A 72,089-nucleotide genomic window follows, 5' to 3' on the forward strand; every position below is an offset into this window, starting at 1 on the left:
GCCTAGCATAATACCTTCTAGCTCCAACCACGTCATTGCAAATGGTAAGATTTCATGCTTTTTGATGGCTGAGTAATATTCCATTGTATATATGGACCACAACTTCTTAATCCAGTCATCTGTTGAATGGCATCTCGGCTCCTTCCACAATTTAGCTATTGTGGACAATGCTGCTATAAACATTGGGGTACATATGGCCCTTCTCTTCACTACATCTGTATCTTTGGGGTAAATACCCAGTACTGCAATGGCTGGATCAAAGGGTAGCTCAATTTTTAACTTTTTAAGGGACCTCCACACTGTTTTCCAGAGTGGCTGTACCAGCTTGCATTCCCACCAACAATGTAGGAGGGATCCCCTTTCTCCACATCCTCTCCAACAGTTGTTGTTTCCTGCCTGGTCAATTTTTGCAATTCTAACTGGCGTAAGGTGGTATCTCAAGGTGGTTTTGATTTGAATTTCCCTGATGGCTAATGATTTTGAACATTTTTTCATGTGTCTGTTAGCCACTTGTATGTCTTCATTACAAAAGTGTCTGTTCATACCTTCTGCACATTTTATGATTTGTTTATTTGTTTCTTGTGTATTGAGTTTGAGAAGTTCTCTGTAGATCTTGGATACCAGTCTTTTATCTGATCGGAATTGCAAATATCTTCTCCCATTCTGTGGGCTGCCTCTTAGTTTTTTGACTGTTTCCTTGGCTGTGCAGAAGCCTTTGATCGTGATGAAGTCCCACAAGTTCATTTTGGCTTTTGTTTATCTTGCCTTTGGAGATGTGTCATGAAAATGATGCTGTGGCCGATGTCATAGAGGTTGCTGCCTATGTTCTCCTCTAGGATTTTGATGGATTCCTGTCTCACATTGAGGTCTTTCATCCATTGGGAGTTTATTTTTGTGTATGGTGTGAGAGAGTGGTCAAGTTTCATTCTTTTGCATGTAGCTGTCCGATTTTCTCAGCATCGTTTATTGAAGAGACTGTCTTTTATCCACTGGATGTTTTTTCCTGCTTTGTCAAAGATTAGTTGCCCAAAGAGCCGAGGGTCCATTTCTGGGTTCTCTATTCTGTTCCATTGGTCTGTGTGTCTGTTTTTGTGCCAGTACCATGCTGTCTTGGTGATCACAGCTTTGTAGTACAACTTGAAATCCGGCAACGTGATGCCCCCAGCTTTGTTTTTCCTTTTCATCAATTTCTTGGCAGTTCAGGCCTTTTCTGGTTCCACACAAATTTAAGGGCTGTTTGTTCCAGTTCTTTGAAAAATGTCATTGGTATTTTGATTGGGATGGCACCGAAAGTGTAGATTGCTCTGGGTAGCATAGACATTTTAACTATGTTTATTCTTCCGAACCATGAGCATGGAATATTTTTCCATCTTTTTGTGTCTTCTTCAATGTCTTTCAGGAGTGATCTGTAGTTTCTAGAATATAGATCCTTTATGTCTCTGGTTAAGTTAATTCTGAGATAACGTATGGTTTTTGGTGCTATTATAAATGGAATGGATTCCCTAATTTCTCTTTCTTCAGTCTCATTGTTCATGTATAGAAATGCAACTGATTTCTGAGCATTGATTTGGTATCCTGCCACATTACTGAATTGCTCTATAACTTCTAGTAATTTGGGGGAGGATTCTTTGGGTTTTCCATATAGAGTATCATGTCATCTGCGAAGAGAGACAGTTTGACTTCTTCTTTGCTGATTTGGATACATTTTATCCCTTTTTGTTGTCTTATTGCTGTTGCAAGGACTTCTAGTACTCTGTTGAATAATAATGGCAAGAGTAGGCATCCTTGTCATGTTCCTGATCTTAAGGGACAGGCTTCCTGCTATTCCCCTTGAGAATGATATTTGCAGTAGGCTTTTCATAGATGGTTTTTATGAAATGGAGGAATATGAGGAATTTGATGGGATCTTTGTCTGGTTTGGGGATCGAGGTAATACTGGCCTCATAGAATAAGTTTGGTAGTTTTCCTTCTGTTTCTACTTTTTGAAACAGCTTCAGGAGAATAGGTATTAGTTCTTCTTTGAATGTTTGGTAGAATTCCCCGGGAAATCTGTCAGGCCCTGGAGTCTTGTTTTTTTGGGAGTTTCTTGATCACTGCTTCAATCTCTTCATAATTAATTGGTCTGTTTAAAAAATCAATTTCTTTCTGTTTCAGTCTTGGTAGTTTATTGGTTTCCAGGAAGGCATCCATTTCTTCCAGGTTGTTTAATTTATTGGCATAAAGCTGTGGATAAAAGTTTCTAATGATCCTTCCTACTTCATTGGTGTTGGTTGTGACCTCTCCCTTTTCATTCATAATTTTGTTAATTTGGGTCCTTTCTCTATTCTTTTGAAAAAGTCTGGCCACTGGCTTATCGATATTTATTCTTTCAAAGAACCAGCTTCTAGTTCTGTTGATCTGCTCAACTGTGCTCCTGGATTCTAATTCATTGATCTCTGCTCTAATCTTGATTAACTGCTTTCTCGTGCGTGGATTAAACCTGTTCCTCTGTTCCTTTTCCAGCTTCTTAAGAAGAGAATATAAAAACTGCATTTTAGATTTTTCTATTCTTTTGAGTGAGGCTTGGATGGCTATGTATTTTCCCCTTAGGAGTGACTTTGCAATGTCCCATAGGTTTTGGACTGTTATGTTTTCATTCTTGTTGGTCTTCATAAATTGTTTAAATTAATTTTTGATTTCCTGGTTTATCGAATCATTCTTGAGCAGGATGGTTCTTAGTTTCCAAGTGTTTGAGTTTCTTCCATTTTTTCCTTGTGATTGAGTTCCAATTTCAAAGCATTGTGGTCTGAGTATATGCAGGGCATAATTTCAATCTCTTGGTATCGGTTGAGAACTGCTTTGTGACCCAGCATATGGTCTATTCTGGAGAATGTTCTATGTGTAATTGGAAAGAATGAGTGTTCGGTTGTTCTGGGGAGTAGTGTTCTGTATATATCTATGAGGTCCATCTGGTCTAGTATTGCATTTAAAGCTCTTGTTTCTTTGTTGATTTTCTGCTTAGGTGATCTGTTTATTGCTGATAGTGGGGTGTTGAGATCCCTTACTATTAACTTATTTTTATCTATATGTCTCTTTATTCTGGTTAAGAGTTGGCTTGTGTATCTTGCTGCTCCCCTGTTGCAGGCATAGATACTTAAAATTGTCATATCCACTTGTTGGATACATCCTTTAAGAATAATATAGTGTCCTTCTGTATTGCTAACTACAGTCTTTAGTTTAAAATCCAATCTGTCTGATATAAGAATTGCTACCCCAGCTTTCTACTGAGGTCCATTGGCATGAAAAATGGTTTTCCATCCATTCACTTTTAGTCTGGACATATCTTTAGGTTCAAAATGAGTCTCTTGTAGACAGCAAATGGATAGGTCATGTCTTTTTATCCAATCTGCAACCCTGTGGCGTGTTATGGGAGGATTTAGGCCATTCACATTGAGAATGATTATTGAGAGATATGATTTTAATGATGTCATGTTTCCTGTAAAGTCTTTGTTTCTATCGATTGTAACTTTCTGTTCTGTATCACTCTTGGGGCCTTTTTAGTTTTACCTTAATATCCCCTTAATATCTCCTGTAGGGCTTTTTTTCGTGGTGATGAAATTGGCCAGTGACTGGCGATTCTGGAAGGTTCTTATCTCTCCATCAATTCTGAATGACAGCCTTGTTGGATAAAGGAAACTTGACTGCATGTTTTTCTCTGAAAGAGCTTTTAAAATGCCCCCCAACGCTTTCTCTCATTCCAGGTATGTGTAGACATGTCTGACGTAATCCTAATATTTTTGCCTTTGTACATGAGAAATTTCTTTGCCCTGGCCACTTTCAAAACTGTATCCTTGGATCTAATATTTGCAAATTGCACTATGACGTGACATGGCATAAATTTGTCATGGTTGAGCTTGGGAGGGGTCCTCTCTGCCTCTTGGACACGAATGTTTATTTCTTTTGCTAGATTAGTGAAGTTTTCAGCTACAATTTGTTCAAATATCTCTTCTAGACCTCTCTATTTCTCCATCCCCTCAGGGATGCCAGTGATTTTGACATTGGAATGTTTCATTGAGTCAGTAATCTCCCATAACTTACATTCCTGAGATTGGATTTTTTTGAGCCAAGTTTCTGTTTTAGCTTTCTCTTCTACCATCCCATCCTCCCATTCACTAATTTGTTCTTCTGCCTCATTTACCCTGGCTGTCAGCGCATCTAGTTTTGACTGCATTTGATTCATAGCCTTTTTAATTTCTGCCAGATTCACTCTCATTTCTGCCCTAGAGATTTTATATTCTCATTAATATTTTCATTAATATTTTTTCAAGTCTCACATCATCTTGACCATTGTTACTCTGAACTCCATTTCTGATAATTTGGTTTTATCCATATCCATCAGTTCTGTTTCAGAGGGCACAGGCTCATTATCTTTTCTTCTTCTGGGTGGGATTTCTCCTTCTTGTCATTCTGATGAGGAGATGTTGCGGGGTTCACCAGAGCCCAAATTATTGACCAGGACCCAGGCAGCATGCTCTTGTTTTATAGGGACCTTAGGGATGTGGGCTTCTTGGTTTTTCAGCCTACCTTCTGGGGGAGGGGCCTGCTGCGCTGATCCTGAGGCAACCCTGTTTGGGTAGAGTCTCCCTGTTCCCTGAGATGGGGCTGGGGATTGGCACAATGTGAGCTGGTATTTCCGGGCTTTTGTTCTCTAGCGGCTTTCCCTGGTGGTTTTCTTTGGCTCTTCTGAGAGTCAGAGAAGCAGTGGCCAAATCCTAGCCTCTGTCTCAGAACAGAAAGATCACAGTACACTCTCCACTGAGCTCTCCTGGCCTCTTTAACTCTGTTTCTGTTGGTGCTGCTAAAAACCCTGCAACATATTGGGTTGTGCACCCCACAGCCGGCATCCTAGCCCTCACTTCCAGGGCCAGCACATCTCTGTCCTTTGTGTTTGTAACTCCGCCAGCCGCCAGCTGCCCCCGCGCAAGCTCCCAAGCTCCCTGTTTCAGTATGGTTTGGGGGCGCCCCGGAGTGCCGGTTTTCAGTCTGGTTGCACGCGCATTCCCCGGCTCACAGTCTCAGTCTGCTCTCTTGCAGGTGCCGGTCTGAGAGTCCGGCCAGCTCCCTGTGCAGGTGGCTACCACTTCCTGGCACCCGAGTGCGGAGGCTCCCTCCCCCTTCCGTCTATCTTCTGATATCTGTGCATGGATTCACGGCTCCCCGCTTCGTACCTCTGTACTCAGCGCTGGAGATGTTCATTTGTAGAGATCCAGATGTATCTTCCTATGTCTGAAGCTGATTTCATTGGTTTTCAGGATGGTCTGGTACCTATCCAGCTTGACTCAGGGGACCAGCTGACAAAGGGGACCCCTACTCTTCCACCATCTTAACTCCTCTACAGTGGTCCAGTGTCATTCTTCTGCATCTCACTGTCCAACTTTCCCAGCACCATTTGTTGACTGTCTTTTTTCCACTTGCTATGCTTTCCTGCTTTGTTGAATATTAGTTGACCACAGAGTTGAGGGTCCATTTCTGTGTTGTCTATTCTGTTCTATTGATCTATGTGTCTCTTTTTGTATCAGTACCATGCTGTCTTGGTGATTACAGCTTTGTAATATAGCTTGAAGTCCGGAATTTTCAGCATTCCTTTGGTTACTTTGGGTCTCTCCTGGCTCCATGCAAATTTTAGGATCATTTGTTCCACCTCTATGAAAAATGCTGATGGCATTTTGATACGGATTGTATTGAACATGTACATTGCTTTTGGTAGCATATATATTTTAACAGTATTTCTTCTTCCAATCCATAAGCATCGGATGTGTTTCCATTTCTTCGTTTCTTCCTCAATTTCATTCATAAGTGTTCTTCAGTTTTCAGAGTACAGATCCTTTACCTCTTTGGTTAGGTTTATTTCTAGGTATCTTATGGCTTTTGGTGCAGTTGTAAAAAGTATCAATTCCTTGATTTATCTTTCTTCTGTCTCATTATTAGTGTATAGAAATGCAACTGACTTCTGTGCATTGATTTTATACCCTGCCACTTTGCTGAATCCTGTATGAGTTCTAGTAATTTTGGGGTGAATCCTTTTGTGTTTTCTACAGAGTATCATGCCATCTGCAAAAAGTGAAAGTTTGACTTCTTTGCTTATTTGGATGCTTGTTATTTTGTTTTGTTGTCTTATTGCTGAAGCTAACTTCTGGTTATATGTTGAACAGCAGTGGTGAGAGTGGACTTCCCTGTCATTTTCTTGACCATAGGGGAAAAGCTCTCAGTTTTTCTCCTTTGAGGATGATAATGAATGTGGGTTTTTCATATGTGGCTTTTATGATATTGAAGTATGTTCCCTCTACCCTTACAGGTGGAGAGTTTTTTCAAGAAACAATGCTGCATTTTGTCAAATGATTTTTCTGCATCTATTGTGAGGTTCATATTTCTTGTCCTTTTTTTCTTTTTAATATATCACATTAATTTGTGGATGTTGAATCACCCTTGCAGCCAAGGAATAAATCCCACTAGTTTGTGGTGAATATCCTTTTAATGTACTATTGGATCCTAGTAGCTACTATCTTAGTGAGAATTTTGGCATCCATGTTCATAAGGGATATTGGTTTGTAATTCTTTTTGATGGGTCTTCAGTTTGGGGATCAAGGTAATACTGATCTCATAGAATGAGTTTGGAAGTTTTCCTTCCATTTCTGTTTTTTGAAACAGTTTCAGAAGAATGGGTGTTAATTCCTCTTTAATATTTGGTAGAATTCCCATGGAAAGGTATGTGGCCATGGCTTCTTGTTTGTTGGGAGATTTTTGATTACTAATTCAGTTTCTTTGCTGATAATAGGTCTGTTCAGGTTTTCTATTTCTTCCTGTTTCAGCTTTGGTAATTTATATGTTTCTAGGAAGCATCCATTTCTTCCAGATTGCCTAATTGGTGGCATATAATTGCTCATAATATCCTCTTAGAATTGTTTGTATTTCTTTGGTTTGGTTGTGGTGTCTCCATTTTCTCTCATGATTTTATTTATTTGAGTCTTTCTCTTTCTTTCTTTCTCTCTCTCTCTCTCTGGTGTCTGGCTAGGGGTTTATCAATCTTATTAATTCTCTTGAAGAAGAAGCTTCTAGTTTCCTTGATCTGTTCTATTGTTTATCTGATTTCTATATCATTGATTTATGCTCTAATCATTATTATTTCTCTTCTCCTGCTGGATTTACTCTCTATTTGTTCTTCTGTTTCCAGCTCCTTCAGGTGTAATGTTAGGTTGTGTATTTGAGAATTTTCTTGTTTCTAGAGAAAGAACTGTATTGCTATATACTTCCCCCTTAGGACCACCTTTCCTGCATTCCAAAGGTTCTGAACTGTAGTGTTTTCATATTCATTTGCTTCCCTGTATTCTTAAAATTCTTATTTAATTTCCTTGTTGTCTCACTCATTCTTTAGTAGGATGCTCTTTAACCTTCATGTATTTGTCTTCCTTCCAATTTTTTGCTCGTCCTTGACTTCGTGTTTCAAAGCATTGTGGTTTCAAAATATGCATGGAATAATCTCAGTCTTTTTGTATCTGTTGAGAACTGATATGTGACCCAGTATGTGATCTATTCTGGAGAATGTTCCATGTGCACTTGAGAAAAATGTGCATTCTGCTACTTTAAGATTTAAATGCTTTGACTATCTGTCTTGTCCAGGGTGTTATTCAAAGCCTTTTCGTCCTTGTTGATCTGCTTAGATGATCTGTCGATTGATGTGAGTGGCGTTCTAAAGTCCCCTACTATTAATGTATTATTGTCAATGTGTTTCTTTAATTTTGTTATTAATTCGGTTATATAATTGGCTGCTCCAAAGTTAGGGGCATAAATATTTACAATTTTTAAATCATCTTGTTGGATAGACCCTTTTATTATGATACAGTGTCCTTCTTCACTTCTTATTACAGTCTTTTGGTTCAAAATCTAGTTTGTCTGATATAAGGATTGCTACTCCAGCTTTCTTTTGATGTCCGTAAGCATGATAAATGGTTCATCACCCCCTCACTTTCAGTCTGCAGGTATCTATGAGTCTAAAATGAGTCTTTGTAGACAGCTTATCAATAGTTCATGTTTTTTTTTAATCTACTCTGAAACCCTATGTCTTTTGATTGGAACATTTAGTCCATTTACATAATAATTATATAAAGATATTAATTTAGTGTCATTGTATTACCTGTAAAGTCCCTTTCTCTGTAGGTTGTTTCTGTTCCTTTCTTGTCTGTGTTACTTTTGGGCCCTCTCTTTGCTTACAGGATCCCCTTTAATATTTCTTGCAGGACTGGTTTAGTGTTCAGGAACTCCTTTATTTTCTGTTTGTCTTGGAAACTCTTTTATCTCTCCTATTCTGAATGACAGCCTTGCTGGAAAAAGTATTTTTGGCAGAATATTTTTCCCATTTAACACATTGAGTATATCACGCCAGTCCTTCCTGGCCTGCCAGGTCTCTGTGGATAGATCTGCTGCTAGCCTTATGTGTCTATTCTTGTAGGGTAAGGATCTTTTGTCCTGAGCTGCTTTCAGAATTTTCTCTTTATCTCTGAAATTTGCAAACTTCACTATTATATGTCACGGTGTTGATCCAATTTTATTGATTTTGATGCAGGTTCTTTGTGCCTCCTGGACTTGAATGCCTGTTTCCTTCTCCAAACTGAGAAAGTTCTCAACTATAATTTGTTAAAATAAACCTTTGCCCCCCTGTTTTCATCTTTTGGGATCCCTATTATCTGCATATTATTTTGCTTTATGACATTGCTGATTTATCAAAGTCTCCCTTCATGATCCAGTAGTTGTTTTTCTGTCTTTTGCTCAGCTTCCTTAATTTCTATCATTTTTTTCTTGTATATCACTAAGTCTCTCTTCTGCCTCATTTATTCTCACTGTGAGAGCTTCCATTTGGGACTGAATCTCAGTAATAGTATTTTTAATTTCAACCTGATTAGATTTTAGTTCTTTTATTGCTCCAGTAAGGGAATCTCTAGTGTTTTCTATGCTTTTTTCAAGCCCAGCTAGTATCTTTATAATTGTGTTTTGAATTTTAGATTTGAAACCTTACTTATATCCATATTGATTAGAACCTGGGAGTTGAGTACTACCTCCTGCTCTTTCTTTTGGTGTGTGTTTTTCTGTCTCATCATTATGTCCAGAAAAGAATAGAAGAAAGAGAAAAAAGGCAAGTATAACAACCACAACACCAAAAAAACAAACAAAACAAAAAAGAAACCAGAAGAAAACAAAAACAAAACAAAATAAGAAAAAAATCAAAGAAAATATTAAACAGAACAAAACATTAAACTAGATCCTGTGTGTATTTTGGTCTGTTTGTTAAAACAAACTGGATTCCCAAAATAGGGAAGAAAGAAAAATTCATATATATATATGAATTCATATATATATATAGAAAAGAAACATATATATATGAATTCATATATATATATATAGAAAAGAAACATATATATATGATGTATATATAAAAATAAAAATTAAAAAAGGAATTGAAAAATAAGAAAATAGCTGAAAAATAAAACTGAAATACTAAAAAATAATTAAAAAACCCACAAATGCTATATACTCTTTTACCCAAGAGCTGAAGTTTTGCAGTTCTCTATGATCAGTAAACTTGGTGGTAGCTAGTTTTTACTGTTAGTTTTCTGGGGGAGGGGCCTGTTGTGCTGATTCTGAGGTGTCCTTGCACTTGTGGAATTGTGCTCCCTTGTCACAGGGCCTGGCTCCATGTTCTGGATTCCACTGTATGTCACTGTTTTGCTCCCTGAAGGCTTTCAGCACCAAGAGACGAGATGAAAATGGCAAAGCCCCACTCTCTAGCCCTGGAACTAAAAGTTTGCACCCCCCACTCTTCAGTGAGCCATCACAGAAAAGCAGTCAATCACTCTTGTCTCCCTGGTTTCTGACCAATCTCTGTGTTCACCCAGCCTGTGACCCTGCATTTTTATCTCAGGCACGTGACCAGTTTTGATTTTCCAAAGTTTATGGACTCCTGTGACGTGGACCCACACTGTTCCTTGCAGGGAAGGGAGGGGGGGGTCTCGCTCCACTTTTACCTTTTGCTGGGCCCCTGCCTGGAGAGGGATCTCATGACCATGCAGTTGATCTTAGTTTATAGCAATACCAAGCAGAAAGCTGTCTCTTAGTCTCACTTTTTTCAGTCAGTTTCGCTGCTGTGGTCCCTGGGAACCCTGCTGGACTCAGGCACTCCCATTCTTCTTGTGACCCCAGGGATCCTGTGACACCAAACTGTCCTACCGGATTCCACCCTGCTTTGCCACCTGAGTACCTTTATGCCAGGATCATCCCCCACTGTAGCAGACTTTTGAAAGTCCTGATTTTGTGCTCTATTGCTTATAATACTTTGCAGTATCCTTCTTAAGCAAGCTCCCTCCCCTCCACCTTATCTTCCAATATATCACCCCAGATTCACATCTCGCATCTCCTACCTTCCAAAAAGTGGTCACTTTTCTATTTGTAGAATTGCAGCAATTCTTTTCTCAGATGTGTGATTGATGTTGCAGGTGTTCAGAATGATTTGTTAAGTATCTATCTGAATTCCAGTGACAAGACGAAATTAGGGTCCCTTACTCCTCCGCCATCTCAACTCCTGTCCCCTATTTTCTGAACCTAAATTTGTTTAAAGTTTTAAAAAAATGTCAAGACAAGAGAAACTGTCAATATTTAATGTGAAATCATTAGAAAATATATTCCACAGTTCATTTATAAATAAGTGAATTTCAGGAAAATTGCAGGTGACTTTTTCCAAAGAAACCCATGATTCTCTCTTAGATGTGAAACATGTTGAAGAGTGAAATGCTGCTCTGGAGTTGATACCCTATGCATATGCTATCAGGATATTAGGGTTACTTACTGCTCAACTTGGCATTACCAATTTGTGGGGAAATATATTCCCACTGGCATCTAAATTGGCCATACTAGTAAATATGTTGTTAGTTCAAGCTTCTTATTGCCATAGCTATCATGATGAAAGGGTCAGCCTTGTTTATCCACATATGACCCTGAGTGATTCCATTCTGATTCTACAGTTCTAATGATTTATAGATGCAATAATACTACATTTGTGAGCAGCCAAGAAAAGGCTCACAATCTGCCTCTGGAGTCTAAAAGGACATTAAGAAGACTGTTCTCAGTAGCTTTCATTTTGCTACACTAAACTTCTTAAGGACAAGGTGAGACTTGTTCTAAGTTCCCTGTGTTAAGCCTCACATATAGTAGATGCTCCAAAAATAGCTGCTAAATAGCTTATAAGATCCTCCAGGAAGAAAGCACTTTCCTAACCTTTCAAGTTTTTCTTTTTGTCTTCATTACTGAATAGCAGTTATTTCTTTGATTTGTTATCTTATAGGAAAGCAAGATAGGAGGCAATGTTTTGAGGCAGCAGATAAAATCATTCGCACAGTGATGCAAATGTGGATATATATCTTGAAGGAGCTGCTACTCACCTACCTTTCTGTGTGCCCAGGATGAAGGAGATAGGTAGGTGGTCATTATCTCTCTTTCCAAGTGCCACCTATGAAACTATGGTCCTTAAAAAAAGCAGCAGTATCTTGAAACTTGGCTGTTTAGGCTACTTCTTTGTAGAGGAGTAAGAAGAAACACAATTGGTGACTATTAACCATATGCCTCCCTCAGAGTAAAATCTTGCTAGAATACAGAAGGGAGTGAAGAGGGTTAAGAAATGGTATCAGTCTACTAGTTTTCCAAAAATCTAAACTTTACACTGGACTGACTGGACAGGAGAGAGAGAGAGGGAGAGAGAGAGAGAGAGGCAAATTAAAATAAACATGAACCTGAAATAGCAAAGAACAAATGCATACATAAAAGGAATCTAAGAATTTTCTAAATTTCATGAGCCAGTTAAAGGTATACCTATCACAACACATGACCAAGATGAGGAAGAAAGAAGTCACTATAACAAAAAGAAGCCAAACCAGTAAACTTGTTTTCTATTTCTACCATTGGAAAGAATCATCATCTCTCTTCGTACAGCTGTTAAATCAGAAACCATTTGCTCCCCTAATGGGGATAAAAACCTTCATTTGCTCTAGTATGTATGTACTAGAGCAAAAGAATGTAGTATGTATAGTACATACTAGTGTGTATAGTATTAGTGCGTTTAGTACATACTATATATACATAATAGTGTATATATATATATATATACACATATCTATACTATTTAGTATACATAGTATATATATGTGTGTGTACGTGTGTGTATTACTATATATAATATACTAAGGACAATATCACTGCAATACACAGTTCATATGTAGTAAATCATTAATATAGGTTAGTCAATAAGAACCAAACCAATCCAAATTGAGCTTATTAAGTAGTATAATGATGAGTACTAGCCCATAGATTGACTTACTTTGATATATTTTCTTTGGGGGAATTAGGTTTGTATGGTTTTGTTTTATATTACACAAATATTGCTTTAAGAAGGCCATCAAACCAAACAGAGAGAATAAATCTGTACAATTTAGGAGCCCAACTTGAATGTGTAAATATTAATCATGTTTTCTCATGATATAAAACACGTTCCAATCAAAAGTCTTTATTTGAGTTTGACAAAGTGAAAGTGACAGATAGATTGGATATTTTCATGTCCCAAATCTTTCATTGGTGTCCGGAAGCCAAGCAATATAATTCAGACTGAGCATAAATATTGTTGACGTGCTGAAAAGTGAACAGTCATGATGATATTCTTACCACCTCTTAGTCAACATAAATCAACTTTCCAAGAATGTCAACATTTATCAATTATTACTTAAAATTTAAAGAGGCTCTCAAGCTATAGTCTCTAATATGAGAAAACAGAAGAAAAATTTTCAGAAAAGATGTTTTCATAAATTTAATCAGAAGAAGAAATTAATATACTAAGTGAAATTGGTCAGAAAGAATAATACCATATAATTTTGTTTATATGTGGATTCTAAAAACTAAACCAACCAACCGACAAAACAGAAATGGAATCATAAACACAGCAAATCAACTGTTGGTTGCCAGAGGGGATGGGATTGAGGGGAATGAGTAATATAGGTAAAGGGGACTACAAGATACAAGCTTCCAGTTATAAAATAAAGAAATCACAGAGCTGAAAAGTACTGCATAGGGAATATAGTCAATAATATTGTAATAACATTGGATGGTGATAGATGGTAAATAGCTTAATGTATAGAATTAAGCATAGCTAAATGTATAGAATTGTGGTGAGCATAGCTTAATGTATTGAATTGTCAAATTAGTATGTTGTACACCAGAAACTAATATAATATTGTCTGCCAACTATACTTCAATTTAAAAAATGCCATACCTCAAAAAAGTCAAACAAATTACAGTTTGCCAAACAATTCCATATATTTACCTCATTTGAGTTTTCAAACCAACATATGAAATTAACAAGGTAAATATTATTTCTCCCATTACCCAAATGAGAAAACTGAGGCTGTGAAATATTATGTGACTTATCAGACTGGCGAAGCTAGAACTGGAATATAGGTCCTCTGACCCATATTACCTTTTTTTCCTTTTTAGACAACTGCTGAGTAGTATTCCACTATATGGATATACTATAATTTGTTTATTCATTCACTTGTTTATAAACCTTCAAGTTATTGGTGTTTTACAAATAAAACTGCTATAAATATGTGTATACACATTTTTGTATGGACATATGCTTTCTTTTCTCTTAGTTAATAACTGAGAGTGGAATGATTGGTTCATTTGGTAGTTTTATGTTTAACTTTTTAAGAAACTGTCAAGCTGTTTTTCCAATGTAGTTATATCAATTTATGTTATCACCAGCAGTGTATTTTTGAGTTCTAGTTTCTCTACATCTTTGTTAACATACTCAGTTTTTGGTGTACTCAGTATTTTTTTAATTTTAATTCTTAGTCATTCTAATATGTATGCAATAGTATCTCATAGTTTTTTTTTAATTTGTATTTATCTAATGATTAATTATTTGAACATCTTTTCTTATGCTTATTTCAAATAATTATCTCTTTTATGGTGAAGTGATTTTTCAAATATATTGCCTTTTTAAAAATTGGCTGATCTGTTTTCTTCTAAGTAAGTTCCTATTTTTATTTTTATTTATTTTATTTGTTTATTTTTTAGGGCAAGAAAAAACCATACTTTGGTTCAAAGATTTTACAAACCAGTAAACTATGAATTTAACACTACTATAATTACTAATATGGCAATATGATAATAGCAACCATGTGTTATAATCTCAATTTTATGTGTTGAAATCAAATGATAATAAAAATAAAAGTATACAAAATTATCTTAAGAAATGAAAACTCAATGTGAGCAAAACAGTATTTGATTTCTGTTTAAAAATAAAGATGTTCAAAAAAGTACTCATAGGTATTAATCATGATGAAAGACTCAGTTGGAAATAATTGTGGCTTGTTTATAAATATATCTTCCCAATCAGTATATAATCTGAAAGAGCTAAATGTTGCTGCTGTAAAGCAAATAACACAAAATTACATTCATGAATCAATTATGAAACAACTAATATACTGTTTTATAAGGTAGCATATTAAAAATGCATATTATTTTGCTTTCACTTATGATTAACTTTTCTCTATTTTACATAGTATCTTATTTATAATTTGAATATTGTTATATTTTCTTTTTTTTTAATTTAAATTTAATTAGCCAAGGCATAGTACATCATTGGTTTTTGATATAATGTTCAATGATTCATCAGTTCATTGAAGTATAATTAACATATATTATTATATTAATTTCAGGTATACAATAATAATGAATCAACAGTTTTATATTTCTCAATGCTCACCACACTAAGTCTTAATACCTTTTATTATTTAACACATCCCCTATTCACATCCTCTCTGACAACCACCAGTTTGTTCTTTGTATTTAGAAGTCTGTTTTTGTCTCTTTTTATTTTTGTTTTTTTCTTTTGTTTCTTAAATTTCACATATGAATGAAGTCATATTGTATTTGTCTTTATCTGTCTGATTTATTTCACTTAGCATTATAACCTTTAGGTCCATCCATTTTGTTGCAGATGGCAAGATCTTATTTTTTTTTAATTGAAATTCAATTAGCCATCATATAGTACATCATTAGTCTCAAATGTAGTATTCAATAATTCATCAGTTGCATATAACACCCAGTGTTCATTGCATCACGTGCCCTCCTTAATACCCATCATCCAATTACCCCATCCCCTACCCACCTCCCCTCCAGAAGCTCTCAGTTTGTTTCCTATAGTTAAGAGTCTTTTATGGTTTTTCTCCCTCTCTGATTTCTTCCCATTCAGTTTTCCCTCCCTTCCCCTATGAGATCTTATTCTTTTTTTATGGGTGAGTAATATCTCATTGCATATATATATATACCATATCTCCTTTATCCATTTACATATTGATGGACACTTAGGTTGCATTGATGCCTTGGCTATTGTAAATAATGCTGTACTAAACATAGCTGCACATATCTTTTTGAATTGGTGCTTTGTTTTTTTTTTTGTTGTTTTTGTTTAGTTTAGTTTTGTTTTCTGTGAGTAAATAACCAGTACTGGAATTATTGGGTCATATGAAACTTCCACTTTTAATTTCCTGAGGAACCTCCATTCTGTTTTCCACAATGGCTGCACCAATTTGCATTCCCACCAACAACACATGATGGTTCCTTTTTCTCCACATCCTTGCCAACACTTGAAATTTCTTGTCTTTTTGACTCCAGCCATTCTGACAGTTGTAAGGTGATAATTCATTGTGGTTTTGACTTTCATTTCCCTGATGATTAGTGATATTGAGCAACTTTCCATGTGTTTATTGGCCATCTGTATATCTTCTTTGGGAAAATGTCTATTCAGGTCCTCTGATCATTTTTTAGTAATATTTTTGTGGTGTGTGTGTGTGTGTGTGTGTGTGTGTGTTGAGTTGCATACATTCTTTATAAATTTTGCATATAAACCAATTATCAAATATATTATTTGCAAATATCTTCTTGCACTCAGTAGGTTGCCTCTTTATTTTATTGATGGCTTCCTTTTCTGTTCAAAAGCTTTTCATTTTGGTGTACTCCCAATAGTTTAATTTTTCTCTTATTTCTCTTGCCAGAGGAGACATATCTAGAAAAATATTTCTATGACCAATGACAAAGAACTTGCTGCCCATGTTTTCTTCTAGGAATTTTACAGTTTTAGGTCCCACATTTAGGGTTTTAATCAATTCTAAGTTTATTTTTGTGTATGGTGTAAGAAATTGGTCAAGTTTCATTCTTTTGCATGTAGCCGTCCAGATTTCCCAACACCATTTGTCAAAGAGACTATCTTTTCCCCATTGTATATTCTTGCCTACTTTGACACAGATTAATTGGCCATAAAAGCTTGGGTTTATTTCTGCACTCTATTCTGTTCCAGTGATCTGTGTGTCTATTTTTGTGCCAGTACCATAATACTGTATTGATTGCTACCCCTTTGTACTATATCTTGAGATCTGGGATTGTGGTATATCCAACTTTGTTTGTTTGTGTGTTTGTTTGTTTATGATTACTTGGGCTATTCAGTATCTTTTGCCATTTCATACAAATAAATGTCCTAGAGGATAACACAGGCAGTAATTTCTCTGACATTGGTCATACCAACATTTTTTCTAGTTATGTCTCCTAAGGCAAGGGAAATGAAAGCAAAAATAAACTATTAGGACTACATCAAAATAAAAAGCTTGTGCACAACAAAGGAGATTATCAACAAAATGAAAAGACAACCTACTGAGTGGAAGAAGATATTTGCAAATGATATATCCAATAAGGGGTTAATATCCAAAATATATAAAGAACTTATATACGTCAACACCAAAAAACAATCTCATTAAAAAATAGGAAGAGGATCTGAATACACATTTTCCAAAGAAGAAAAGATGCTCAACATTACTAATCAACAGGGAAATGACAATCAAAACTGCAATGAGATATCACCTTACACCAGTTAGAATAGCTTAAATAAAAATGACAAGAAATAACAAATATTGACAAGGATGTGGAGAAAAAGGAACCCTGTGCACTGTTGGTGGGAATGCAACCTGGTGCAGCCATTGTGGAAAACAGTATGGGGGTTCCTCAAAAAATTAAAAATAGCAATACCTAATGAACTAATAATTCTACTATTGGTTATTTACCCAAAGAATATGAAAACACTAATTTGAAAAGTTATCTGCACCCCTATGTTTATTGCAACATTATTTACAATGGCCAAGATCTGGAAGCAACTTAAGTGTCCATTAATAGATAAGTGGATAAGGAAAATGTATATATAAACAATGGAATATTAGGCAGTCACAAAAAAGATGAGATCATACCATTTGACACAACATGGATGGCTTGGAGAGTATTATGCTAAATGAAATAAGTCAGTGAGAAATACAAATACCATAAGATTTCACTGATAAGTGGAATCTAAAACACTCCCAAGACTAAACAAATAAAAAGAAGAATCACACCTATAAATTCAAAGAACAAACTGATGGTTTGAGGGGAAGGGTATGGGAGTTGAACAAAATGGGTGAAGGGAAGAGGGAGATACAGGTTTCCAGATATGGAATGAATAAGTCATGGGAATAAAAGGCACAGCAGAAGGAATACAGTCAATAATATTGTAATAGTGATGTAACAGGACAGATTGCATCTATACTTGTCATGACAAAGCATTATGTATAAACTTGTCAAATCACTATGTTGTATACCTGAAACTAATCATGTGTCAAATATACTCAAGAAAAATTCTACCCATTTGATATATGTAGGTTTATCTTGTCCTTCCATTTTTTGCATATAGCATATTTTACTTAACCATTCTCCCAATGATTGTTCTATAGCAATCTTTACCAGGTTTTAAAATAGGAGCTCATAAACACTTTCAAATTAACTTGTCTTTTAATATATTCAAATAAATGAATGAACCCAACCTCAAGAGAAGGCTTTTTAAAATATTATTTGTAGCTCCAAATTATTCGCTAAATTGATAACCATATAATAGGCACCTACTTAGTACTTCTAAAATAAATGGATAGATGAAATAAAAATTAAAGAAATACATATGGTGGGGCTTAGCTCAGGGCCTCTTAAAAGTATGTATACAGAAGTAGATTTGGGGCACATTTTGCATTATGTTCAAAAACAACTCTGTTTTACCAGATGGAGCCCAAATTTAATTTCCAAAGCTATCAGTTCAGGTTTACTACTTTAGTAATGTAACAAGGGCAAATTATTTAACCTTATGAGGCTCAGCTTTTTCATCTTCAAAATGAAGAAAATCAGAGAAAGTTAATGGGTTGGCCTAGCTAGAGGGTTCAATGAGATATAAATATAAGAGATTCTAAATCACTAGAAACATGGGGAGGCTGAGAAAATTACATTATCTAAACACTCTTCTCATAGAGAGTATTACATAAGAGTTTGGAAAGAATACTTTAATAACTTAAGTGATGGTAGTGGCGGGTTCTAAAGGACATACTTGAATGGCTGATAAACTGTCTTCTGAGGAGAGGAGGTATCTGCTAATTTTAGGGCCATATTTGAAGTGCTTGTAACATTAAAAGTAATTGAGTTATAGATTTCAGGGTATGTTTGCTCCATGAAGACAGGGATCTGTACTTAAAACAGAATGTGGCCCACAGTAGGTACTCAATATATATTTAAATGAATGAATGAGTGAATGCTGCCAGAAGTCCTTCTCTTCCCACATACAACTTTCACCATCACCTTTACATAAATATTGAACAGTATTAAAAAGTCAGTTTGAATGGAGGGAGTTAAGATGGCGGAGGAGTAGGGGACCCCTTTTTCAGCCGGTCCTCTGAGTTGAGCTGGATAGGTAACAGACCAGCCTAAATAACCACAGAATCAGCCTGAGACGCAGGAAGATACATCTGGATCTCTACAAATGAACATCTCCAGCGCTGAGTATTGAGGTACCAAGAGGGGAGCCGTAAAACCGCGCACAGATATCGGAAGATAAATGGAAGGGGGAGGGAGCTGCCGCGTTTGGGCGCCAAGAAGCGGCAGCCACCTGCACGGGGGAGCGGGTGGACTCACAGAGGGCACCCGGGAGAGAGCGGACTGAGACCAGTAAGCCATGAACGCACGCCACCAGGCATCTCCTGGAACACCGGAATCCCGGTGTGCTCACGGGATCCAGACTGAGACCGGGAGCTCCCGGAGCGTGCACGGGGTGGCTGGTGGCTGGCGGGCCACCTGCACGGGAGAGCGGGCGGACTCGTGGTCGGCACCCACGAAACAGCAGACTGAGACCCTGAACCGGGTGTGCACGCCACCAGGCTTCTCACGGAACTCCGGAAATGGGGTATGCTCACCGGGCATAGACTGACCTGGAGACCCGGGAGCTGTCGGGGTGGCCGGTGGCTGGCGGCATTAGAAACACAAAGGACAGAGACGTGCCGGCCCTGGAAGTGAGGGCAGGGACACCGGGAGTGGGGCACACATCCCAGGACGCTGCAGGGTTGAGCAGCACCAACAATAACAGAGTTAAAGTGGCCAGAACATCAGTGGAGAACGGGCCGCAATCCCTCTGTTCTGTGACAGAGGCTGAAATTCGGCCGCTGCTGCTCTGACTCTCAGAAGAGGCATAGCCGGCCGCCAGGGAAAGCCGCCAGAGAACAAAAGCCTGGAAATACCGGCTCAGAGAGTGCCCATCCCCATCCCCCCTCGCAGGGGACACGGAGACTCTACCCAAACAGGGTTGCCTGAGTATCGGCGCGGCAGGCCCCTCCCCCAGAACACAGAAGGCAGGCTAAAATATCAAGAAGCCCACAACCCGGGCGCCTGGGTGGCGCAGTCATTGAGCACCTGTCTCTGGCTTAGGGCGTGATCCCAGCGTTCGGAAAGGAGTCCCTCATCGGGCTCCTCCGCTGGGAGCCTGCTTGTTCCTCTCTCACTCCCCTGCTTCTGTTCCCGTTCTTGCTGACTGTCTACCTCCCTCTCTCAGATAAATAAATAAATAAAATCTTTAAAGAAGAAGCTCACATCCCTAAGATCCCTATAAAACAAGGGGCACGGCCTGGGACCCGTCAATAATCTGGGCTCTGGACAAACCCGCAACCTCTCCTCATCAGAATGACAAGAAGGAGAAGCCCCCCCCAGCAAAGAAAAGACAGTGAGTCTGTGGCCTCTGCCACAGAAGTAACGGATATGGATGTAACCAAATTATCAGAAATGGAATTCAGAGTAACAATGGTCAAGATGATGAGTAGACTTGAAAAAAGTATTAAGGAAAATGTTTACTGAGAATATAGAATCCCTAAGGGTGGAAATGAGAGCGAATTTGACAGAAATTAAAAATTCTATGAGCCAAATGCAGGCAAAACTAGAGGCTCTGATGGCCAGGGTCACGGAAGCAGAGGAAAGGGTTAGTGAATTGGAGGATGGGTTAATAGAGGAAAAAATTAAAATAGAAGATGGTCTTAAAAAAATCCACACCCACGAACATTGGCTACGGGAGATTACTGACTCAATGAAAAGATCCAATGTTAGAATCATCGGCATCCCCGAGGGGGTGGAGAAAAACAGAGGTCTAGAAGAGATATTTGAACAAATTGTAGCTGAAAACTTCCCTAATCTAGCAAGGGAAACAAACATTCGTGTCCAAGAGGCAGAGAGGACCCCTCCCAAGCTCAACCACGACAAACCTACGCCACGTCACGTCATAGTGCAAATCGCAAATATTAGATCCAAGGATACAGTATTGAAAGCGGCCAGGGCAAAGAAATTCCTCACGTACCAAGGCAAAGGCATCAGAATTACGTCAGACCTGTCTACACAGACCTGGAATGAGAGAAAGGGTTGGGGGAGCATTTTTAAAGCTCTTTCAGAGAAAAACATGCAGCCAAGGATCCTTTATCCAGCAAGGCTGTCATTCAGAATTGATGGAGAAATAAAGAAATTTCAGAATCGACAGTCACTAACCAATTTCGTAACCAAGAAACGAGCCCTACAGGAGGTATTACGGGGGGTTCTATAAAAGTAAAAAGGCCCCGAGAGTGATAAAGAACAGAAAGTCACAGCCAATACAAACAAAGACTTTACTGACAACATGGCAGCATTAAAAGCATATCTCTCAATACTCAGTCTTAATATTAATGGTTTAAATTCTTGCTTAAAACGCCACAGGGTTGCAGATTGGATAAAAAGAAATGACCCATCCATTTGCTGTCTACAAGAGACTCATTTCGAACCCAAAGATGCATTCAGACTGAGAGTAAGATGATGGAGTACCATCTTTCACGCAAATGGACCTCAAAAGAAAGCTGGGGTAGCAATTCTCATATCAGATAAACTGGATTTTAAACTACAGACTATAGTTAGAGATGCAGAAGGGCACTATATTATTCTTAAAGGAAGTATTCAACAAGTGGATATGACAATTATAAATATATATGCCCCCAACAGGGGAGCAGCAAGATACACAAGCCAACTCTTAACCAGAATAAAGAGACATATAAATAAAAATACATTAATAGTAGGGGACCTCAACACTCCACTCTCAGAAATAGACAGAACACCCTGGCAAAAACTAAGCAAAGAATCAAAGGCTTTGAATGCCATACTCGATGAGTTGGACCTCTTAGATATATATAGAACACTACACCGCAGAACCAAAGAATACTCATTCTATTCTAATGCCCATGGAACATTTTCAAGAATAGACCATGTTCTGGGACACAAAACAGGTCTCAGCCGATACCAAAAGATTGAAATTATCCCTTGCATATTCTCAGACCACAACGCTCTGAAATTGGAACTCAACCACAAGGAAAAATTTGGAAGAAACTCAAACACTTGGAGACTAAGCACCATCCTGCTCAGGAATGACTCGATAAACCAGGAAATCAAAAATCAAATTAAACAATTTATGGAGACCGATGAGAATGAAAATACAACAGTCCAAAACCTATGGGATACAGCAAAGGCAGTCCTAAGGGAGAAATACATAGCCATCCAAGCCTCACTCAAAAGAATAGAAAAATCTAAAATGCAGTTTTTATATTCTCACCTCAAGAAGCTGGAACAGCAACAGAGGGACAGGCCTAATCCACGCACGAGGAAGCAGTTGACCAAAATTAGAGCTGAAATCAATCAAGCAGAAACCAGAAGTACAGTAGAGCAGATCAACAGGACTAGAAGCTGGTTCTTGGAGAGAATCAATAAAATTAACAGACCACTGGCAAGACTTATCCAAAAGAAAAGAGAAAGGACCCAGATTATTAAAATTATGAATGAAAAAGGAGAGGTCACGACGAACACCATTGAAATTGGAAGGATTATTAGAAATTTTTATCGACAGCTATATGCCAATAAACTAAGCAATCTGGAAGAGATGGAATCCTTCCTGGAAACCTATAAACTACCAAGATTGAAACCGGAAGAAATTGATTTCTTAAACAGGCCAATTAATTATGAAGAAATTGAGTCAGTGATAAACAACCTTCCAAATATCAAAACTCCAGGCCCGGACGGTTTTCCTGGGGAATTCTACCAAACATTCAAAGAAGAAATAATACCTATTCTCCTAAAGCTATTTCAAAAAATAGAAACAGAAGGAAAGCTACCAAACTCATTCTATGAGGTCAATATTACCTTGATCCCCAAACCAGGCAAAGACCCTCTCAAAAAGGAGAATTACAGACCGATTTCCCTAATGAATATGGACGCCAAAATCCTCAACAAGATACTTGCTAATAGAATCCAACAGTTCATTAAAAGGATTATCCACCATGATCAAGTGAGATTCATACCTGGGATGCAAGCGTGGTTCAATATTCGCAAATCAATCAGCGTGATACATCATATCAACAAGAAAAGACTCAGGAACCATATGATCCTCTCAATCGATGCCGAAAAAGCATTTGACAAAATACAGCATCCTTTCCTGATTAAAACCCTTCAGAGTATAGGAATAGAAGGTACATTTCTCAATCCCATAAAATCCATCTATGAAAAGCCTACTGCAAATATTATTCTCAATGGGGAAAAGCTGGAAGCCTTTCCCTTAAGATCAGGAACACGACAAGGATGCCCACTCTCGCCACTATTATTCAACATAGTACTAGAAGTCCTTGCAACAGCAATCAGACAACAAAAAGGGATCAAAGGTATTCAAATCGGCAAAGAAGAAGTCAAAATGTCTCTCTTCGCAGATGACATGATACTCTATATGGAAAACCCAAAAGAAGCCACTCCCAAACTATTAGAAGTTATAGAGCAATTCAGTAACGTGGCGGGATACAAAATCAATGCTCAGAAATCAGTTGCATTTCTGTACACGAATAACGAGACCGAAGAAAGAGAAATTAGGGAATCCATCCCATTTACAATAGCACCAAAAACCATACGTTACCTTGGAATTAACTTAACCAGAGACGTAAAGGACCTTTATTCTAGAAACTATAAATCACTCTTGAAAGACATTGAGGAAGACACAAAAAGATGGAAAAATATTCCATGCTCATGGATCGGAAGAATTAACATAGTTAAAATGTCCATGCTACCCAGAGCAATCTACACTTCCAATGCTATGCCGATCAAAATACCGAGGACATTTTTCAAAGAACTGGAACAAATAGTCCTTAAATTTGTATGGAAACAGAAAAGGCCCCGAATCTCCAAGGAACTGTTGAAAAGGAAAAACAAAGCTGGGGGCATCACAATGCCGGATTTCGAGCTGTACTACAAAGCTGTGATCACAAAGACAGCATGGTACTGGCACAAAAACAGACACATAGACCAATGGAACAGAATACAGAACCCAGAAATGGACCCTCAGCTCTTTGGGCAACTACTCTTTGATAAAGCAGGAAAAAACATCCGGTGGGAAAAAGACAGTCTCTTCAATAAATGGTGCTGGGAAAATTGGACAGCTAAATGCAAAAGAATGAAACTTGACCACTCTCTCACACCATACACAAAAATAAACTCCAAATGGATGAAAGACCTCAATGTGAGACAGGAATCCATAAAAATTCTAGAGGAGAACATAGGCAGCAACCTCTACGACATCGGCCAAAGCAACCTTTTTCATGATACATCCCCAAAGGCAAGAGAAACAAAAGACAAAATGAATTTATGGGACTTCATCAAGATTAAAAGTTTCTGCACAGCCAAGGAAACAGTCAAAAAACTAAGAGGCAGCCCACGGAATGGGAGAAGATATTTGCAAATGACACTACAGATAAAGGACTGGTATCCAAGATCTACAAAGAACTTCTCAAACTCAATACACGAGAAACAAATAAACAAATCAAAAAACGGGCAGAAGATATGAACAGACACTTTTCCAATGAAGACATACAAATGGCTAACAGACACATGAAAAAATGTTCAAAATCATTAGCCATCAAGGAAATTCAAATCAAAACCACACTGAGATACCACCTTATGCCAGTTAGAATGGCAAAAATAGAGAAGGCAAGAAACAACAATTGTTGGAGAGGATGTGGAGAAAGGGGATCCCTCCTACATTGTTGGTGGGAATGCAAGTTGGTACAGCCACTCTGGAAAACCGTGTGGAGGTCCCTTCAAAAGTTAAAAATTGAGCTACCCTATGATCCAGCCATTGCACTACTGGGTGTTTACCCCAAAGATACAGACGTAGTGAAGAGAAGGGCCATATGCACCCCAATGTTCATAGCAGCAATGTCCACAATAGCTAAATCGTGGAAGGAGCCGAGATGCCCTGCAACAGATGACTGGATTAAGAAGTTGTGGTCCATATATACAATGGAATATTACTCAGCAATCAGAAAGAATGAGTTCTCAACATTTGCTACAACATGGACGGCACTGGAGGAGATAATGCTTAGTGAAATAAGTCAAGCAGAGAAAGACAACTATCATATGATTTCTCTCATCTATGGAACATAAGAACTAGAATGATCAGTAGGGGAAGAAAGGGATAAAGAAAGGGGGGGGTAATCAGAAGGGGGAATGAAACATGAGAGACTATGGACTATGAGAAACAAACTGAGGGCTACAGAGGGGAGGGGGTGGGGGAATGGGATAGACCGGTGATGGGTAGTAAGGAGGGCACATATTGCATGATGCACTGGGTGTTATACACAACTAATGAATCATCGAGCCTTACATCGAAAACCGGGGATGTACTGTATGGTGACTAACATAATATAATAAAAAATCATTATTAAAAAAAAAAGATACAGACGTAGTAAAGAGAAGGGCCATATGCACCCCAATGTTCATAGCAGCAAAGTCCACAATAGCTAAATTGTGGAAGGAGCCGAGATGCCCTTCAACACATTACTGGATTAAGAAGTTGTGTTCCATATATACAATGGAATATTACTCAGCTATCAGAAAGAACGAGTTCTCAACATTTGCTACAACATGGACAGCACTGGAGGAGATAATGCTTAGTGAAATAAGTCAAGCAGAGAAAGCAACTATCATATGATTTCTCTCATCTATGGAACATAAGAACTAGAATGATCAGTATGGGAAGAAAGGGATAAAGAAAGGGGGGGTAATCAGAAGGGGGAATGAAACATGAGAGACTATGGACTATGAGAAACAAACTGAGGGCTACAGAGGGGAGGAGGGTGGGGGAATGGGATAGGCCGGTGATGGGTAGTAAGGAGGGCACGTATTGCATGGTGCACTGGGTGTTATACACAACTAATGAATCATCGAGCCTTACATCGGAAACCGGGGATGTACTGTATGGTGACTAACATAATATAATAAAAAATCATTATAAAAAAAAAGTCAGTTTGAAGGTATGCATTACTATTAGATTACTGAAATTATCCTACAACTCCATCTAGACCTGGAGCTTAGAATACTTATTTCACAGGACTCTTGAGAAGATTTAAAAAATATAATATGTGAGAAAATGGCAGGCTTAGTGTCCAATACATTGTAGGTAATCAATAAATTTTAGTTGTCTTCCATCTTATCCTAGAAAAAATATCTATTCAGTTTTGCAGCAAGCATGCACATTTATCTACTCTGGTCCTTGATATCATTATATTTTCTTTATACTTTCAACTTTCAACAACTTTATACTTTATAAAGTATAAATATCTCTATACTTTCAACTTCATTCCAACCCCTAGAATAAATTGCAATAGTAATTATCTTTCATTCTGTCAAGCAGGGACAATGATTCTTTGGGTCTTTCTGGACAATTCCTTACTCCAACTCTCAGTCTCTCAGGGCTGGGGAACCCACACCATTTGGACCAATATGAAAGTAAGTTCTATCCAATTCCAAATGTTATTCCTTCTATGGTATTATAATTACTGTGTGTATAGGAATTGAACAAAGAATTCATCCGTTTTCATTCATTATGAATTATTTACTTGTCTCAAAAGCTAATAACTGAATTATTATCCAGAACCATATATACCTACTATAATTACTTGACAAAATAATTTATGAAGATAAAAACAGTTTAGAAATTTTAGAAGGTAGCCAACTAACTTTTAAAGAAAGCAACAGAAGACAATGTGTTAAGATAGGGGTAGAGAAGGCAAACCCTAGGCTTGTCTCCTCCAATGAACAGAACTAGATAACCATCAAATCACCCTAAATACCCCAGAAATAGGCCTAAAGACTGACAGAACAAACTATACAACTAAAGCTAGAGAAGAGACACATGGAAGGTAGGAGGTGCAGAGATAGATTTTAGGGGAGAAGCAGATTGTAGGTGCAATGGAGAGGAGAGAGCTGTGGTAGCAGAGAAGGGCGAGAAAGAGAGGAGAACACACAGAGACACACACAAGAATGGTTTCCCCAAAGCCATTGGCTTGGAAAAAGAGAGGTGCTGAATTTTATGAGTTCTTGCAACCAAAACAACTCAAAGCCTAGAGTTTTACAGATTAGCAGGATAGAGCCTGGAGGACACTGCACTGATCCTCAAGACAATGAAGGGAAACAACCTAGGGGCAGTTAGCACAGAACCAGTGATCTGAAAAGTTCCTGTGGCACACAAAGGGGATATGATTTGATCTCAGAGCATGATTCTGAGAAGCAGCATTCACAGAGATGCCTCACTGGGAAGAAAGGAGTGGGTTAGTGCCATTTCCCTCCCCTGCCCCTCAGCATAAACATTCCCTCCCCTGCCCCTCAGAATAAGCACAGAGCTGATTGCAGAAAGCAGCAGTGTTGATGACACTGATGGCCTAACATGATTACGATTACCGAACATTTGCAGCAACATGGACTGGACTGGAGGAGATTATGCTAAGTGAAATGAGTCAAGCAGAGAAAGACAATTATCATATGGTTTCACTCATTTATGGAACATAAGTAGGAAGATAGGTAGGAGAAGAAAGGGGAGAAGAAAGAGGGGGTAAACAGAAGGGGGAATGAACCACGAGAGACTATGGACTCTGGGAAACAAACTGAGGGCTTCAGAGGGGAGGGGAGTGGGGGATTGGGATAGAATGGTGATGGGTATTAAGGAGGGCACATATTGCATGGAGCACTGGGTGTTATACACAAATAATGAATCACAGAACACTACATCAAAAACTAAGGATGTACTGTATGGTGACTAACATAACATAATAAAAAATTATTATTAGAAAAAGCAATAGAAAACAGTGAAATCAGTGAAAACATCTGGTTCTTTGAAAAAATTAATAAAATTGATAAACCTCTAGCCAGACTTATTTAAAAGAAAACAGAAAGGACCCAAATAAGTAAAATCATGAATGGGAGAAGAGAGATCAAAACCAACACCACAGAAATACAAACAATTATAAGACAATAATATGAAAAAAATATGCGCCAACAAATCAGACAACCTGGAAGAAATGGATAAATTCCTAGCAGTATACATACAACCAAAACTGAAAATGGAAAAAATAGAAAATGTGAATAGACTGATAACCAACAAAGAAATCGAATGAGTAAACAAAAATATCAAAACAAACAGAAGTCCATGGCCACATGGCTTCAAAGGGGAATACTACCAAACATTTGAAGAAGAGTTAATACCTATTATTCACAAACTATTCCAAAAAAGAGAAAAAGGAAAACTTCCAAATTAATTCTATGACACCAGAATTACCTTCATCCCCAAACCAAAATCACAACGAAAAAGCAGAATTGCAGACCAATATCCCTGATCAAGATGGATGCAAAACTTCTCACCAATATAATAGCTAAGAGGATCCAACAGTCCATTAAAGGGATTATTCACCACGACCAAGTGGGATTTATTCCTCAACTGCAAGCATGGTTCAACATCCACCAAACAATCAATGTGAGACACAATTAATAAAAAAATAAAGGACAAGACCATATGATACTCTCAATAGATGAAGATAAAACATTTGTCAAAATGCTTGATAAAAAGTTTCTTGATAAAAACTCTATTCAATGTAGGGATAGAAGGAACATGCCTCAGTATCATAAAAGACACATCTGAAAAACCCACAATAAATACTATCCTCAATGGAGAAAAAACTGAAAGCTTTTCCCCTAAGGTCAGGAACACGACAGGGATATCCACTCTCACCACTGCTGTTCAACATAGTACTGGAAGTCTTAGCCTCAGCAATCAGACAACAACAGAAACTTTAAAGGGCATCCAAAATGGCAAAGAAGTCAAACTCTCAATCTTCACAGATGACATGATATTTTATCTGGAGAACCCAAAAGACTCCACTCTAAAATTACTAGAACTCATACAGGAATTCAGCAAAATGGCAGAATATAAAATCAATGCACAGAAATCAGTTGCATTTCTATACACTAACAATGAGGCAGAAGAAAAAAAAAATCAAGGAATTGATCCCATTACAATTGCACCAAAAACTATAAGATACCTAGGAATAAAGTGAACCACAGAAGGAAAACATCTGTACTCTAATAACTACAGAATACTTATGAAAGAATTTGAGGAAAGAATTTGAGGAAGACACAAAGAAATGGAAAATCATTCCATGCTCATGGGTTGGAAGAATAAATATTGGTAAAATGTCTATGCTACCAGAACAATCTACATAATCAATACAATCCCTATCAAAATACCACCAACATTTTTCACAAAGCAGGAATAAATAATCCTAAGATTTGTATGGAACTAGAAAAGATCCTGAATAACCAAAAGAATATTGAAAAAGAAAATCAAAGCTGGTGGCATTGCAATGCCAGACTTCAAGCTATATTCCAAAACTGTAATCATCAAGACAGTACAGTACTGACATAAAATCAGACACATAGATCAATAGAACAGAAAAAAGAACCCAGAAATGGTCGCTCAGCTCAATGGTCAACTAAACTTCCACAAAGCAGGAAAGAATATTCAACGGAAAAAAGACAGTGTCTTCAATAAATGGTGCTGGGAAAATTGTACAGCCCCATGTAGAAGAATGAGACTGGACCATTCTCTTACACCATACACAAAGATAAACTCAAAATGGATGAAAGACCTAAATGTGAGATGGAATCCAGCAAAATCCTGAAGCAGATCACAGGGAGAAACCACCTCGACCTCAGCCGCAGCAACTTCTTTCATGACATGTCTCCAAAGGCAAGGAAAACTAAAGCAAAAATAAACTTTTGGGACTTCATCAAGATAAAAATCTTCTGCACAGCAAAGGAAACAGTCAACAAAACTAAAAGGCAACCTACAGAATGGGAGAAGATATTTGCCAATGACATATCAGCCAAAGGGCTAGTATCCAAAATCTATAAAAACTTCTCAAACTCAACACCCAAAGAACAAAAAATCCAGTCAGGAAGTGGGAAGAAGACATGAACAGACACTTCTCCAAAGAAGACATACAAATGGCTAACAGACACATGAAAAAAAAATGTTTAACATCACCAGCCATCAGGGAAATACAAATCAAAACCACACTGAGATACTACCTTACACCAGTTAGAAGGACAAAAATTAACATGACAGGAAACAACAGAATTTGGTGAGGATGTGGAGAAAAGGGAACCCTCTTACAATGTTGGTGTGAATGCAAGCTGGTACACGCACTCTGGAAAATGGTAATGGAGGTTCCTCAAGAAGTTAAAAATAGAGCTACCCTACAATGCAGCAATTGCACTACTAGTTATTTATCCCAAAGAAACAAATGTAGTGATCCAAAGGGGCACTTGCACCCCAATGTTCACAGCAGCAATGTCCATAATAGCTAAACTGTAGAAAGAGCTGAGATGTCCATTGACAGATGAATGGATAAAGAAGATGTGGGGTGTGTGTGTGTGTGTGTGTGTGTGTGTGTGTGTGTGTACACAATGGAATATTACTCAGCCACCAGAAAGGATGAATACTTAATATTTACATCAGTGTGAATGGAGCTGTAGGGTATTATGCTGTGAGAAATAAGTCAATCAGTGAAAGACAATTATATGATTTCACTCATATGTAGAATATAATAAACAGCACAGAGTATCATAGGGGAAGTGAGGGAAAACTGAATGGGAAGTCATTAGAGAGGGAGAAAATCCCTGAGACACTCTTAACTGTAGAAAAAACAAAAAAACAAAACCTGAGCGTTGCTGGAAGAGAGGTGGGTAGAGGATTGGGTAATTGGGTGATGGGCATTAAGGAAGGCACATGATGTGATGAGCACTGTCTGTTATATGCAACTGATGAATCAGTGAACGCTACATCTGAAACAAATGATGTACTATATATTGGCTAATTGAATTTAAAACAAAAAATAAAGTGAAAAAAACAAGTGGCATATACATACAATACAATTTTACTCATTCATGAAAAAGAATGTAACTTTGCCATTTGCAATGACCTGGTTGGAAATAGAGGTGATTACGTTATGTGAAATAAGTCACTGAAAGAAGTACTCTTATCCCATCCATATATGGAATTTAAGAAACAAAACAAATTAACATAGGGGAAGGGAAAGAAGAATGAAATAAGTTGAAAACAGAGAGGGAGACAAAACATAAGAGACTCTTAACTATAGGAAAGAAACTGAGGGTTGCTGGAATGGAGGTGGGTGGGCAGATAGGGTAACGGTGTTCGGCATTAAGAAGGGCACTTGATTTGTTTATTTGTTTCTCGCGTATTGAGTTTGAGAAGCTCTTTGTAGATCTTGGATACGAGAAACAAAAAAACAAATCATAAAATGGGCAGAAGATATGAACAGACACTTTTCCAATGATGACATACAAATGGCTAACAGACACATGAAAAAATGTTCAAAATCATTAGCCATCAGGGAAATTCAAATCAAAACCACACTAAGATACCACCTTACGCCAGTTAGAATGGCAAAAATTGACAAGGCAAGAAACAACAATTGCTGGAGAGGATGTGGAAAAAGGGGATCCCTCCTACATTGTTGGTGGGAATGCAAGTTGGTACAGCCACTCTGGAAAACAGTGTGGAGGTCCCTTAAAAAGTTAAAAATTGAGCTACCCTATGATCCAGCCATTGCACTACTGGGTATTTATCCCAAAGATACAGACGTAGTGAAGAGAAGGGCCATATGCACCCCAATGTTCTTAGCAGCATTGTCCACAATAGCTAAATCTTGGAAGGAACCGAGATGCCCTTCAACAGATGACTGGATTAAGAAGTTGTGGTCCATATATACAATGGAATATTACTCAGCTATCAGAAAGAATGAGTTCTCAACATTTGCTGCAACATGGACGGTACTGGAGGAGATAATGCTAAGTGAAATAAGTCAAGCAGAGAAAGACAATTATCGTATGATTTCTTTCATCTATGGAACATAAGAACTAGGAAGATAGGTAGGTGAAGAAAGGGATAAAGAAAGGGGGTGTAATCAGAAGGGGGAATGAAGCATGAGAGACTATGGACTCTGAGAAACAAACTGAGGGCTTCAGAGCGGAGGGGGTGGGGGAATAGGATGGACTGGTGATGGGTAGTGAGGAGGGCACGTGTTGCATGGTGCACTGGGTGTTATACGCAACTAATGAAGCATCGAGCTTTACATCAGAAACCAGGGATGTACTGTATGGTGACTAACATAATATAATAAAAAAACATGAAAATAAAAAAAAAGATGAGCACTTGAAGTATTGAGTACTGGGTGTTGTATGCAGCTGATGAGTCATTAAATTCTACCACTGATACTAACAACACAATATATTTTAACATAAAAAATAAATTTAAAATATTTTAAAACAATATTAAAAATAGGAATAACTGTGCAGTGGTAGGGAGAGGAGGTATATGAGAACTCCACTTTTTGCACAATTTTTCTGTAATCCTAAAAATGCTGTAAAAATTCTAGTTAAAAAAGAAAGTCCTGCTCTTTGGTATATACTGCTATGAAAATGAAATAACAATCCACAACCTGGGGATAGGAGGGGATATTTGCAGAGCACACATATCTTATAAATGACTTATACCTAGAATACATAAAGAAATCAAAATGCAATAATAAAATACCAAATAGCATTGAAAAATGAAAAAAAGTTATAACACTTTACCAAAGAAGGTATACAAGTGGAAATTAAGAACATGAAAAGATGTTCAACATCACTGGTATTTAGAGAAATATAAGTTAAGCACACAATGAGATGTCACTACTTCCCTGTCAGAATGGCTAAAATAAAAAAAAATTGACATAATCAGAGTTTGACATAGATGAAAAATAACTGGAACCCCCATACCTTGTTGTAAATATGACATAGTTCAGCCACTTTGGAAAACAGTTTGGAAGATTTTTTTAATAAAGTTCAACATACACTTATGATAAAACCTAGCAATCCTACTCTTAGATATTTACCTAAGAAAAATGAAGACATGTGCTCCTACAAAAACCTGTATGGGCATGTTTACAGCAGTGAAGTCCATAATCATCAAAATCTAAAAATAGCCCAAATGTCCCTCCATTGGGGAACAGAGAAACAAATTGGGATACACCATAAAATGAAATAAACTCAGAAATAAAAAGGAAGAATAAATTAAATACATACCACAATGCAAATGAATCTCTAAGTATGATTTGAAGTAAAAGAAGCAAGAACCAAAAGGCTACATTCTGTATGCTTCCATTTATATGACATTCTGAAAAAGACAAAACTGTAGTATGGTAAAACAGGTGGTTGCTAAGGGATAGGGATGAAGGGGTGAGATGAATGCAGTTGCATGAGGAATCCTTTGGTGATGACATAATTAACTGACATCTTGGTTATGGTGGTCATTAAACAATTATATAAGTTTTTCATAATTTATAGAACTATACACCTAAAAAGTGTGAATTTCAGTGTATATAAATTGTACCACAATAAAACAGAAAATTGTTTAGTGCAAAATAAATAAGTGCAATAAATACTGTTTATGTAAGTTTATAAAGGAAAATAAAATGCTATATATGTTTATTATTATGTAAATGAATATACAAAGAAGAATATACATTAAATACATAGGTCTGTGTGCTCAAAAGGAGATTGGGAGGTGGATAAATAAAACAGGAGATGAAGTATAAAAGAGACATGCACAGATATGCACAAAATAAAGGGCAGTGTTTGAATCAATAAGGATGATCAATCCCATTATTCAAACTATGTTCAACTAATATATAAAAAGAGAAAAAGAGACCATAGTCCAAAAACACAAAAAGGAATGGCTATGAATACCAAGTAACTTGATACAGTGTAGGAAAAATATAAGTGCATTCCTATGACCCAACAATTTCACTTCAGGCTATCTACTTTAGGGAAAAACTTAAATATATGCAAAAGGATGCTTCCTGCAGCAGTATTTGAAATTGTAAAAAGTTACAAGCTAAGTGTCCACAATGGGAAACGGAAAAATCAATGTAAAGAAAATTGTATAACAGTTTAAAAATAATTAGGTGAGGGATGCCTGGTTAATCGTCTGCCTTCAGCTTAAGTCTTGATCTAAGCAGGGTCCTGGGATTGAGCCCCACAGGACTCCCTACTCATCGGGGAGTCTGCTTCTCCCATTTCCCTCTGCCCCTCCCCCTCTTGTGCTCTCTCTCTTTCTCTCTCTCAAATAAATGAAATCTTAAAAAAATAATTAGGTGAATTATCTAGGCCAGCATGGGATAAAATAAAGACATATTGCCAAGTGAAAACCAAAATGCAAAACAATGTGCTCAGTATGATCTTATTCATATATTAATTATGAACAAAGTGATATTATACATATTTACAAATACAAATGAATTTAAAAATGCATGATTAAAGGTCTGACAGGATCTGCACCAATTTGTCAAAAGTGACATCCTCTGGGGGAAGTGATTAGAATTATGGGATATCCATCAAGAGGCAACCTGAGCATTACCCTTAATGCTTAAATAATTTTTGCATGTGTGTACTTTTACAATGCTTTGCAACTAAAACTTAATAAAATTTAAACATAAATAATTGCTAACTTTTATTGATACATTTAAATAAAATGTAAAGTTATTACTCAGAAGTAAAGCTATGTTAGATGAACATTGCTTATTAGATTTAAAGTCAATTTTTAACCTGTGACTAGATTGCAAATGTGGTAGGTGGAATTTAAACTCTGCCTCCAGATCTCTCCACCCCCTGGTGTACATGGCCAGTATAATGCCCTTTTTGAATGTGGACAGGTCTGTGGGGAAACCGTCTGTACCTCCTACAGTTAGGTTATAGCACATGGCAAAAGGGAAGGGATATTTTCAGATATTATTTAAGTCCCTAACCAGTTGACTTTAAGTTAATTAGGAGAGATACATTGTAGGTGGGCCTGATCTAGTCAGATGCCCTTTAAAATAGATCTAGAAGTCAGAAACCTAAAGGACCATAGATTCTCCTTCCTGTTGGATTTTTTTGTTGTTGTTTCAAGTTTTTATTTAAATTCTCATTAGTGGGGCACCTGGGTGGCTCAGTCAGTTGAGTGTCTACCTTCGGCTGAGGTCATAATCCCAGAGTGTGGGGATTGAGTCCCACATCCGGCTCCCTGCTCAACAGAGAGTCTGCTTCTCCCTCTACCCCTCCCCCTGGCTCGTGCTCTCTCACTCTCTCAAATAAATAAAATGTTTTTAAAATAAATAAATACATTCTCATTAGTTAACATATACTATAATCTTAGTTTCAGGAGTAGAATTTAGTGTTCCATCACATACATGTAGCACCCAGTGCTCATACGAGTGTCCTATCACCCATTTAGATCCTCCCTGACACAACTCCCCTCCAGCAACACTCAATTTGTTCTCTATAGGTTGAGAGTCCCTTATGGTTTGCCGCCATCCCTTTTTTATTCCCTTACATTCATCTCTTTTGTTTCTTATATTCCACATGAGTTAAATCATACGGTATTTGTCTTTCTCTGACTGACTTATTTCATTTAGCATAATACACTCTAGCTCCATCCATGTTGCTGCAAATGGCAAGATTTCTTTCTTTCTTATGGCTGAATAATATTCCATTATATATATATATATATGTATATATACCACATCTTCCTTATCCATCCATCACCTGATGGACATTTGGACTGTTTCAATAATTTGGCTATTGTTAATAATGCTGCTATCAACCTCAGGGTGAATGTACCCCTTTGAATCAGCATTTTTTACCCTTTGGGTAAGTACCTACTAGTAAAATTGCAGGGTGCTAGGGTAGTTCTATTTTTAACTTTCTGAGAAACCTCCATACTGTTTTCCTGAGTGGCTACATGGGTTTCTTTCCCAATAGTGCAAGAGTTCCCCTTTCTCCAAATCCTTGACAACATCTGTAATTTCTTCTGTTGTTAATTTTAGCCACTCTGACAAGTGTGAGATGGTATCTTATCATAGTTTTGATTTGTAGTTCCCTAATGATGACTGATGTTGAACATCTTTTCATGTGTCTCTTAACCATCTATATGTTTTCTTTGGAAAAATGTCTATTCATGTCTTCTACTCATTACTTCACTGGACTATTATTATTATTGTAATTATTATTATTTTTGGTGTTGAGTATGATAAGTTCTTTATACATTTTGGATACTAACCCTTTATCAGATATGTCACTTGCAAACATCTCCCATTTTGTAGGTTGCCTTTTAGTTTTGTTGTTTCCGTCATTGTCCAGAAGTTTTTATCTTGATAAAGTCCCAATAGTTCATTTTTTCTTTTGTTTCCATTGCCGCCAGAGATGTATCTAATGAGAAGTTGTTACAGCCAAGAACAAAGAGGTTGCTGCCTGGCTTCTCCTCTAGGATTTTGATGGCTTCCTGTCTGACATTTAGGTCTTTCATCCATTTTGGATTTATTTTCGTGTATGATGTAAGAAAGTGGTCCAGTTTCATTCTTCTGCATGTTGCTGCCCAGTTTTCCAAACATCATTTGTTGAACAACATGTGTTTTCGCTATTGGATATTCTTTCCTGATTTGTCAAAGATTAGTTGACCATATAGTTGTGGGTCCAGTTCTGGGTTTTCTATTCTGTTCCACTGATCTGTGTGTCTGTTTTTGTGCCATCTACTATCTTGATGATTACAGCTTTTTAATTTGGCTTGAAGCCCAGAAGTGTGATGCCACCAGGTTTGCTTTTCATTTTCAAGATTCTTTGGCTATTCAGGGACTTTTGTGGTTCCATACAAATTTTAGGATTGTTGGTTCTAGCCCTGTGAAAAATCCTGGTGGTAGTTTGATGGGGATTGCATTAAATGTATAGGTTCCTTTGGGCACTATAGACATATTAAAATTACTTGCTCTTCCAATCGATAATCATGGAATGTTTTTCCATTTCTTTTTTTTTTTAGATTTTATTTATTTATTTACTTACTTATTTATTTGATGGGGAGGAGAGCACAAGGAGGCAGAGTGGCAGGCAGAGTGAGGGGGAGAAGCAGGCTCCCTGCTGAGCAGAGAGCCCAACATGGGGCTCAATTCCAGGACCCTGGGATCATGACCTGAGCCAAACGCAGCTGCTTAACTGACTGAGCCACCAGGTACCCCCGTTTCTCCATTTCTTTGTGTCATCTTCAATTCCTTTCATATGTGTTCTGAAGTTTTCAGAGCACAAATCTTTAACCTCTTTCATTAGGCATATTCCTAGGTAGCTCATGGTTTTTGGTTCAATTGTAAATGGGATCAGTTCCTTGATTTCCCTTTCTGCTGTTTCATTATTGGTTTATACAAATGCAACAAATTTCTGTATGTTGATTTTGTATCCTGGGACTCTGCCGAGTTTGCCTATTAGTTCTAGACATTTGTGTGTGTGTGTGTGTGTGGAATCTTTCAGGCTTTCTATATAGAGTATCATGTCGTCTGCAAAGAGGAAAGTTTGACTTCTTCTTTGCTGATTTTTTAAAAATTATTCATTTATTTTAGAGAGAGAGAGAGCGCATGTGCAGGAAGGGCAAAGGGAGAGGGAGAGAGAATCTCAAGTAGGCTCCACACTGAGTGCAGAGCCCTACACAGGGTTCAATCTCATGGCCCTGAGATCATGACCTGAGCTGAAACAAAGAGTAGGACACTTAACCAACTGCGACACCCACAAGCCCCTTTCTTGCAGATTCTGATGGATTTTATTTCTTTTTGATGTCTGATTGCTGAGGCTAGGACTTCCAGTACTGTGTTAAATAACAATCATAAGAGTGGACATCCATGTTTTTTTCCTGACCATAGAAGTAAAGCTCTCAGTTTTGCCCTGTTGAGGATGATATTAGCGTGGGTCTTTTGTATATGGCCTTTATGATGTATGATGTTAAGGTATGTTCCCTCTATCCCTACTTTGTTGAGGGTTTTTATCAAGAATGGATGTTGTACTTTGTCAAATGCTTTTATTGCCTCTATTGAGAGGATCTTATGGTTTTTATCCCTCCATTTATGAATGTGGTGTATCACATTGATTTGCAAATATTAAACCACCCTGCTGCCCCACTTGATAAATTCTACTTGATCATGGTGAATAATCCTTTTAATGTACTATTGGATTTGATTTGGTAGTATCTTGTTGAGAATATTTGCATCCATGTTCATCAGGGATATTGGCCTGTAATTCTCCTTTTTAGTGGGGTCTTTGGTTTTGGAATCAAAGTAATGATGACCTCATAGAATGAGCTTGGAAGTTTTCCTTCTATTTCTATGTTTTGGAACAGTTTGAGAGGAAAAGTATTATCTCTCCTTTAAAAGTCTGGTAGAATTCCCCTGCAAAGCCATCTGGCCCTGGACTTTTGTTTGTTGGGAGATTATTGATTCTATTTCTTTGCTGGTTATGAGTCTATTCAAATTTTCTATTTCTTCCTGTTTCAGTTTTGGTAGTTTTTATGTTTCAAGGAATTTTTTTCAGATTGCCCAACTTTTGGCATATAATTTTTCATAATATTCTCTTGTAATTGTTTGTATTTCTGTAGTGTTGATTGTGATCTCTCCTCTCATTCACGATTCTATTTATTTGAGTCCTTTATCTCTTTTTTTGATATGTCTGGCTGGGAGTTTATCAATTTTATCAGTTCTTTCAAAGAACCATTTCCTCGTTTCACTGATCTGTTCTACTGTTTTGTTTTGTTTTTTATTTCTCTATCATCGAACTTTGGTGTAATCTTTATTATTTCCTTTCTTCTGCTCGCTTTAGGCTTAATTTGCTCTTCCTTTTCTAGCTCCTTTGGGTGTAGAGTTAAGTTGTGTGTTTGATATTTTTCTTGTTTCCTGAGTTAAGCCTGTATTGCTATATACTTTTCTCTTGTGACTGCTGTTGCTGCATCCCAAAGGTTTTGGCCTGTCATGTTTTCATTTTCATTTGTTTCCATGTAGTTTTCATTTCTTCTTTAATTTCCTGGTTAACCCATTATTTCCTTAGTAGGATATTCTTTAACCTCCATGTATTTGAGGTCTTTCCAAATTTCTTCTTGTAGTTGACTTCCAGTGTCATAGCATTGTGGTCTGAAAATATGGATGTTATGATCTCACACTTTTTGTACTAGTTGAGGGCTGATTTGTGAACCAGTATGCAAGCTATTCCTGCACATACAAATGTTCCATGTACACTTGAAAAGAATGTGTATTCTGCTGCTTTAGGATGAAATGCTTTCATTGTATCTGTTAAGTCCATCTGATCCAGTGTGTCATTCGAAGCCATTGTTTCCTTGTTGACTATCTGCTTAGATGATCTGTGGATTAATGTAAGTGGGGTGTAAAAGTCCCCTACAATTAGTATGTTATTGTCAATGAGTTCTTTTTTGTTTGTTATTAATTGATTTATATATTTGGCTGTTCCCAATTTGGGGGCATAAATATTTACAATTGTTAGATCTTCTTGTTGGATAGACCCCTTAATTATGATATAATGTCCTTCTTCATCTCTTTTTTCAGTCTTTGGTTTAAAACCTAGTTTATCTGATGAGTATGGCTACTCTGGCTTTCTTTCAACTCCATTAGCATGATAAATGGTTCTCCATACCTTCACTTTCATTCTGTAGGTGCTTTTAGGTTTAAAGTCTCTTGTAGGCAGCATGTAGATGAGTTTTGTTTTTCTTATCCATTCTGATACCCTATGTCTTTTGTTTGGAGCATTTAGTCCATTTATATTCAGAATGATTATTGATAGATATGAACTTAGTGCCATTGTGTTAGTTGTAAAGTTGTTGTTTCTGGAGATTTTCTGTGTTCCTTTCTAGTCTTTGTTGGTTTTGGTCTTACTTTCAAATTCAAAGAGTTCCCTTTAATATTTCTTGCAGGGCTGGTTTAGTGGTCATGGACTCCCTTACTTTTTGTTTGTCTGGAAAACTCCTTCAATTCTGAATGTCAGCTTTGTAGGGTTAAGTGTTTTTGGATGCATATTTTTTCCCATTCAGCGTGTTGAATACATCTTGGCACTCTCTTCTGGCCTACCAAGTTTCTGTGAAAAGGGCTCCTGCTAAACTTATCTGTCTTCCCTATTAAGTAAATGATTTTTTTTTCTCTTCCCACTTTTAGGATTTTTTTTCTTATCTCTGTATCTTGCATATTTATTTACATGTCTTGGTGTTGGCTTCCTTTGGTTGATTTTGATGGGAGTTCTCGGTACCTCCTGGATTTGGATTCTGTTTCCTCCCCAAGATTAGGGAAGTATAATTTGCTCAAATAAACCTTCTGTTCCCTTTTCTGTCTCTTCTGCTTCTAGGTATCATATAAGGATGTTATTATACTTTATGGATTAACTGACTTCCCTAAGTCTACATTTGTGATTCAATATTTTTCTTTCCCTCTTCTTTTCAGCTTCATTTTCCCCCACAATTTTACCTTCTATATCACTTATTCATTCCTCTGCTTCTTTAATCCTTGTGGTCATTATATACAGTTGGTTTCATATCTTGGTAGAATTTTAAAATTTTGGCCTGACTAGTTTTTAGATCTCTTATGTCCTTGGTATACTCCCTAGTGTCTTCTATGCTTTTCTCAAGCCCATCTAGTATCCTTTTGATTGTTGATTTAAATTCTGGATCAGGCATATCAGTTATATCTGTTTTGATTAGATCCCTCGTTGTCATCTTTCTTGTTATTTCTTTCGGAATGAATTCCCCTGTCTTGGCATTTTGTCTATATCTCTGTCTTCTCTATGCTAGGAAGCCTGTTATGTTTCCTGCTCCCGAGAATAATGGCTTTATGAAAAATAGGTCATATACTATCCAGGGCCTGGTGCTTCAGGAAGTGTTTCTGGTGTGTGCTGTGTGCACTCTGCTGCTGTGTTTTGGCTGCTCTTTCCCTCAGGTCAGTCCTCTGCAGCATTTCTCCTTGCCTGCATGGGGATTGTTTAGACCATATGTATTGTGTGTAATTTTTTAAATAGTTGTGCTCTGGTCTGCTTGTTAAGATAGGCCTGATCCTATTTCCACTAGAGCTGAAGGTTTTTAGCACTCTATGGTCAGTAGACTTGGTGCTTATGAGGGGTTTCATGCTGGTCTTCCTGGAGAGGGGCCCACTGCTGCTCTGGCACTCAGGCATACTTGCCCTAATGCAGAAGCACTTTCAGAGTGGAAGGATATGGGGCTTGGTGTAAGCAGCTCAAGCCTCCACTGTGGGCAGTGTGCTGCTCACTGAAGTCTGTTCATGCTGATTGACAGGGAAGAAAAATGGCACCAGCTTGCTCCCTCATCCTGCTGTCCAGGGAACCTTCATATAAGAGTGAACAATCTCCCCTCATGTGTCCCATGGATTCCTCAGATGAATGCCTTCACCCTGTGTCCTGTCTGTCTTTCCACCCGGCAACAGAATGCTCCTGTTTAACTCAGGCACATTGGCTGAGTTTCAAAACTCCAAATTGTCAGGACCTGGTGTGGTGTGGACCCATGCTGATGGGTCTGGCAGAGGGTCTTGGCACTCTGGGTTTGGTGCCAGCTTGTCCCATAAGGGTAGTCACACAAATGTGCAGGAGCTTGGAGTTTAGAGTAAAGGGCAGCAAAATGCCAGCATCCATGTTAGCTGCCCTCAACAGGTGCCTCTGCCCCTATGCTAAGGAACAGGGCAGTGAAATCTCACATACCAGCTCTTTTGTACCCTGACAGGCAGTGCCATTTCTTCCAAATGCACCCTAAGAAGTGGAACTGTGTCTCAGTACAGCCTAGGACGTCTTCACACCACACTGTCCATTCCTGGGCTTCTGCCCTCCTCCATAAGAACACCACTTCACCCACTGGCCTCACACCAGCCATGGCATGGACTTCTAAAACTTATCTTAGAGCTCCACTGGTTGTAAAAAATCACCATAATCAGCCCCTCTCATTTTTCCAGTCAATGGTTTGGGGGAAGTGTTTTTCTTGTGCAATCACCTGTGCTCTGCTTTGTCTCTCCCTCTCCTTTCTCCATGATCAGGGCTCCTTCTCCCCTGCAGCATCCATGATTCTTTTCTGCTGCTAAATTTGTGCTAATTTCTTATACAGCAACAGAAAACTAATACAGAACTCCACAGTTATGTGCATTCCTCCTACTAAATTGTAAATGTGGAATTTGTGTTTAGAATGATCTGTGTCTTTTTTTTATAATATTTTTTATTATGTTATGTTAGTCACCATAGAGTACATCCTTGGTTTTTGACGTAGTGTTCCATGATTCATTATTTGCGTATAACACCCAGTGCTCCATGGAATATGTGCCCTCCTTAATACCCATCAACGGCCTATCCCAATCCCCCACTCCCCTTCCCTGTGAAGCCCTCAGTTTATTTCCCAGAGTCCATAGTCTCTCATGGTTCATTCCCCCTTCTGTTTACCCCCTTCATTCTTCCATTCCTTCTCCTACCAATTTTCCTGCTATTTCGTAAGTTCCATAAATGAGAGAAACCATATGATAATTGCCTTTCTCTGCTTGCCTAATTTCACTTAGCATAATCTCCTCCAGTCCCATCCATGTTGCTGCAAATGTTGGGTAATCGTTCTTTCTGATGGCTGAGTAATATTCCATTGTATATATGGACTCCATCTTCTTAATCAGTCTTCTGTCGAAGGGCATCTCAGCTCCTTCCACAATTTCGCTATTGTGGACAATGCTGCTATGAACATTGGGGTGCATATGGCTCTTCTCTTCACTATGTCTGTATCTTTGGGGTAAATACCCAGTAGTGCAATGGCTGGATCATAGGGTAGCTCAATTTTTAACTTTTTAAGGGACCTCCACACTGTTTTCCAAAGTGGCTGTACCAACTTGCATTCCCACCAACAGTGTAAGAGGGATCCCCTTTCTCCACATCCTCTCCAACATTTGTTGTTTCCTGCCTTGTCAATTTTTGCCATTCTAACTGGCATAAGGTAGTATCTCAGTGTGGTTTTGATTTGAATTTCCCTGATGGCTAATGATTTTGAACATTTTTTTCATGTGTCTCTTAGTCATTTGTATGTCTTCATTGGAAAAGTGCCTGTTCATATCTTCTGCCCATTTTTTGATACTCTATATGGAAAACCCAAAAGACGTCACCCCTAAACTACTAGAATTTATAGAGCAATTCAGTAATGCAGTGGGATACAAAATCAATGCTCAGAAATCAGTTGCATTTCTATACATGAACAATGAGACTGAAGAAAGAGAAATTAGGGAATGCATCCCATTTACAATAGCACCAAAAATCATATGTTATCTTGGAATTAACTTAACCAGAGACGTAAAGGATCTACATTCTACAAACTTCAGATCACTCTTGGAAGACATTGAAGAAGACACAAAAAGATGGAAAAATATTCCATGCTCATGGATCAGAAGAATAAACATAGTTAAAATGTCTATGCTACCCAGAGCAATCTACACTTTCAATGCCATCCTGATCAAAATACTGATGACATTTTTCAAAGAACTGGAACAAACAGCCCTTAAATTTGTGTGGAACCAGAAAAGGCCCCAAATCACCAAGGAATTGTTGAAAAGGAAAAACAAAGCTGGGGGCATCATGTTGCCAGATTTCAAGCTATACTACAAAGCTGTGATCACAAAGACAGCATGGTACTGGCACAAAGACAGACACATAGACCAATGGAACAGAGTAGAGAACCCAGAAATGGACCCTCAGCTCTACGGGCAACTAATCTTTGAAAAAGTGGGAAAAAAACATCCAGTGGAAAAAAGACAGTCTCTTCAATAAATGGTGCTGGGAAAATTGGGCAGCTATATGCAAAAGAATGAAACTTGACAACTCTCTCACACCATACTCAAACTCCAAATGGATGAAAGACCTCGATGTGAGACAGAAATCCATCAAAATCCTAGAGGAGAACATAGGCTGTAACCTCTTTGACAGCGGCCACAGCAAATTCTTTCATGACACATCTCCAAAGGCAAGAGAAACAAAAGATAAAATGAACTTGCGGGACTTCATCAAGATAAAAAGCTTCTGCACAGCCAAGGAAACAGTCAAAAAAATGAAGAGGCAGCCCACGGAATGGGAGAAGATATTTGCAAATGACACTACAGGTAAAAGACTGGTATCCGAGATCTACAAAGAGCTTCTCAAACTCAATACACGAGAAACAAATAATCAAATCATAGAATGATCTGTGTCTTATTCATCTTTTATTTCCAGCATTTAGTATCATCCTGATAAAATGTACTTAGTAAATATTTGCTAAATAAATATTTATTCTTATGTACTAAATTAAGTAATTTAGAACTGAAGTTTAGGGACACCTGGGTGGCTCACTTGACTGAGCGTCTGCCTTCAGCTTGAGTCATGATCCCAGGGTTCTGGGATCAGGTCCCATACCGGCCTTCTTGCTCAGCAAGGAACCTGCTTCTCCTTCTGCCTGCCACTCCCCCTGCTTGTGCTCTTTCTCTCTGATAAATAAATAATTAAATAAATCTATATTTCAAAAAATAAATAAAACTTTATATATGTTTGTATATGTTTACATATTTCTGATCTATTTAACCTCTCCAATACAGAAATTTTTAGGAAATTAATAAAGTGTGTGTACTTATTAATCCTAAAGTATTATTTAGGGACAGCATCTGGTTTGTGTCAAGCATGTTAGACTAGGACTTAGGAGACTTATATTTTAGTTCCAGATCTGAAATAAATAGCTGTATTACCAAGGAAATGACTTTTCTAGCTATGTGACTTCTTTGGTCTTCAGCTTTCTCATTTGTAATAGACAAAGTCAGACTGGGAGATCTCAAAGTCCCTAACAGTCAGTGATTTTAAGTAGTTTTAAGTTTAAGCCACTCAGTCTTTCAATTAAACAAGAAATGTCAGAAAAACTGCTTTCCCTTTTATTGGTGTTTGTGAGATTGGCATGAAATTAGATCATAAATATGAAAATTCTACAAAAGGGGAAACTACTGTTATGGCAATCCTACAATTACAGAAAACATATTTATGAGATGACAGAAAGTTGAAAGCAACATTTTTATAAAGCCAGTATTTTTAAACATACATATATACATACATACAGTGAAGGAGAATGCCAAGTATATTCAGGACAGTCCACTGAATAATTCCTGAAACTAGCACAATTTGTATTCATAAACTTTTTTGATTTTTTAATCAAAAGGCATTGAAAAACTCATTCCACAGATTCAAATCTGAACTCAAGCTTCCAAACACAGGCTCATGCTGTCAAATTAGAAGTTTGGTTCTGTTGTATTATTATTATAATTTCAATAACCAAGGATATATATACCTTGGTAACATTACAGCTGAAGCTTCCTGATACACTCTGCTTAGCAACCAGGCCTTCCTGCCTAAACACCTCTTTTCAGGAGAATCACGACTGAATGACGGGACAAAAAACAATTCAAGACAGCAAGTGTTGAAAGTATCTGTATTTTGTTTAAAAAGGCAATAAAGGTTTTAACTCATAAAAGAGAACATATAGAATACCAAACAAGTTATTTGTAAACTTGGGATAATTTTATAAGTAGGTTAAAAAGAGTTATTCTATTATTTATAAAAGTCCTTATTTTTTAGTTTATTTTATTTATTTTTAAAAGTATTTCAGCTATTATGACTACATTGAACAAATTTATCTTATTTTGATATTGAAAACACCTCACTATTATACTAAAGACTCAATTATGCACTGGTACTGATTATTTTTGAAAAATTCAACCTTTCAACTGGTAAATAACAAAAATTCAATTAGTAAATTTAAAAGATCTAATTGTTCTTATTAATCATTTCATGAATTGGGCAACATCCCATCTAGCAAGTAGAGAGGAGCTCCAAAGGACTACAGAAAAGGAATGGATTTTAATGGTAGAGGGGGAGTGGGAAAAAGGAAACTTTTAGCAAAGAATCCATTGTTTTAGGCAAGTTTGCCCTCCTAATGGAAACAGATGGGGTCTATCAGTAAATTTCCTAGTGCTAACCAGGAAATTCCTGTGTTGATGGGTTAAAGATTACTTTTCTAGGGGGTTGAAACTGAAGTTGGGTTAGGTATTAAATCTTAGTTTACTGACTTGGGGCGTTAACCTAATTGATGCCATTTTGGTCCTGTGGTTTTCTTTTTAACAATTCCCCTTTTTTGATGAGACTCTCAACTTCACTGAGAGGTGTGATAATCTAAGACATTAGCACCACTCTCAGCTACTGCTCCATAGTTCTCAAGGCTTTTGTTGATCCTTTGTGTGCTATTCATATTTCATGGTGTTTTTGCTCAATGTGTGTGACAATCACATATTATGACTTTAGGTTCAGAATTTTAAGTCAGTTGTCTTCTTTGTTCCTCTTTTAATGTTCCAATCTTAGGGAGGTCCTTTGCTTGTTGGTTAGCTGCTGCAAACATACCCTTAAAGCTTTTGAGAGAATATAAAGCACTAGGGGGGTTATTATGATTGCTATAAGCAGAATAACTCCCAATCTTTGGAGTGCAGTTTGAAACCAATGTCACCAAGACCTGAACCAATCGAATACATCAAAGAAAGACCCCACTGAAGGAATCACTCTTTTAAGGCAAGTAGCTTGCTTAGTTATCTCATGTAATAGAATTTCCACTTCCCCAAAAGTGTTAATCCAGGTGCAGCAAGTGGTGTTGTCTACAGTAGATACCTTCTTGTTTAGCTAAAAGATAATCAAGGGCTATTCTATTATCAAGAATAACTGCCCAGAGTGAGAATCTTGGGGGCAGTTATTGCTTTAGCAGCAGCTTCTGAAACAGTTCTAAGAATTAAGGTAAATTTCTGGATGCCTGGGTGGCACAGCTGGTTAAGTGTCTGACTCTTGGTTTCAGCTCAGGTTATGATCTCAGGGTCATGAGATCAAGCCCCACATTGGGCTCCACACTCAGTGTGGAGTCTGCTTGGGTTTCTCTCTCCCTCTCTGATTCTTCTCCCTGTGTAAGTGCTCTTTCTCTCTGTTGCTCTAATAAATAAATAAATATTTTCAAAAAATAATTAAAGTAAATTTCTTGATCATAGCCTCATTTGCATTTAACCCTACCCAGACAAGTAGTGACCTTCCAAAAGGAGTGAATCCTGAATCATGAAAGCCTCCTGGGGGGTTCTTTCTGACACGACAATGCCAATTTAGGGAATTTGACCAATGAGATGTCTTATTTTGCTTGTGAAACAGTAGGGATGTGGTAAGATTTTCTCTTAGCCTGAAATAAAAGGTCACTAAATTCCAAAGGTTACCCTTCTTAGCTATGATCCTAGAGATAGAGATGAAGGCATTACCTTTCTAGGTCAATGCCAGAGTAAAGGTAAGGAAAAGAAGGAGTGGCTTTCATGTTTAGTTAAAGTATGAAGTCTTGATCCATTATCTTGGGTGGAAGCAGTCTACCTTGACACCAGCTACTTCTACTTCTTTCTTGTCAACTTTGTTCAGAGTTTTCCAGCAGAACACAAGGCCAGGTGTCAAGTAGAGACTTTTTTGTTTGTTTGTTTGTTTTATTTTTGGTGTGTGATGTATACACAAGGCTCAATACCTTTTAGTTTGTGTCAGAAATAGTCATCAGGACCACCCAGTAAGGTTCCTTTCAATGGGACTTGAGGGTTGTCTTCTGCTGGTAATGTTTCCAGAATATATAAACATGAGGCTCTAAACTGTGACCTAATCATGAGGCTCTAAATTGGGTCCTATGAACTGAGATCTAGTAAGTCTTCTTTAACCTATTGATGACAGGCTTGAGTATAAGATATTAAACACTTACAGTAGATGGTCATAGTAGCATGAGACAATAAGGGATCAAACAGAAGTTTGTATACTGATAACATTTCAGAAATTTGTATGGTTTTTGTTAAGGCTTGCATGATTTTCCCAGGGAAGTGGGAGCCTCAATCACCAGAGATTATAGAAGGTATATTTCAAGTGGGAAATATATTTTTAACCAGTTTTTTTTCCCATTGTGAGGGCATCAACTTTGTGCTGGGGAAAGGCTTCAACCCATCTGGAAAACATGCAAACAAAAACAAGTGCATATTGCTAGCCCTTACTAGATGGCAATTGAAGGAAGTCCAGCTGCAGGTGTTTAAGTGTCCAGAGAGAGAAAATCTGAGGCCTCTAGGAAAAAACAGTTTCTCCAGGATTAGGGACCTAACAAGTCAGACATTGTTGGTTTTTGCAATATTACAGAAGTCTCTGTACCCATGTATATTTATAATCCGAGTCATCTTAAATGCCATATGGTGGGTGAAGGAACATAAAAGACACAAAATGTGTTTTATCAGAAAGCTAAGAAGAACCAAGTGGTTGTCTTGGGTTTCCCATAACCCAGACTGTACATTGAATTTGCAACCATTATTGACCTATATTAATTTCTCTGATTCAGGAGCAGACTATTGCCATGTTACAATGACATCAGGATGGCAAAAGTTTGGCAATCAGGGGCCATTTTTTTTTAAGCAGAATGGATTTTATTCACATGTGTCACAATCTTACAAAGAAAACATAAAGAAAACTTAGTATTACTTCTTGTTTGACAATGCTTCCCATGTAATTTAACATATCAAATTAATCTAATTAGTTTAACAAATCTTTTGGAACATTCCAGGTAAAAAGATTTAAGCAGATCAAAATTCTAGAAAAACCTTTTGTCTTATTAACAGACAGAAAAGCAAATTCTAGTTTTGTACCAGGTTTTTTTTTTTTAAGATTTTATTTATTTATTTGACGGAGACAGCCAGCGAGAGAGGGAACACAAGCAGGGGGAGTGGGAGAGGAAGAAGCAGGCTCCCAGCGGAGAAGCCTGATGTGGGCCTGGATCCCAGAATGCCGGGATCATGCCCTTAGCTGAAGGCAGACGCTTAATGACTGCGCCACCCAGGCGCCCCTGTACCAGGTTATTTTTGACATTAGCATTTGTGTATTCCAATCTTAGTCCTTGACCACACATAACATTTCTTTTTAAAGATTATTTTTTCACAAACCTCTTAAAACATTTTTTTTCACATTTAGATTTTGTCCTGAGTATTCCCTCTTTAAAGAACCAGCCTCACTTTAGGATAAAATAACTTTTTTCCCCCCTCGACAAAAATGTATTTTCATTCCTCATATTTTTTTTAAACCAAAAACACACATCTTACTTTCCTCATATAGAGAGTTGTTTCCCTAATGTTTTTAACTTTTAGAAACCTTAATTTCTAGTGAAAGCTAATAAGTAAGCAATTGTGAATTGTCTGTTGCACCAGTATTCCTTAGGTTGGAAATTAATGAATATATTTTATAACTTTGAGAAATGTACTTTTTCAAAGTAAAATCTTTAGTCAAGCACAAAACTTGTTTACTAACAGACCCAAATTTATCTTGAGTTTCTCTGTAATAAAGAAGCCTAAAGTAGATTGATCTATGTTCAGTAGTTACTGTATCATTATTTTATTTGGAATGATCTAGATATTTAATGAATTTAACTAGATTTGTCAGTTAACCTAACTCAGCAAAATTTTAAGGTTTCAGGTTATCAAAAATATTTGGGAGACTATCTAAAAGTTTACCTAAATTAAATATATATATATATATATATATATATATATATATATATATATATATATATTACACCTAATTAATTTGCTTATTTTTAACAGTTATGCTTTGATTAATCAAAAAAACTTCATGAGACATTAAATTCAGTCATTTTCCTGAGCCAGATTTTTAAAAAATCATTTTGTAACAGAGATTAGATCAACTTACCTGACTTTTAGTATACCCATGAGAGAACAGAAGGCAAGCTGAGGACAAAGCAGAAACTGACACCCTGCAACCCCCCCCCCCATGGGATGTATGTGACATTCCTCAGGCACTCCTGGCTGCCCTAAAGGACAAAGAAATAGTTAACCTATAGAGACCACAATCCTGCAAGACTTAAGTCTCCCTCAGTTTACAAATGTCTTAGCAGTTTACAAGAAGGAAACATTTCTATCAACAACCTAGCTTCCAGAAGGGAATGTAGATACAATTACATGTCCTTATAATCTGCAGCCTCCAGGAAGATCCCAACCATCTTAATGTTAATGCCTTGCTAGAGGGAAAAACAACCTTAACCTGACAATGGCAAGGCCTCAGGTATCCCATGAATCTTCTTTAACATATGAAAGTATTTTCTCAACCTCCCTTTTCCCTTACCTCCCCCAACCCCATGGTATATAATCAGCCACCCCTAACAACCTGGGGACAGCAACTCTTTTTGCCCAGGGGTCCTGTCCCCACCACCATTTTGCACCAAGATGTCTCAAGAATTCTTTCTTGGTCGTTGGCTCCGGACTCCACCCCACTGAACCTCACGTATATTCTGCATTCTCATCATATGGCACCCGAACATGGGGCTTTGAGTCTTTACATCCCGACTCTGACCTTTGGTGCAAAATTGGTGAGTACTTTTCTCCTCTTCCTTTACTCTCCTTTCTGGGGCTCTTCAATGAGTATGGTCTTATTGGAACACTTTCATGTCAACTGCTCAGGCCGCAATCCTCTAGCCCATGGCTACTCTATGGGGAGGAAAAAGCCTGCCTTTTGGCTAGAAGTTAGTACACTGGCCCAGATGGTAATAAGACCCAGAAACTTGATGCCCTCTCTTTATTGCTGTCCTTTTACAAAGTCTTCTGTCTTGGGCAAGGAACAGCCACCTAAGCAACTAGCACGGCTGCCAATCTTAAGACTCCCTTGTGAGGTTTCCTCCTGATTGATCTAATGTGATCTCCTCCACATCTCTGGTCTAGCTGCTTCTGGCCGTGGGACCTCCACTCGGAGCCAGCCAAAACCAGTACCTGATGGAAATACAACCCAACCAGGGAACGTTTCCTAAGAAAGTTGGCAGTAAGGACCACATGTGTTAGAATGTCGCTTAGAACATGATGGATTTCTATCTTTACTGTTTTCCATCAGTGTCCTCTACTAACTCTTAAACTACAAAATTTGGTAATTTTCTCTTGTAAAACTTTTCTAGTGTTCTCCATGGGTTAAAAGCAGCTGGTTCTTCACCTTCAAGGCAGGCATGACCTTCATGGCATGACCTTCAAGGCATGGTATTTCAGTCCATACACTGGTACCCATCGTAGTCTAGAATGCAGTGGGGAAGCGGGGTGAGGGCAGGCCTCCATCCTACAGGGGCCTTTAATGGCTTCGGTGATCACAGCAATTTTGTCAAGGGACACCTTGGATTGCTTTGACACCAGGAACTTCTGACATATCCTGCACATGGGACACCACCCAGGACTCAGGAGGGGATTTTCTTTGGTAATGGACCCTCTCTAGCACCCTCTCTATCATGGGAGGGAGCTCCTTCAGTTCCCAAGGATTCTCCCTTGGTATGCTTTTTAACCCACTGGAAACAAATTCGGATTGCAAAATTTAAGGAAGTACTGATCTCCTGTAAAACTGTCCTGCAGTGGGATCTGTCAGTTAGATCTCTTCTGTAAGGAACAAGGGAAATGAACCTAGGGTACCTTCATTGCTTGTACCTAGGCCTTCATTGCTCTACACCAGGACCCTGACCTAAGGGTCTCTTGCAGAATGTGTTTGCCCAAATGCGTCAGCTAGTAAACTCTCTCCTGACATATTGGATGATAATTCTCTAAACAGGCCTCCTCCGAGTAAACCCAGGTTGCTGGAGGAAACACAGGCCATCCCACACAAAGGGGACTCTTGACTCTCTTCTTTCTCACTGTTCCTTCTAACAGATGTGGAGGCTTCTCCCTCACTCATTTCCCAGGTTAATGGCTATAACTGGAGCCATCTGTGGTTAGTCTACTTCAGGATGGGGACTTTAAGGAATATTCCCAAGTAGCTGCCAAAACTCTCTTTGTTTTGGGGAAATTCCCTGTCTTCTCTGGCCAGACATGGACTCCCTATTCCCCCTTGTTGGTGGGAAAACATGGCTTCTGCTCCTGTTGGAGCTGATGAGCTCGAAAACCGGGAACCCTTTCTCTGCCTTTTGGCAGCACTCTGCCTCTACTGTCTCCCCCTCTTCCTTCCTTCTGCACCACCTGGGGTGCAGCTGCATAACTGGCCTCTGTACCATCCTTGGTGCCTCCTGCGCCATGGCTCTTCCTCCTCCCCTCACCATCAAGGAGTGAAGAAGAAGACCCCCTGGACTTAACCACCCACTCCAGTATTTCCCCACCAGTGTCTCAGGTAAAAACTGACAATGGGGTGGGCCCAGGTGGAACATAAGTCATTGTTTAAACTAAGTCAAGTTTGTTCATTTAATTAACATAGACACGTTTTTCAAGCTTTCAGCACTAAACGTTAAAATTATTCTATCGAAGTTTACTAAAGGTCAAACAAACTTGTGTTATCTCTGTTGCAAGTTGTTAGTAAAATGATGACTAAAATGATGGTTAATCAAAGTTTTCATGGGTAATTGTTAAAATGGCTTTTGAAGTCTTTGGTAACCTGAATCTTTAAAGTTTTGCTTGGATGAATTTATTGGACATTTAGTTCTTTTTCCAAGTAGGATAAAGTGCTAAAACATTGAGTACTGGATGTAGGTTTGTGCTTTTGAATTCTTTTTGCGAAGAAACTTAAGGATATTTAAATCTGTTGGTAAACATGTTTTGTGCTTAACTGATTCATAAATTTGCCATCTAAAGAATTCTGGTGTAACAGTGCAATTGGTTACTACTTAGTTTTCACTGGAGACTAAGGTTTCTAAAAAAAGAAAAAGAAAAACTGTACTAAATGTAATGAAGGCTGATGGAAATAAGGGAAGTAACTCTGTATGTAGAAAAGTAGGAGATATGTAAGGAGGATACGGAATGCATTTTTTGTTAAAGGTAAAAGAAGGTAATTTTGTCCTAAGTAAGATGGTTGTGTGGGATAAAATCTGAATGCAAAAGAAAGTTGTAGAAGGAAAATCTTTAGAAAGAAACTTTAGGTGTGGGCAAGATGGGTTAACATTGAAATGAATGGATTTTTAAAGTACAGTGGTATAAAATATATGTCTAATTTCTCTCTGTTAAAAGACAAAGGTTTCTTGAACTGTTCCTCTGCTCTGGATAAGAAAATGTAAACAGTTTTTCTCTTTGTCCAGAAAACAAAGTTTCTATGTTTAGTCATCATCAGGTCTTTGATCACTTAGTTAAAACTTCTCAATAGTAAAGGAGCTAGGTTTTGCTAACAACTATAGAATCCTACTTATTTGCCTTTCATATCTCTTATTGTCACCTTGGTTAAATAAAAATAGTTTTGTAATGATCTGTAATCCTATTCAGGCATGTGCTGTAATTTTAAGGTTTTAACAAACCTTACCAATATTTAAATTGTAAATGAAGTCTCTTTAACTCAATAGGCCTTTTTCTTTGGTATGCTAAGTTACTCTGGAAGTACTGTTAAACAAATTATAAGCCTTAGGTTACATTTTGGTAAATAGTGTAATTATTCTAGAGATAAATATGCAATTCCTAAAGTTTTAATGTTTTAATATAAGGTCGTCATCACTCTATTCTGGCTATTGAAGTGTTATGTGTTACAGAAATAACCTGATTTCCTTGCCAGCTATATTGTAAACTCTCAATCTCATCATATCTCTAACCATGTCCATTCTGGGTTTTCGTCATTTATAATTGTTCTCATTCTCTTGTAAAATGGACTTTTAGGACAGATACAGGTATTCGATATCTTTATACAATCCTAAAACTGAAATGGGTAAGAATTTCCAGAACTAACTAAAGCTGCATTCAAACTAAACAAGAATTAGTAACATGGGACTAAACTAAAAGATTACAGTGTTGTGACTCCTGTTTAAAACATTACTGGTTCTCTAATGTTGCTCTTCAAGATTGAGGAAACTCTCTAGTAAGACATCAGTGATATACAGAAATAATAATAAAGCAAATTAAAGCATTTAACTTTCTCTCTACCTGAACCCTCTGAAATTAAAAAGGTCTCAGTAAGTATTCTTTCTTCCATGGCAATCATAATCATTTGCGTAAGTTCAGTAAGAATCTGTCCTCCTTGTAACAGGACACCACTGGAAACATTGGTTATTTTACCAAGGCTTTGATGGAATGTCATGTTTGAGAGACATGCATAGACTCAGATATGACAAAACAGCTTTAAGGAACTAAGGTTGACTTTATGAAACCTGGAGCCATAAAGCCCCCTGGAAATGGCCTGATACCTTGCTTACAGAGTTCCCAGCAGCTTCACCAGGTGAGTAAAAAATGTCACTTCCTGGCAGGTGAAGGGAACTCAGGATACTTTGGTGACCTCGTGAAGAGGAATCTGCCCAAATCTACAGGTATCACAGGCACGTCTGATGACAAGTACTTGGCTTGGCTTCTGGCCTGGAGAGGCTACTAAAAGTTCAACCTAGAGATTCCTTTAAAAAGTTCCAGCAAAGCAGATTCTAAGAGATCTATAGGATCAATCACTATTCTTGCTGAGCTTATGTAAATAATTATGCTAAGTTGGTTAAAATTGGACTTGTTTTGCAAAAAAAAATTAGTCCTGATTTGGCTATCTTTGGAAATGAGGGTTATTTTAGAGAGAAAAATTATGTTTAAGTAACCCACCTTTGTGGATGTTAAATTCTAGATCTGATTGTCCTTAAATGTTTGCTTAAGCTAGACAACTTGAGGTAAACTTAAGAGAAACTTAAGAGAAATAGCTTTTTTTCTATTACTATACAATAGCTCATGTATAAATAATCTTCATGCTTTTTATTCTATGGAGCTAATACCAGGACCCATGGGCATATATTTAATTATTTGAACAACGAGGAAATGGGATAGATTCCCCAACAATTGTATAAATATCACCTTGACCAATTCTATGTGGCTGGGATGATGAAATCACTCCCTAAAAGCCCCAGTCCCTAGGGTTAACTATGGGCTTGTGGAAATAATGGACGACCCCACTTTCCTTGTGATTGGACTGGATGATAACTTGGGGATGCCCTTATCTCTTGACAAGTCTTCCCCCACTTGCCAGTGATTTCTTGTTAAGATACTAAGGCTAGACCTCGAACAAAGAGGGCTTCTTAATGGTTTCATTCTGCATAGTTATATTTATCCTAGAAGCCACCTCTATGGATATACAATTATAAGGAGAGGCTTTAGCCAAGCATACAACAAACCTCCTGGTAAAAGGAGCCTCAAAGCTCACTCTGTGACAGTCTGTCTGTAATGACTTCATGTCCAGTCCAAGACGAAAAGCAGCCAATGGGTGATGGGAAGCCGACTTATTAAATACCAAGTTATGCTTATAAGTACGCCTGAAATAATACTTGAAACCTGTCAGACTTTAAACCCAGCAACCCTTAAGCCCATTGTACTTCTATAGAGCATAACTGTTCAGAGGTTATTGATCTTGTCTATTCTAGTTGACCAGATTTAAGATGTCCCTATTGAAAATACAGAGGACAATTGGTTCACCAATGGTAATAGTTTCATGGAAAAGAGGAGTTAGAAAAACTGGGTATGCTATAGTCAAGTCTAACTCAAGAATGTTGAGGGCAAAGCCCTGTCAGCAAATATGTCTGCCCCCAAAGCAGAACTAATAGTGCCCACCTGTGCTTTGCAATTGGCAAAAGCCTTAAAAATATTTATACTGACTTCAAATATATTTTCCTGGTCTTCCATGCTCACAGCGCAATTTGGAAGAAAAGGGGGTATTTATCAAGCCATAACTCCCCAATCAAATATGGGCCTGAAATTACTGCACATTCAAAGAATGGCCCTCCAAAACCAAGTAGCCCTTGAAACCCTGACTGCAGCTCAGGGAGGCCCAGTATTATATGACTGGCTCCTGGCTGGGACCCAATGACTATGCAGCTCTAACCTGTAGCCATGGCTTCCCCCAAGCTGGATAGGCCACTGTACCCTGGGTTTTGCCTGGATGCAGGATGCATTATTAAAACCATTACCAACCTTCCAAATTTAAAACCATGGTGAACATGTTTTGTGTTACATTGGTATGACCACCTAGCATCTATCTTTGTTACCTCATTGAGACTGGAGAATGGTGTTTGGCACATGGAAACTCTTAAGTACATGGTCAAAGCCCTAAATGACGCTCCATTAAATGCTAGGATAATACAAATATGTAAAACAGCTTTACAAAACAGAATGACATTAGATGTTTTTAACTGCTATACAAGGTGAAATGTGTGCTAGTGATGAGGGAACATAAGGCAAGCTGAAGACAAAGCAGAAGCTGACACCCTGCAACCCCCCCCCCACGGGATGTATGTGACATTCCTCAGGCACTCCTGGCTGCCCTAAAGGACAAAGAAACAGTCCTTACTACCTACAGCCCATTGAGGAGTCCTTGAAACAGGCACAGTGACATTCCTCCAGGAATTCAGCTGCCTTGATGTTAATACTTTGCTGGGGGCAAAAGGCAGTCCTAGCCTGACCCCCTCCCCTCCACCAAGATCCTGTAAGTCTACTTTAACATATAAAAATTCCTTTGGAAACTTCCTTTATCTCTAACCCCCCAAGGTACGTATTGGCAATCATCCCCCAAGCATATGGCCCACCGATATATATCTGAAGGGTCTCATGACTCAGGTTTTATTAGACAGTAATAAATGACCTTTTCCCAATAACAGCTAGCCCCCTCAAGGTCCTGGAAACCTTGCTTCCAAAATTCCTTAGAGACTTACGCTATCCCTAACCCCCTCCCAACTTGAGGGTATATAATGGGCCATTACTTACAACCCGGGGCAGCAGCTCTTTCTGCCCACGGGTCCTGTCCCCCTGCTTTAACAAACCACCATTTTGCACCAAAGACGCCTCAAGAATTCTTTCTTGGTCGTCGGCTCCGAACTCCACCCCACTGAACCTCACCTGTACCTCATCACTAGCATAAAAACAGAATACTGTGTATACAGTCCGGATTACCACCAAAATACTTCTGGGTTTCTACCTGACATGAATGCTCAAATTGGTGCTTTAAATGATCTCTTTCCTCTAGTAATTGCTCTAAACTCCTAGACTAGAGGAAAATTATCAAAGGTCTTTTACTCAGACTTCTCTTTCTGGTTACAATATTAACCTTGTTTTGTCATTTCTGGTATCTCCCTTCCTAGTGCCAACACTCCTTCACTGCCATAACTTCCAGCTAACAGATAATCCCTTCTACTCAAGGAGATTCATCTATGTTGTCCCTGTTGGATTCAGCTGCCTCCCCTTTTGTAACTCCCCTATACATTCCCCAACTGAACAATACTGACCCATAGGTAGGGACATCTCTACGCCCCTATCCAGCAGGAAGACTTTACAGAAGATGAGACCTTCCACCCTCAACAACCTTAAAGATTTAAGGGTCAAAATTGTTCAGGGGGGAAATGATGAGGGAACAGAAGGTAAGCTGAGGACAAAGCAGAAACTGACACCCTGCAACGCCCCCTCACCACCATGGGATGCCCATGACATTCCTCAGGCACTCCTGGCTGCCCTAAAGGACAAAGAAATAGTTAACCTATAGAGACCACAATCCTGCAAGACTTAAGTCTCCCTCAGTTTACAAATGTCTTAGCAGTTTACAAGAAGGAAACATTTCTATCAACAACCTAGCTTCCAGAAGGGAATGTAGATACAATTACATGTCCTTATAATCTGCAGCCTCCAGGAAGATCCCAACCATCTTAATGTTAATGCCTTGCTAGAGGGAAAAACAACCTTAACCTGACAATGGCAAGGCCTCAGGTATCCCATGAATCTTCTTTAACATATGAAAGTATTTTCTCAACCTCCCTTTTCCCTTACCTCCCCCAACCCCATGGTATATAATCAGCCACCCCTAACAACCTGGGGACAGCAGCTCTTTTTGCCCAGGGGTCCTGTCCCCATGCTTTAATAAACCACCATTTTGCGCCAAAGATGTCTCAAGAATTCTTTCTTGGTCGTTGGCTCCAGACTCCACCCCCTGAACCTCACGTATATTCCGCAACCTCATCACCCAGGCAGAAGAAAAGTTTTCATTTTAATGCTGATAACTCTAAAGACATATCTGTTTTTATTAAACCAATAAATGTTTTTCCTTAGCACATGAACTTGAAAAAAATTGTTAACTTTTATCTTTCTAAGAGTTTTAGAACGTCCAATCTTTAAAAGTGCTTTCCTTTAAGCCAACTAAATAATGTTCTTTGACAAATTAGCTTTAGCAATACCATCTGGAGGTAAAAAAAAAACAACACCTCACGTTTACAACATAGACCTATATGTACAACATTTTATATATACACACATATGCAAAGACAGAGGTAAAGACCTTATATTTACTAATATTTGTAATGAAGATTTTTAAGATTTATATTTGTCCCTGGAATTCATATCAGGAGACTATTAGAGTTTGGGCACAAGAAGTCTTTCAGCAGTTTGCATTTTAAAAAGGGTTCTTACCTTTTTCCCCCCTTTAGTTTCATGTGATTGTGGGCTATGTTTACATTTCAAAGATATAAAACATATATAACTTTAATGGAGAGAATGTAAGTTTTTCCAAGAAAGATTTTAGTTTCTTAAAGCCAATAATTAACAAGGGGGAAATTAAGGAATTCAAAAAGGAATGGGTGAACTTTGAATTGCCTTTTTTAAAATAATTTTTTATTATGTTATGTTAGTCACCATACAGTACATCCTTAGTTTTTGATGTAGTGTTCCATGATTCATTATTTGCGTTTGACACCAGGTGCTCCATGCAATACGTGCCCTCGTTAATACCCTTCACTGGCCTATCCTAATCCCCCACTACCCTCACCTCTGAAGCCCTCAGTTTTTTTTCCCAGAATTCATAGTTAGAGCTGCATCTCTGGTTTTGTAAAGATTTGTAAGATAAGGAAAGTTGCTTTCATCCCCTCAAAGAATTGTGTTGTAACTTAAATGGCATTATAGGTTGATCCATGTACTCAACTACATTATCCTCAATTTGCTTTTTACCCTCTGGCTACATAGTTTTCATTTTAAATATTTCTGCCAGTATTGAATAATCCCTCTTTGGTGTAAGAGAAGTCCTCAAAGACGGTGTAGAGGATATTACCTCCCTCAAATCCAGAGTCACTCCCAATAATAGCCAAGTGAAAGAATCAGCAACCTCCATAGCCTAGGCACCAGAAAGCCAAGTCACACAAATGAGACAAGTAAGAAAATAGCTATCTCTGGGAGAGGATCAATAATCAATCCATGGGTCTGGATTTAGAAAAGAAGGGGCAGGGTGAAATTATATTTTCCTCTTTCAACTGGGTCCTACAGTGCTACAGAGATTTGGAAGAACAGATTCTGGTAAGAATTTACAGTGTTTGCTGCCTTCTGCCAATTTTTCTAAAATCCTCATTGCAGACTCGTATTTTTCAGTTTCCCCTTGGCTGTTTAAGAAGATAACATAACACTTGACCAGAAAATCCCTCAGTTTTGACAAACATGGGAATTGCCCATATGGGGACCCTCTTTTGAAAGTAGAGATGGGGGTGTCTGTGAGGCAAGTAACTTGGCAGTCTTTTGTTTACAGTTTGCAGCCTTTTTCAAAGGGAAAACAGGGGCACCTGGGTGGCTTAGTTGGTTAAGCCTCTGCCTTTGGCTCAGGTCATGATCCTGGAGTATCTCAATCCAGCCCCCCATCTGGCTTTCTGCTCAGCAGGGAGTCTGCTTCTCCCTCTGCCCCTCACCCTACTCATATTCTCTCTCTCTCACTTTATCTCTCAAATAAATAAATAAACATAAAAAAGAGGGGAAAACTTCAGAGGGTCAATAGGATGAGTACTCAAAAGATAGAGGGAGTAGTAGATATTTTATCATTCTTATAGTCTTTTGGTTTAAGTACCTTTTACATCTTTAATTTTTATTAGCATTTTCAATGAATCATTTAATGAAACTACTTTGAAATTTTGAAAACTTTTGGGAGGCTTCTGCTTGCCAATTAAAACAAGTATTCCATTCTGTTTAATTTGGGGATGCTTGTTTTTAACTGCACTTCTTAAGTGATATTACCTAATTGGAACATTCCAAATAATGGTTATTTTATTTCTAGGTTGTAATTCTCCTGAGGGCTGGAAACACGTTGGTAGGATGCTGGCCACAAATTAAGTTAACCCACATTTTTTTAATTCAAGTATAATTAACATACAATGTTATATTAGTTTCAGGTGTACAATGTAATGATTTAACAAATCTATACATTGCTCAGTGCTCATCACCATAAATGCATTCTTAGTCCCCTTCACCTATTTCACCCGCACCCACCATCCTGCCATCTGACAACTACCACTTTGCTCTCTATATTTAAGAGTCTCTTTTTGTTTGTCTCTTTTTTTCCTTTACTTCTTTTTTATTTGTTTCTTAAATTCTACATATGAGTAAAATTGTATGGTATTGGTCTTTTCTTGACTTATTTCACTTAGCATTATACCTACAAGATCCATCCATGTTGTTGCAAATGGCAGCATTTCATTCTTTTTTTATGGATGAGTAATATTCCATTGCATATATACATACCAATTTTCTTAATTCATTAATCAGTGGATGGACACTTGGGTTGTTTCTATATCTTAGCTATTGTAAATAAAGCTGCACTAAACATAAGAATGTATATATCTTTTCAAACAAGTGTTTTCATTTTCTTTGGGTAAATACCCAGTAGTGGAATTACTGGCTTATGTGGCAATTCCATTCTTAATATTTTGAGGAACCTCCATTCTATTTTTTATAGTGGCTGCACCTACTTTAATTCCCAAGAAGAGTACACAAAGATTTTGCTTTTTCATCCACATTCTCACCAACACTTCTTATTGACTTATCATCTTGAGGGGTTTTTTTAATTTTATTTTAGCCATTCTGACAGGTGTGAGGTAATATGTCATTATTGTTTTGATTTGTAATTCCCTGATGATTAGTGATGTTGAGCATCTTTCGATTTGTATATTGGTCATCTGTATGTTCTTTTTGAAAAAAATGTCTATTCATGTCCTCTGCCCATTTTTTAAATTTGCTTGATTTTTTTGGTGTCATGCACTATAAGTTCTTTATATATTTTGGATATTAACCCCTTATCAAATACATTATTTGCAGATATCTTCTCACATATCAGAAGGATGCTTTTTGCTGTGCAAAAGCTTGTTATTTTTGTATAGCCCCAATACTTAAATTTTGCTTTTGTTGCCCATGCCAGAGGAAATATATATAGAAAAATATTAATATGTCTCATGTCAAAGAGACTGGCAGTCTCTTTTTCTTCCAGGAAATTTATGGTTGCAGGTCTCACATTTAGGTCTTTAATCCATTTTGAGTTTCTTTTTGTGTCTGGTATAAAAAATTGGTCCAGTTTCATTACTTTGCATATAGCTGTTTAGTTTCCCCAACATCATTTGTTGAAGAGATTGTCTTTTTCCTATTGTACATCTTGCCCCCTTTGTTGCAGATTAATTGGCGATATAATCATGGGTTTATTTCTGGATTGTGTATTCTGTTTCATTGATCTATGCATCTATTTTTGTTCCAATGCCATACTGTTTTCATTATTAGAACTTTGTAGTACATATTGAAATCTGGTGTTGTGATATCTCCTGTTTTTCTTTTACAAGATTGCTTTAGCTATTTGAGTTCTCTTGTGATTCCATACAAGCTTTAGGATTATCTGTTCTACTTCTGTGACAAATGCTGCTGGCATTTTGACAGGGATTGCAGTAAGTCTATAGATTGCTTTGGGTAGTATAGACATTTTCAAAATATTGGTTTTCACAATCCATGAACATACAATATCTTCCCATTTATTTGTGTCATTTTCAATTTCTTTCACCAATGTTTTATAGTTTTTGGAGTACAAGTCTTTCACCTCCTTAGTTAAGCTTATTCCTAAGTATTTCATTCTTTTTGTTGCAATTGCTAATAGGGTTGTTTTCTTAACTACTTTTTCAGCTACTTCATTATTAGCTTATAGAAATGCAATAGATTTCTGTATGTGAATTGTGTATCCTGTGACTTTACTGAATTTCACTTTCAGTAGTTTTTTGGTGGAGTCTTTATGGTTTTCTATTTATAGCATCATCTCATCTGTAAATAGTGGAAGTCTTCTTCCTTACCAATTTGGATGCCTTTTCTTTCCCTTCTCTGATAGCTGTGGCTAGGACTTTCAGTGCTATGTTAAATAAAAGTGGAGACCATGGACATCCTTGTCTTCTTCCTGATCTTAGAGGAAAAGCTCTTAGTTTTACAGCAGTGAATATGATGTTAGCTGTGGGTTTTCCATATATTGCCTTTATGTTGAAATAAGTTTCCTGTAAGCTTATTTTGTTGAGAGTTTTTTATAATAAATGGATGTTCTGCTTTTTCAAATGCTTTTCAAGCATCTATTATTTATTATTAATATATTAATTATTTATTAATTTATTTTTCCTTTATCTTTTTGATGTGATGTTGATTGATTTGCAAATATTGATCCACATTTGTATCTCTGGAATAAATTTCACTTATTATGGTGAATGAATTTTTAAATGTATTGTTGGATTTGCTTTCCTAATATTTTGTTAAGGATTTTTGTATGTATGCTCATTGGAGATATTGACCTTCAGTTTTCTTTTTTTTTGTAGGGTCTTCATCTGATTTTGGTATCAGGGTAATGTTGGCCTCAGAGAGTAAATTTGCTTTCTTTCCTCTTCTATTTTTTGGAATCATTTGAGAATAATAGTTATTCTTCTTCTTTAAATGTTTGGTAGAATTTATCTATGAAGCCATCTGGTCCTGCACTTTGATTCTTGGGAATTTTTTGATTACTGAATCAATTTAATTGCTAGTCATTGGTATGCTCAAATTTTCAATTTCTTTCTTTTTTTTTTAAAGATTTTATTTATTTATTTGACAGAGAGAGACAGCGAGAGAGGGAACACAAGCAGGGGGAGTGGGAGAGAGAGAAGCAGGCTTCTCACCAAGCAGGGAGCCTGATGGGGGGCTTGATCCCAAGACCCTGGGATCATGACCTGAGCTGAAGGCAGAGGCTTAATGACTGAGCCACCCAGGCGCCCCAAATTTTCAATTTCTTTCTGATTCAGTTTTGGAAGGTTTTGTTTCTAGGAATTTATCCATTTTCTCTAGCAAGGCTGCCCAATTATTTTGCATATAATTTTTAAAAAGTTCTTTGTATTTCTATGCCAAATAGTTGGTATGTGATTTTCTATAATTCTTTGTATTTCCATGGTTCCAGTTGTCATTTCTCCTCTTTCATATCTGATTTTATTTGAGTCCACTCTCCCACACTTTCTTTGATGAATCTGCTAAAGGCTTGTCAATTTTGTTGATCTTTTCAAGGAACCAGCTCCTGGTTTCATTGTTCTGTTCTGTTATATTTTTAGCCTCTATTTCATTTATTTCTGCTCTAATCTTTATTATTTCCTTCCTTTTACTGGCTTTGAGCTTTGTGTCTTCTTGTTTTTCTAGCTCTGTTACCTGTAAAGTTAGGTTGTTTATTGGACATTTCTCTTCCTTCTTGAGGTAGGCCCATCTTGTTATAACCTTTCCTCTTAGAAAAGTTTTTGCTTCAGTCCTAAGGTTTTGAATGATTATGTTTTGATTTTCATTTGTCTCCATGTACTTTTTATATCCTCTTTGATTTCTTTTTTGGCCCATTCATTTTTTAGTAGCTTGTAATTTAGCCTCCATGTATTTGTATTTTTTCCAGATTTTTTCTTATAATTGAGTTTTATAACTTTGTGGTTGGGAAAATATGCATGACATGACTTTAATTTTTCGAATTTGTTGATATTAGTTTTGTGGCCCAACATGTGATCTATTCTGGAAGCTGTTACCTGTGCACTTGAAAATAATGTGTATTCTGTTTTGGGATGAAATATTCTGAATGTGTTTGTTAAGTCTATCCAGTCCAGTGTGTCTTTCAAAGCCATTGTTTCTTTGCTGATTTTCTGTCTGGATGATCTACCCATTGATGTATGCTCAATGCTAAAATCCCCTAGTATTAGTGTATTACTACTGATTTCTTCCTTTATGGTTATTAATAGTTGTTCTATGTGTTCAGGTGTTCCATGTTGGGTGCATAAGTATTTACAATTGTTGTATCTTCCTGGATTGTACCTTTTATAATTATGTAGTATCCTTCTTTGTCTTTTGTTACAGTTTTTGCTTTATTTTGTCTGCTACAAGTATTGTTTTGCATTGTATGCTAGGTATTGTATTGTATTGTATTGTATTGTATTGTATTGTATTGTATTGTAATGTATTGTATTACTTCAACTTTATTTCACTTCCATTTGCATGATAAATGTTTTTCCATCCCTTCACTTTTAATCTGCATGTGTCTTTCAGCCTCCAATGATTCTCCTGCAGGCACCATATAGATGGGTCTTTTCTTTTTAATCCATTTAGTCACACAATATCCTTTTTCTTAATTTTTATTTATTTTATTTTTTTGATGTAAAGTTCGATGATTCATTAGTTGCGTATAACACCCAGTGCACCATGCAATACGTGCCCTCCTTACTACCCATCACCAGCCTATCCCATTCCCCCACCCACCTCCCCTATGAAGCCCTCAGTTTGTTTCTCCGAGTCCATAGTCTCTCATGCTTCATTCCCCCTTCTGATTACCCCTCCTTCTTTATCCTTTTCTTCTCCTACTGATCTTCCTAGTTCTTATGTTCCATAGATGAGAGAAACCATATGATAATTGTCTTTCTCTGCTTGACTTATTTCACTTAGCATTATCTCCTCCAGTGCCGTCCATGTTGCAGCAAATGTTGAGAAATCGTTCTTTTTTATAGCGGAGTAATATTCCATTGTATATATGGATCACATCTTCTTAATCCAGTCATCTGTTGAAGGGCACCTCGGCTCCTTCCACGATTTACCTATTGTGGACAATGCAGCTACAAACATTGGGGTGCATATGGCCCTTCTCTTCAATATGTCTGTGTCTTTGGGGTAAACACCCAGTAGTGCAATGGCTGGATCATAGGGTAGCTCAATTTTTAACTTTTGAAGGGACCTCCACACTGTTTTCCAGAGTGGCTGTACCAACTTGCATTCCCACCAACAGTGTAAGAGGGATCCCCTTTCTCCACATCCTCTCCAACATTTGTTTTTCTTGCCTTGTCCATTGCTACCTTTCTTCTTTTACTTCTTAGAGCTTTTATTTCTTTAGATCCAAGATAGAAGAGAACTGGCCATCATTTAGAACCTGCATTATATTTTTTCCCTAAATTATCTTGCTTAGTACGATGAAATTATTGTCAATATTGCCAATTCACTAAAAACAATCACAATTAACCCATAGGTTAATTGGACAGCACAGCTCTACAGGGTCTACTCCTTGGTTCCAGAAGAGGAAGGGGAATGGAATAACTATAGCTCATTTCTTTTCCAAAAAAATAAAACCTGTATCTGGTTGTTAAATCCCAATTGTATACTCTGGTTCAGTAATCTCACACCTGTGAATTTTTTTCTTTTTCTTTTTTTTAAAAGATTTTATTTATTTCTTGGACAGAAAGAGAGACAGTGAGAGAGGGAACACCAGCAGGGGGAGTGGCAGAGGGAGAAGCAGGCTTCCTGCCAAGCAGGGAGCCTGATGCAGGGCTCGATCTCAGGACCCTGGGATCATGACCTGAGCCGAAGGCAGATGCTTAAGGACTGAGCCACCCAGGCGCCCTCTGTGATTTTTTTCTAAGGAAATAATTAAGGGAAACAGAAAGTTAATACACAGGAATGTTCATTCTGGACTATGAGCAAAATTACAATATTTAGGAAGCCATTAAAAGGAATCACTATGAAGACTTGTGACATGGAAAATGTTGAAGATATGATACTCAATGAAAAAGTATATTACACTTAGGTTGCATTTTTCAAAATACACATGCACAAAATATACTGGCACAGTTTCAAGGACTTTTAAGACCATTTGAAGCCTGCCTAAGTGAAAGCGCCACAAAACTTCGGAAGGAGGCCCCTCTAGAGCATATTGTTATCATCCCACTGGCTCTCTCTACTCTCTGTTTTTCAGGTACTGCCTAGCTGTTATCCATCACTCAGATTTGGCATCTCCTTTCTTCTGCATCAGTACTTGGCTTTCACCTTTGCTCCATCCCATCCTAACCTCTTGTTCTACACCCTAAACCCTGGCTTCTGACATTAGCTTGTTTCTGTCTTTAGTCTCTCTCTCCTGTGGTTCCTGCTTTAAGAGGTGACCCTCAATGGCACAAAACCACAAAGAGAATTGTGTTATATGGATAGGTTAATGGGAGAAATTTTTCTTTCTTTATTCAAAACTTCTTTTTCATGTTATTATATTTTGTTAACCTTAGAAAAGGGTAAAAAAATATGGGTGTTATTATCTCATTTGTAAAAAAAAAAAACACAAAACAAATTGAGGTTCAGGGTAGTAACTTGTCCAAGACTACAGAACTAGTAAATGGCATGTTGACATTTGAATGCAGGGCTCTCTAACACCACCCACTATTCCACACTGCCTGAGTGGAGTTGCCCAGACTAATGAGCATAAACATATTGAGGGTTCTTGGAATACCTGTTCAACTGTCTTGCAGAGGATGAAACTGACCTGTATTGGACAATTAATTAACTATTTAGAGCACCTCCTATCTAGACTTCCATTTACCTCCTCTAGGTTACATGCAGAGCAATCTGAATGTCACCTATCCTTATCCCAATCTACATATGAGAAACTAACAAGATTTAAAGTGATACAGTATATCACACTAAGTCATACAGCCAGTTTGTGGGAGTGCTCACCCTACGACCCATTTCTGTAAGCAGAGCAATATTACAAAAGGAACACAACTTTAGATTCAGACCTGGGTATAAATCTGGTTTCTGCCCTTGACTGGCTATTTGGTTTTGGACAATAATAGCAACAGCTGTTATATGCAACTGATGGATTATTGAACATTACATCTGAAACTCATGGTATACTATATGTTGACTAATTGAATTTAAATTAAAAAAAGAAAAAAGGGGGAGGCAGGATGGCAGCAGAGTAGGGGACATTGTTTCATCTGGTCCCTCACATTTAGCTGGATATCTATGAAACCATTCTGAACACACACACACAAATTCAGCCTGAGATGTAAGAAAATACATCTGGAACTCTACAAGCAGAAAAACAACTGCTTTTTGCAAGGTAGGAAGCACAGAATTATGAATCTTTGGGGAATATTGGAAGATAAAGGGAAGGGGGAGGGAGTTTCCATAAGCTACCTACCAGAAAGTGATGTAACACCAGAATGCAAAAATCAGAACCCTCAGAAATCTGATCCAGTGAGAGACATTCCTTTCTGAAAGGGGCACAGGGAATTAAAAGAGCAGAATACTAGGTGCATGATTGTTGTCTCAGGATCCCAGGAGACACAGAAAGAACAGGGGTGCCTGATCCAATAGAGTGCCCATGCAGTGGAGCAGGGAAACTGGTTATGGTCAGTGAGCCCAGAAGAGACCTTCAGCTCTGGTTGCCATAAACTGCAAGCCAGGCCAGTAGGTAGACTGCTCTGCTCCTGAGCATCCTGAAAAGGACTGGAACATGCAGGCCATTTAACATCCCGTGGGAGAGACGAAACAGCTGTGCCCATGACTGGGCAACAGCTCTCAGGGTGGCAGAGGCCCCAGAAAGGACAGTAGGATGGCATCCAGCCCTGACCTGGGAGCAGTGGAGCAGGGTGCACATGAGACCCCCAAATGCTCACAGGCACAGAAGTGGAGATGGTTTGACCTGGAGGGTTTACTGAAGAAGGGGGACTGCAATCATGAAGCTCTGGGCCAGAGATCCTGGCACAGACATTTTTGCTCTGACCCTCTGAAGAGGTGCAGAAAGCCACCAGGGAACAAAAGCCAGACAGTGGACCAGCTCACCTTGAGCCCATCGCCCTGACAAGGGGTGGGGCAACTTTGCCCAAGCAAAGATACCTGAGAAGCAAAACAGCAGGCCCCTCCCCCAGAAGACAGACTGGAAGAACAGGTGAATGACAAGCTTATAGATATCATAGGATTTAAAACTCCAGCATCAGGGGAAAACAATATATTGAGCTCCAGGTGATTCCTCCTGAAATGTTTATCCTTCAGTCTAAAATTATACATTTCTTCTTCTTCTTCTTTTTTCAACCTTTTTCCTGTTACAACTAGATTCTAATTTTACCAACTTAGGTTTTTAAGTCACTTCTTAATTTTTTCCCCTCATATCTACATTTTATAGATTTATGCCTCACTCTACTCCTTTTTTCACTTTAACCAATTATATATATGATATATAATATATCATATATATACAAAAGCATTGCTTTCTTTGCAATTTTGGGATGTAGTGTCCACTAACACACAACCAAAAGTCACTCAAGAACAAGATCACCCTGCTTTGTCTACCCTGTGAGACTATAGTCTCTGCCCCACCTTTTTTTATTGTTTGGTTCATCTTGGCTTTATTTACTTTTCTGTGGTGGCATCCAACCACTCCACATTTGTTCTAGGGTGCATTTTGCTTGGCTCATAGTTGATATTTTAGACTCTGTTCATTTGCTCACCCATCCTTCCCTGGGCAGAATGACTAGAAGGAAGAACTCACAATAAAGGAAAGAACCAAAGGCAGTGTTCTCTGAAAGAGAGCTAATTGACATGGATATAAGCAAGACATCAGATATATAATTCAGGATTGTAATCATAAAGCTAATAGCTAGGCTTGAAAAAAGCATAAATGACAATACAAAATCTCTAAGTGTGGAAATGAGATCTAATAGGGTGAACTTAAAAATGCTATGAATGAGTTACAGTCTAAATTGGATGCTCTAACAGCTAGGGTAAATGAGGTAGAAGAGAGAATAAGCGATCTAGAGGACAAGCTGATGGAAAGGAAAGAAGTGGAGGAAAAGAGAGAAAGACAACTAATGGCCCATGAAGAAAGCCTTCAAGAATTTAATAATGCCTTCAGACAAACCAATGTCCAAATTATTGGGATCCCAGAAGGGGTGGAGAGAGAGAGAGAGGGAGAGAGAGAGAGGGCTAGCAGGTATATTTAAGCAAATCATGACTGAGAACTTCCCTAATCTGGGGAAGAAAACAAGCGTTCATGTCCAAGAGGCAGAGAGGACCACTCCCAAAATAAATAAAAACAGATAAATACCCTGACATGTAATGGTGAAGCTTGTAAATCTTAGAGACAAAGAAGGTATCCTGAGAGCAGCTAGGGAGAGAAGATTCCTTACATATGGAGGGAGGAACATCAGAATAACATCAGACCTAAGCACAGAAACCTGGCAGGCTAGAAAGGGTGGCAAGATATATTCAGGGTACTAAATGAGAAGAACATGCAGCCAAGAATACTTTATCCAGCAAGGCTGTCATTCAGAATGGAAGGAAAGATAAAGCAGTTCCAGAACACACAGAAACTGAAAGAATATGTGACCACCAAGCCAGCCCTGCAAGAAATATTAAGGGGGATCCTGTAAGCGAAGACAGACCCCAGGAGTAATATAGACCAGAAAGTAAAAGAGACAATCTACAGAAACAGGAACATTGGGAGAGGGGAGTAAGATGGCAGCTGAGTACGGGACCTCATTTCATCTGGTCCTTCTAATTTAGCTGGATATCTATCATACCATTCTGAACACACATGAATTCAACCTGAGATGTAAGAAGATTTATCTGGATCTCCACAAGCAGAAAAATGACTACTTTGTTTGAGGTGGGAGGTGTGGAACCTTGAATCTTTGGGGGGGGGAAATTTGAAGACAAGTGCAGGGGGGGAGGGAGCCTCCATAAGCTGATCGCCAGAAAGTGATATAACACCAGAGCAAAAAAAAAATCGAGACCCTTGGAAATCTGTAGTGAGAGGCACCCCCTTCTGAAAAGGGCACAAGGTGTGAGTAGGGCAGAATTCTAGGTGGATCATTGTGGTCTCAGGATTCCAAGAGACTCAGAAAGAACAGGGGAGCCCAAACCAATAGAGTACCCAAGCAGTGGAGTGGGGAGACTAGTTGTGGTCAGCAAACTCAGAGGGGATGTTCAGCTCCAGAAACGATAAACTTCAAGCCAAGCTGGTAGAGAGACCACCCTCTGCCTAACCACCCTGAAAAGGACTAGAAGGTGTGGGCTGTCGAACATCCTAGGAGAGATATAGAACTGCTTGCACCCACGACAGGGACAACTTTTGGGGCAGTGTGGCCCATGAGGAGATGCTGGGGCAGCACCCAGCATGACCTAGGAGCTGTGGCAGAGTCACAAGGTTCAGAGGTGCTCATGGGTTCCCATGGCTTCCCTGGGGAGAAGAGCAGTCAGCAGGAGCTGCAGGATTCAGCAGGTTGGCACAGAAAGAGCCCATATTCACAACTGGGCAACAGCACTCAGGGCAGTGTGACACCCCCCCCCAAAGGACACTGGGGCAGCACTCAGCATGGCCTGGGAGCTGTGGAAGAGGGTGCACGTGTGAGCCTATGGTTGCTAGCAATTGCAAAGTCACAAAGCACAGAGACACTTGCAGGTCCCAGTGACTCCCCCAGGAGAGGTGTGGTGGGCATGAATTGCAGGAGTCTGTATACTTTGGTAGGTGCAGAGGTGGAGATGAATTGACCTGAAGGGTTGGGTGGAAGGGGGGGACCATGAAGTACGGGTCTGGGACAGAGATTTCCACATGGCCATGTTTGCTATGACCCTCTAAAGAGAAGTAGAAAGATGCCAGGGAACAAAAGCTGTGAAGCCAACCAGCTCACATTAAGCCTATCCCCCTAACAACGGGTGGGGTAACTCCACCCAGGAAAAGATGGCTGAGAAGCTGAGCAGCTGGCCCCTTCCCCAGGAGACAGACTGGAAGAACAGATGAATGATAAGTTTATTTCCCACAGGACTGTAAAACTCCGGCACCAGGGGAAAATAATAGGGAGCTCCAGGTGTTCCCTCCCGAATAGCTTATACATCAGCCTAAAATTTTACATTTCTTTATAGTTTCTTATCTTATTTTTTTCTTTTCTTTTTTTTTAAACCCTGCTCCCGTTTCAAATAGATGCATAAATCCCAACCTATGTTTTTAAGTAGCTTCCTAACACTTATATTCTTTTTCAAGTATATGTTTTATAGATTTGTGCCCCATATTAGCCCATTTTTAACTCTATTCAATTTTATCTTTTTTTATAATGATTTTTTATTATATTATGTTAGTCACCATACAGTACATCCCCGGTTTTCGATGTAAGGCTCGATGATTCATTAGTTGTGTATAACACCCAGTGCATCATGCAATATGTGCCCTCCTTACTACCCATCACCGGCCTATCCCATTCCCCCACCCCCCTCCCCTCTGTAGCCCTCAGTTTGTTTCTCATAGTCCATAGTCTCTCATGTTTCATTCCCCCTTCTGATTACCCCCCTTTCTTTATCCCTTTCTTCCCCTACTGATCATTCTAGTTCTTATGTTCCATAGATGAGAGAAATCATATGATAGTTGTCTTTCTCTGCTTGACTTATTTCACTTAGCATTATCTCCTCCAGTGCCGTCCATGTTGCTGCAAATGTTGAGAACTCATTCTTTCTGATAGCTGAGTAATATTCCATTGTATATATGGACCACAACTTCTTAATCCAGTCATCTGTTGCAGGGCATCTCGGCTCCTTCCACGATTTAGCTATTGTGGACATTGTTGCTATGAACATTGGTGTGCATATGGCCCTTCTCTTCACTACATCTGTATCTTTGGGGTAAACACCCAGTAGTGCAATGGCTGGATCATAGGGTAGCTCAATTTTTAACTTTTTAAGGGACCTCCACACGGTTTTCCAGAGTGGCTGTACCAACTTGCATTCCCACCAACAATGTAGGAGGGATCCCCTTTCTCCACATCCTCTCCAACAATTGTTGTTTCTTGCCTTGTTTATTTTTGCCATTCTAACTGGCGTAAGGTGGTATCTCAGTGTGGTTTTGATTTGAATTTCCTTGATGGCTAATGATTTTGAACATTTTTTCATGTGTCTGTTAGCCATTTGTATGTCTTCATTGGAAAAGTGTCTGTTCATATCTTCTGCCCGTTTTTTGATTTGTTTATTTGTTTCTCGTGTATTGAGTTTGAGAAGTTCTTTGTAGATCTTGGATCCCAGTTCTTTATCTGTCGTGTCATTTGCAAATATATTCTCCTATTCCGTGGGCTGCCTCTTAGTTTTTCTGACTGTTTCCTTGGCTGTGCAGAAACTTTTAATCTTGATGAAGTCCCATAAATTCATTTTGTCTTTTGTTTCTCTTGCCTTTGGGGATGTATCATGAAAAAGGTTGCTTTGGCTGATGTCGTAGAGGTTGCTGCCTATGTTCTCCTCTAGAATTTTGATGGATTCCTGTCTCACATCGAGGTC

The sequence above is a fragment of the Ursus americanus genome, chromosome X (assembly GCF_024610735.1).
Source record: "Ursus americanus isolate L20-20 chromosome X, mUrsAme1.1.p, whole genome shotgun sequence".
Taxonomy (NCBI): Eukaryota; Metazoa; Chordata; class Mammalia; order Carnivora; family Ursidae; genus Ursus; species Ursus americanus.